At 43.0% G+C, this 72089-nt stretch overlaps 1 protein-coding gene and 1 long non-coding RNA gene across 3 annotated transcripts in view; both read right to left on the reverse strand.

Moving 5' to 3' along the window:
* Positions 1-16794: 16794 nt before the first annotated feature.
* Positions 16795-48981, reverse strand: LOC106610774 (cytospin-A). Of its 2 annotated transcripts, none has more exons than XM_014210334.2 (11): positions 48698-48981; positions 47528-47653; positions 45970-46527; positions 45726-45799; positions 21271-21839; positions 19134-19230; positions 18843-18909; positions 18552-18724; positions 18277-18393; positions 18125-18181; positions 16795-18011 (listed from the first exon to the last, which is right to left on the reverse strand). In XM_014210334.2, exons 2-11 carry the CDS (start codon positions 47565-47567, stop codon positions 17922-17924), a joined length of 1842 nt encoding a protein of 613 aa, XP_014065809.1. In that variant the 5' UTR covers positions 47568-47653; positions 48698-48981; the 3' UTR covers positions 16795-17921. The 2 variants fall into 2 exon arrangements, with proteins under 2 accessions (XP_014065809.1, XP_014065810.1); XM_014210335.2 differs by having other exon boundaries at positions 48694-48966.
* A 20555-nt stretch (positions 48982-69536) lies between these two features.
* LOC123744595 (uncharacterized) overlaps positions 69537-72089 on the reverse strand; it is a 6322-nt gene continuing 3769 nt past the window's right edge. The window contains exon 2 of the long non-coding RNA XR_006770931.1: positions 69537-72089. This exon is cut by the window's right edge and continues 1409 nt beyond it. This is a non-coding gene — a long non-coding RNA (uncharacterized lncRNA).

The following is a 72089-nucleotide window of genomic DNA, read 5'->3' on the forward strand; positions in this document are numbered from 1 at the left end:
TCAAAGGCCCCAAAATGGGTCAGGTGGAATAAATCAAAGACACAGACTTCCGTTTACAACGTCTCAGCTCCTCATGCTTTCCCCTTTCACACACCGAGATGGCTTTATTTTATTGGTTTTAAAAGCCAATGGGGCTTAAAAAAGAGGTGGTTCCGCCCCTCTCTGCATGGCCAGGCCAGAGCGGAAGGGTCCAATTATACTCATGAGAAGGGGTCATGATGACTTTCTGACTGGGTGAATATTTCTGAATTGTGATACTTTTTTATTATTATTTGATCATCCATGAATAGCAACCTTGTGTTCCAGACATGCACAGACCCACACACACACACACACACACCATCTTTCCCAGTGATTCCTGACCACAGGCTGTGGTGACACCGATTTTTCTAGATTCTTTAAGTACCTCTACCTGGAAGCATTATAGTATTGTGGTGAGATTGGGGTTTCATATGTCTGGGATGGTTAAATCAAATAGCTCAGGTTTCTTTGTCCTTACAGTCTCTCTCTCTAATCCCTTATGTCTCTTTCTGTGTCTGGGTTAGATCAGCCCCCAGCAGCAGATTACAGCAGAGCTGTCGGTATGGGGATGTGGAGGGTCGCTGAGGAGATAGTGCAGAGCAGCTCACTGGGTTGTGTAAATACACACTCCGGGTGGGATGGAAGCTCAAATGAGTTTCCATGACTCTCCTTGATGACTGGAGCACGGCCTGTCAAACATACACATCGTCATGGCAGGCATCACAGAGGCTAAGTAGGAGCCCATCACTAGGGAGTCTCCCATCGGTCTTCTTGTTATTGAGGAGACCCACGTTGTCTTTCATAAAGCATACTCTACTAGGTTACCAACTATGGGATGTTTGTTTTGTTTGCCTTTTGTTACTGAATTCCATTTCATCATTTCATCTCTGATACCAGAACAAAACATGCCAATGTTTCTATAAAATACCAGATATAGTACTCCAGTTTGATCCGCAGCACTGTAATAGGCCTACAGCTTAATATGAAAAATCATATGCATATCCCCATGCAGTCACTATGGATTATCTGTAGTACAAGTGAACACTATTTGTCTTTCCTTGTGTCAGATCTCTCTCAGCAGTACATGTTGTTCTAGTTGCTCACCAGGCTTTCCGTTAGGGAGTGGGGAACATAAATTAGTCTCCTCCTTTGTTTATTTCATCTACATCCCCATGGTGACAGTATCTTCGCAAACCGTCATCTCTCAGCAACTTTGACGCTATTGGATATTAATCAGTGTCACCAGTCTCAATGGTCACGATTTATGGTTACATGTGAACCTCATGATGTTGTCTACAAACTCTGAAATCAACATAGACAGTTTGACGCAGACATCTGTCCCTCCAGCCAAATTCAGAGATTCCTTCTGTGATTGCAAGTTTCAACAGCTGGTTATTGAAAATAATTGCATTTTCCCTGACCATAAGCCTACAAATCATTCATTTTCATCCCCTGTGAATAAATGCAATTATATTGTTGCTTCTGCAATATGTTATGATGATCTATTCCAATAAAGTCATCACAAAACAAAAGCACTTTATCATCTTCATCTATTCTGAACAAATATAAATGCAACATGCAACACTTTCAAAGATTTTACTGAGTTACAGTTCATAAGGAAATCAGTCAATTTAAATGAATTCATTCAGCACTAATCTCTGTGCATGTTACTGTTACACACAGTGTGGACCACTGCAGTACTGAGGAATTGCACTCCGAACAACAAAAAAGATTTATAAACAAGGAGGTATTATTTCAGAACACATTTTCCTATAGAGTGTATGTTTGACAGACATTGCTATGGCTGCTAGGCCATAACTATAATAGTTGGCGTTACACAAAAAAAACTCTGTACCGTGTTTGTATACACGGCGACCTGGCATGTTTATATTGAGTAATGATGAATTAGAGTGCGTTTTCCTTTAAAATGTGCTTAGGTGTGTGTGTGTGTGTACCATCCTCCTATGCATTGTTTACATTCCCACAGGCACACCGATGTAGATGTGTGCCGTCACAGCTGACTGAGCAACATGTATATTTAAGGAGGTGTCTTTGATAACTGTGAGGAGCAAGGCGTGTCTGTGCATCAGGTCTTTCCTGGATGTACTAACAATCACACGTTAGTTCTTTGGTGATGACACCTGTTTCTGATAGATGATGTGTGATATGGGGCCATTCTGTGCCACTGTTCTGTGAGTTACATGGGGCCACACAGCAAACTAGCTAGAGACTGACGGGTTGCATGGACTGTAGTTTTACATTGTTTAACATGTTTATGTATGGACAGAAATTGTCTAGACAAAGCTATTGTCAATTTGTCACTCTCAGAAAAATCCTGGGAATGATATGAGTGGGAATGACAATAGTTGAGAATTGTGATATTCTAACAGGAAGGTATTGGTGTATAGATCCTGGAACAGTCCTGCTGCAGCAGCTGCCCACGCTAGGCCCTGTTCTGTCTGGTCTGGGGTCTTTCAGACCTGGCCTTCAGAGCCAATAAGAAACATACTTTATGTATTTCTGAGCACCTCCCAGATGTATGATACCTACAGTACTAATGGTGAAGTTAGATTGCAAAAAATGTCCCACGTCGCTACGACCAAGGCTATACATTCCTACAGCCAGCAGGCGAGTGAAGTTTCCTGCTCAAGAATTGATTTGTATCTCTGGCGGGTAGCCCACATTCAGAGGACCGCTATAAGCCCTCCGCAGGCCGCTTTTGCATCTCTGGCTTTTAGCATCCACTCAGAGGACACTATTCGTCCTAGGCAAGCCATCTAGCCATGAGTTAATTTGAAAGACAATAGGCAGGAATTTCTAATCTCAAATTCGGCCTGACACCTTCCAGCTAACCACTGCCACGTGAACGGCAGCCGCATGGCCTGTCATGGGTGCCCAGTGAATGAGGCGATTGCTCATTGCTAACTGGTTAGCAATCCAAAGGTTCCGTGTTCAAGTCGCATAGCTGGCAACTGTAGGATTTTAGATAACCCTTATTCTAAACTTAACCTATTTCACCTAACCTGCTTCATAAATTCTCCTAACCTTTGTAGTTTTAGTTCTCCTAACCTTTTAAATAAATTATCCTAACCTGTCGTTAGTTCCCCTAACTGCCAACGTAAATTCTACCCTTAATTATTTCTTGTTGCAGCGCAACAAGCAACCTGGTCTCAGAGAAATATATATAGTACTATACGTCCTCCAAGATGTATGATAAGGCACATCATCCAATTTGTATGCTGTTTTACGCCCGGGTATTATATTATACTACACGTCTTATAATTCGTATTATAAACTGGGTGGATCGAGCCCTGAATGCTGATTGGCTGACAGCCATGGAATATCAGACCATATACCACGTGTTTGACAAAACATTTATTTTTACTGCACTAATTATGTTGCTAACCAGTTTATAATAGCAATAAGGCACCTCGGGGGTTTGTGATATATGGCCAATATATCACATCTAAGGGCTATGTCCAGGCACTCCGCAATGTGTCATGCATAATACCACCTGCAGTGGTATGTTGGCCATGTACCACACCACCTCTGGCCTTATTGCTTATATTGTCTGACCACAATTCCATTCATAATGTAACGTAATACATCACACTAAATGGAGATACAGATTTACTTCCAGAATAATACGAATTGCCCTGAGACCATGTTGGTCTGTCTGTCAATCTGTCTGTGAATGGAAACAGCTGAGGAAGTCTAGTTGGCCACTACACTAACAATCCCCATTCAGCTGGCTGTAGTTAAGGCTGCAAAGGCTTATGATGATTGAGTAACAGTGATTTGCATAGAGTGGTGTTGTCCAGTACAGTATGAGAGAGGTATTACAGAGCGAACGCCAGAGAGCAGGAACTCAACAAACGAGTCACTCTGCAGCTTTGAGCTACATCACACTAAAGATGTGATGAGAGATATCCCAATGACAGATACTTTAGAGTCTAGAGGCATTAAACATGTGATATTAGACATTCAGCATCTGAAACAGTTTCACTTCTAAAACTCCTTTCATCCTTGTGGTAGACTTTACAGTTGACTGACCCTAGCAATATAAACCATGGCCTCTACTTGCCCAAGAGCAGCTTAAAGTGGCATCTCTCCAAAAGTGGCGAGATGTATGCAAACTCACAGAAGAGTTCAGTGCAACTTTATTAAAATAGATGCTGAATATATCATTGTGAGCTTAAACATATTGAACCCGCAAGTGATTAATTTGCAGGGAGTCAAGTTCAGTGCTGGCAGAATAAATCTTAATTCATAATTTTACTGCCTCAGCTAAACATGTTCTTCCAAAGGGTCAGAGACATGTGGAGGATGAAAGCCAATCACTTTTATCTGTTCGGTTGCCAAATATCCAGAATGTCAGCTAGATCATAAATTATTTAGTCCATAATTAATTAACATAATGGTAGATCAGACCCATGTATCACATCCGGCCGTGATTGGGAGTCCCATAGGGCGGCGCACAATTGGCCCAGCGTCGTCCAGGTTTGACCCGGTTAGGCCGTCATTGTAAATAAGAATTTGTTCTTAACTGACTTGCTTAGTTAAATACAAAAATAAATAAAAAAATGTGAAAATAAGAGTGGGGAATTGGAACATTATTCACCTACATTTGTTTAAGTTGTTTACATTTTTATACCAGTGTTCAAATGAATGAGGTTACCTCACAACATTTAAAAAGACAGATGTGTTTCACATACAAAAAGTACATTCAACCCAGTGCATCAAATTGCTTATTTTTTTTAACCTTTAACCATTCGAACCAAGGACTGTAGTGACGCCTCTTGCACAGTGCCTTAGACTGCTGCGCCACAGGGGAGCCCAAAGCTAAGAAAACATTACTCAGATTTGACCAATTTACTGATTCAGGGTAAAATAAATCAAATCTATTACTAGAATAATAACTATATATTTCTACAGGTAGTTTTTGCCTTCTGACAGTGGCTTTTAAAATGGTTTATAATTGTTATAACAGTAAAGCTGTGATTGCAACCAGAACACATCTCAGCCAGTGGATGGCGCTGTTCTTTGTATTGGTGGTGGAGGAGCCAGAGATTAAGATCTCTTGCCTGCAGATTCTCCCACAGAAGACATAGGAGGCCGGGTCTTGCAACACATCAGAGTTGTAGAACCTCACTGCTATACACCTTATAAGATATTGAAGAGGTAAATGTTGTACTGATAAATATTGTATTGATAAATATTGTATTGATTACAAGAGAGGTGTAGTATAACACAGTGATTGTCTGCTTTGATACAAAATGTTACTTAGTTCATAGTAGTCGTACACTTGAACCACAGCATCTTGCACATTAAAAACTTTGAAGTCTTAACATTGGGATTGTGATGCACACCTCTGTTGTGGTCAACTGCAAATAAAATAGTTGTGAATTAGATACACAATCAATGATGACAAATCAATCTTCCAACAAAGCAAACGCATTATTTATTGTCCCTATTCAACCTCTGAAACATCAATGCTTTTGTATTTAAACACGAGGCGTACAATATGTAAAAGTCAACTCACTGAATCTAAATATAGGCTAACTTTCCCAGGAGAAGCCACAGCTTTTCTGACCAGGTCTCCCGTGGCAACAGCTTGTGGAGCGAGGGTGAAGCCACTGAGCACACCCACCAGCAACTTACCAATCGGAGCTATCCTCTGTCTCTCGAACAGCCTAAGACAGAAGTTGATTGCATGATTATACATGGTGGAGTTATATATGATTATGACAACTGTCAGGACAAATAGAAATTAGTGGCACATACTGACGCTTGCAACAGACAAAGAATTAGGCTTGAAAACAAATGAGTCAAACATCTCCATGGTGGTGATAAGTTACCTGGTGCATATGGATAACATGATACTGTATGGTCCAGGTCATTCTCTTCGTCAAACGCCTCAACATCCAGAGAGCAGCCTTCTGTGTCAGCTTTGCTCCTCTGATAGCACTCGGTCGTCCATGTTGTAGAAAACATTCATCTGATTGGCAAGAGAGGTAGAAGTGGGTGTAGGACATGAAGTGGTTCTATACCTGTGTAGTGAAATTGTAATTACTATTAAAAAGTGAAAGGGGGATACCTAGTCAGTTGTACAACTGAATGCATTCAACTGAAATAGGTCTTCCACATTTAACTCAACCCCTCTGATCTTCTAAACAGTACAGTATACATGACTTGTTATGCGCAACAGAAACACAATAAACAAAATAGTTGTCAAGGACAGAGAACAATGAAATAATCACAATGAAAATAAATTAAAGAATGAATGAAAATGAAAGAACTGAACGAAATCCCCCACACAAAAATGTAATTGGTAAGGCTAAAGACGGGCTCCCGAGTGGCGTAGCGGTATAAGGCACTGCATCTCAGTGCAAGAGGCGTCACTACAGTCCCTGGTTCGAATCCAGGTTGCATCACATCCGGCCGTGATTGGGAGTCCCATAGGGCGGCGCACAATTGGCTCCGCGTCGTCCGGGTTTGGCCGGGGTAGGTCGTCACTGTAAATAAGAATTTGTTCTTAACTGACTTGCCTAGTTAAATAAAAGGTTAAAGAAAATACAATAAATTAAAATAAAGAAAACAGAAAGCTCTGTTGTTTTAAGTCAATTTGAGAGGAAAAAAGTGAACATGTTTGAAGAAAAGGCCAAATCCTCTGTGTTTTTCTTTTTACTGGTTCCAAAATGTAATACATCAGATAAATGGCTCCCCAGGGCAGGTGAGGACACTGAAAGAAAGATGTTTAGAGGGGGTCTGTAACAGAGGACTAAATTGAAGGCAGTTGGAAGCAGAACATTCCATCATATCCTATCTGCGATATAATCTAAGCAGATTTAACATGGACCAGACGCTATGTGTTCCAGATGGTAATTTCTGAATGAATGTGGTCAATTACCACGTTTCTGCATCTCACACACAGTTTTCATGCTGCATTGTGGGGTCAGAGCTATCATTCACAGCTGTTGCCTTCATTCACACTGGACATCGTTCTGGGATTACATGGAACGCAAGTGAGGAGACAACCATGATAATGTATGGCCATTATATCTGAAGTGTAGGACTTGCTGGAACCTGAAACACAGAGCTCTCTATTGCCTGTAGAAGCATACCTATACGTCACCTTCTTCTATGACATAGTTAAGTCATCACATATCATAAATGTCTGTACAAGTTGAACATTGTGTTTGTAGCTATGATTTAACTAGACATCCAGTGATAAATAAGTGACATGAATACCTGAAATAAGGCAGATCAATACATCAATTAGTAAATCCTGTTCATCGTCTATCTGTAAAAATTGTTAATACTGATGCCTTGGAACTGTACATTATGGTGGCTGTTAGCCTATAATGCATGCTGTCAGGTGAAACATCACTGAAATAATGTATCATATATTCCAACTTGAAACAGACAGACTGTTCACTCTTTGCTCTGATGTATCAGGTAGTTAGTGAAGTTGATGTTGAAGTGGGACACTTTGTGAGAGCAGAGGGAGAGAGAGAGATGGATAGATTGAAGAGGTGGAGGAAAAAGGTGAGGGGAGACAAAAATATGGCTGAGAGACAAAAGAACAGCGATGAAGAGACAGGAATTCTCTTGGTGTTTAGAAAAGACTGCCTGTATAACATACATAACGTGAATAGAGACCACACGGTTTGGCCTTGAACGACAAAAGTTGCTAGGTTTTGTATTCTACCATGACAAATCCCTGGATCTGATTGGTAAACATAAACAACTCCACAGCTGCTCTGAGTCGACTTGCCACAAATATTGTTTTGATAGCCTTCATTTCCGTTTCCAACATCTACCACCCAGCCCAAAAGGAAAGATCTCTACTGGACAACCACGTGCCTGCATCATGCCCATTGTCTAAACACAAAATGAAACATAGGCGTACGCCGCGGTTGAGTTAACGACATGTAAACCTAAACAGAGCTGTGTTGGTGATAACAAAAGATGGATGGTATACAGTATTGAATGGTGCATACCAACCACTGCCAAGTGAGCCCTCTCGCTGCCTTGCACCACATCTGGAGGGAAGGAGAAGTGGAGCTGTCTGGACAGCCAGCTCCAGAAACACTGTCTCAGAGAAGGGCCGTTCTTTGCCCTCGGGGCTTAGAGAATACAGACAGACAGAGAGAGGTTACGGGACGAGTACTAAGAGGCAATATAGTGTTAATTAGTCATGGTCTGGGGTGTTCTGAGGGGAGAGGGGTACCGAGAGGGGTGTATCAAAAGACTGACAGTTCTTTATTTTACGTCCATCAAAAATCTATTTTGTAACTAAGAAAACTAATTTATTATGAAGTTATTCAGCCACGTTGTACCTCAACAAGCATCTTTACAACGAATTTTCACAGTCCAGTCTTTGCTTTCACAGACATTGTGATCTCTTCACGAACCAGGGGCCTGACGGGAAAGAGAGCAGCAGCGCCGCCCTGGCTCTGTACAGTCACTGTACGTGCGTTCAGCGTAGAAACAAGGTCCTTGTCTGCCAGAACAAACAAAGAGCTGACTCTCAGCAACCACCAAGAATGACCTGTGGAGAACAAGAGGAACGGGAAAACAATTAAGGATGGATCACTTACATCCAACAAGCGGTTTGATATGGGAGATGCAGAGAGTATAGGAAGAAGTAGAATGAAGAAAGTAAATGATTTAATGATCTAAGACATTTTCTAAGAGTTTTTCACAACAGCGTTTAAAATAACTGTCCAGTATTTCCAGATTTCTATGAAAGATACCATTCTTTAAACTTTAAGGGGCGGTTTCACGGATAGAGTTCATTTAAATCAGGACTAGGCTAATTCTTCTTAAATGAATCCAGATTTTTTTTAAAAATGGCTTTCTGAGACGTTGCTTAACTTCAGATGAATTAGTTTTAGACTAGGGAGTCTGATTAGGTTAATGATGTGCCCTTGGTGCTGACCTGAGGATGCTTCAAAAACCAGGGATGGGACACTAACAACTATTGTGTGGATTTGGAGCAAGTCACCTAAACCAAACAATGAACAGAAGTAAAAGAAAATGTTCAAAGAATGACTTTGGGAAAAAAAAGAAATGTCTCAAAGCACCCAATAATCAAAAACAAACAGCATGATTCATCAACAGAAAACAAGAAAAAGATTGCCTGGACTACCATTTGTAATGAACTCAACTCAAATGAAAAGTAAACAAAAGGATGCTACAACCATTTCAGGTCAGAGTCTGTATTTATTGTTGGCTCACTTTTACAAATCAGGGTCACTTTGAAATGTTAGTTTTCTTGAGCAACAGTTTGGCCAAAATGTATGTGTGTGACAAATGTAAACACAAACAATATCATACATAATTACGAATACATTTAATATATTTTCTTGTCTTTCTAAGGTCCTGCCGAAAACATAAAATGACAAATGCTGTTGCTCGTAGGGAGCTTTCAAGACTGGTGAGACCAGAGACATATGAGCTTGGGGACTGGTTAACCGGGATCATTGATAGCCAGCAACCCCTCGAACGTATCCCCGTTCAGATGGGGAACCGTTCCAATCCTCATTTGGTAGGACACATTCACTCAACATGTTCCATCCCCGGACTGCAGGGAATATGGACTGTTGTCAATCATCTCTCATACTCCCATAATAAAAATGATGTAATGAACTCAACTCTTGAAGAAATAATGTTCTCTAACGCAGCAATGTAATCATTTTTAGGAGGCAGATGATATCACCACCATTGCTTGGACGGGACTTGTCTTAACAGGATGAAGGTCAGCCCACTACATCTGCAGCAACCAGGAGTGAAGATTGTGTCACTAACCCGGGCCTGGAGGACAAAGACAAAGAGGCTGAGCAAAAATGAGAAACTGGCCATGGAATTTCATGAGCGCAGGCCATGGAATTTCATGAGCGCAAACTAATGTGTTTAAAAGAAGAGCATGATATGAGTTGAGTTGGCTATAAAGGAGGGAAACATGAAGCAGCAGCAGCAGTACCAATGTTCTTCTCAAACCAGCACCAGTTCACAGTCGCGATATTTACATTTGTGAATTATGGATATTGTTTGCTTCAATCACTTGAGCTATCTTTGTTGTGAGAAGTGCTGCATAGCAAAAGCATCTCTGCAGGCTTGTCCATTTGTCCGTCTCAACCATGGGAACATCTGGGTCATCCCCATCTTCAATGCGAGGTTCTGGGCAGCCACGCTGTTTGAGGTTATTGATCTGGGCAGCCACGCTGTTTGAGGTTATTGATCTGGGCAGCCACGCTGTTTGAGGTTATTGATCTGGGCAGCCACGCTGTTTGAGGTTATTGATCTGGGCAGCCATGCTGTTTGAGGTTATTGATCTGGGCAGCCATGCTGTTTGAGGTTATTGATCTGGGCAGCCATGCTGTTTGAGGTTATTGATCTGGGCAGCCATGCTGTTTGAGGTAATTGATCTGGGCAGCCATGCTGTTTGAGGTAATTGATCTGGGCAGCCATGTTGTTTGAGGTCATTATGAAGCACTGCTGTTGCAATTATGACAATGCAGCATCTTCTTGGTTGAAAGCGCAATGTGTTTGAGAGACTGGAAATGACCAAACATCTTCCGACCTTCCATACACCAAACATGTGCTCCACTACACCTCTGGTGTGGATATGAGCTTGTTTGTACCGTTGTTGCTCAGGACCCTAACACTAACTCTACCATGTAGTTGGCTTGGGCAGAAGCATCAGAGGACTTAATGCAATTGTCTTTCAGTTCACATATAGCATTGCAGACTGTGGACTATTCTGCATACAGTCAGTTCACTTAGACCACCCAAATCTTCTGTTTCACGATGGAAGGTTTCAGGTGCCAAAAACCTCTAGGTGATTAGTACTTGTAGGGAAGGAGGGGTGGGCCTTCCCGGCAGAGAGTCAGATGAAAGCCTTGGCTCATGCGAACTATTGTCAGCTGCATTTTCTTTGTAAATACAGAAAAGGTCACAGTAACTGGTTTCATCAAAATCATTCAGTGGGTTGCTCCTGTCTATAACCGCCCTTCTGTCAGGTCTTGGTGGTGCTCTTTGATCATCATTGAAATAGTCCAGGTAATCAATTTTCCTCCATTGCCAGGGTCAACCTGGGAACCAACACCCATTAATCTGAAGTTAAGCCTGCCTCTGGCCAGGTTTAATTTAAGCCTTCACTTAGATCTAAATTAAATCTAATCGTTCTTCTGAAATGAGACTTTAAAAATCTAGACTAGGGCAAGTCTGAGACTATTTTAAACCATGTCTGAGAAATGCAATTTCAGTTAGTCCAATTTAAAAGTGTAATTTAGTCTAGGACTCGGCTTAATCTGTGTCTGTGAAACCGCCCCTAAATGTAGATGTAATCTTTATGTAGTATGCCACATCTCCACAAGAGGGACCCCTTGTTTTCATAATCCTTTCGGAACAGAAAGAAGATCTCACAATACATGTGCTTGTTTACGAGTTGTTTAAATGTTAACTTATCCAAACATGGTGGTGTGTGTAATTAATTTCATACCCAATTCAGTCTTCTGATTTATGTAAACTGGTATCTGTTAATACCACAAGGTTGCAAGCCTCAGATTTGAAAAGCAAAAAGCTAATATTTTGGCAACATTGTACACAAAACACTATAGGCTTATTTGTACTTGCAGTAAATGTTCTGCATTATGGAATTTTATCTGCAAAAGTCAATATGAATAGAATAGTAATACAACACTTGTTTCATAGCCAAAATGATAGTTTCCCTACATCACTGTCAACTATCATCTATGATGATAGAAGTGGGTCAGGTCACAGTCCTGATGTAACGTAACAACCCAGGAATACAGTGAGTTGAGACCTAGGGTTATTCCAGGCTCAGTGTAGTCTATTCAGCAAGACACAATGTGTGCCATCAGTACCATGAAAATGGAGAGCGTGATATCTTTCCCTCCAGTCATTCCACTGTGGTGAAGGGTTAGCTCCTTGGGGTATTCAGTCATCTCCCCCAGCAACTGAGCACACCCCCACCCACAACACTAGAGATGCCACCACCTCTTAGAAATAACAAAACAACTAGCTACGTTACAGCAGGTTGGGCCAGTTCCGATGCCGCAGAAGTTTACCACGTCGCCATTGATACAGACAGAGCCTGACTGCTGAGCTGATGACCTAAAACTGTTACAATCACAAGACGAACCACTTGAAGAGCTCATCTGAGATGTCACTATCAGAGTCGTTGTCCTCCACGCCACTGCCAAGATTCTGACCAGAGGGCCAGGTTCAAACTGACTGAGGAACACCTCTCCACCTGTCCTTGCCGTCAGATGGCTCCAGCTGACACATACCTGGAGAAGAGAATACATTTCATCATACTGCAATAATTCATTAAGTATACCATCACTGTATGCACGGAGTAATTTCAAAAATAAGAAAGATTAGCATTATTAGGGATACGAGTTAGTTACCTTGTTTTGTAGGACTACGTGGGGCTTGATGAAGATGTGCAGTAGGCCATTGATGACCTCACCATCAGGTAGTACACAATGATACAGGCCTCTGGTGACCAGGACACTGCAGGGGTTAGAGAGGAGGGAGAGGTTGCTGTCCCTGCAGCCACCACCTGACTCCCTGGACGTCAACTGGAAGTCAATGACAAGAGGTCAGGGGTCAGATGTCAAAAGGTCAGAGGTCATCACAAAGAGCAGAGAGGAATCACTACAACTCTACACTCTCACCAACCAAGAGAAAAACCTACCAAATAACGAAGCTCATGAAGTTGGAAAGTGCTCTTTACAGATATAGGAGATTCTCCAATCTGGAACATCAAATGAAATAAAAACAGTTTTATTTTCATCTGTATACCTCAGGTTAAAGGTCAGATTCATATAGAGACATTGATGTCAAGTTTTGGTGATGTAAAATGGACGCCGATATGTCACCTGTGGGGGACGAGCTGGGGGTTGGATCTGGATGTATGAGCCACTGGGAGAGGAGTGGTTACTACTGTAGAGCTCCAGGCTCTCCTCACTGCCCATGAACATGGCCTGCAGAGAACAAAACGCAAGACTTCGTTCTGGGTGCCTAGATTATATACATCGTGGTGCACATTTCATGTTCATTTTAATCATCATAGAATGGCGACAGGGGACTGTGTTGTATTCCATCAATCTTGATCTACAGTCTATTGAGAGGAATATCTGTGGTTCCCTTACTATGTAAAGTATACCCTGAACGTTTTGTAAAGTATACCCTGAACGTTTTGTAAAGTATACCCTGAACATTTTGTAAAGTATACCCTGAACGTTTTGTAAAGTATACCCTGAACGTTTTGTAAAGTATACCCTGAACGTTTTGTTGTCTATGGACATTCCTGTGGTATACAGAATAGCACATTGAAAAGTCACTATTCACCTGGAGGAAAAGCATCTCTACTTGTTTGTGTAACTGGAACTCCGTGTGTACGATCGCAATTCAACGGCTCAGAAACAAGACGTATGTGGCAGGGTCTACAGACAATCACGGACTACAAAGGCAAAACCAGCCACCATGACACCGACGTCTTCCTTCCAGACAAGTTAAACACCTTCTTCGCCCGCTACCAAGGACTGTGGGCTTTCCTTCTCCGTGGCCGACGTGAGAAAGACATTTAAGCTTCTTAACCCTCGCAAGGCTGCCGGCCCAGACGGCATCCCTAGCCGCGTCTTCAGCATGCGCAGACCAGCTGGCTGGAGTGTTTACGGACATATTCAATCTCTCCCAATCCCAGTCTGCTGTCCCCACATGCTTCAAGAATGTCCACCATTATTCCTGTACCCAAGAAAGCAAAGGTAACTGAACTAAATTACTATCACCCTGTAGCACTCACTTCTGTCATCATGAAGTGCTTTGAGAGGCTAGTTAAGGATCATATCACCTTTACCTTACCTGACACCCTAGACCCACTTCAATTTGCTTACCGCCCCCAATAGATCCACAGACAATGCAACCGCCATCGCACTGCCCTATCCCATTTGGACAAGAGGAATACCTATGTAAGAATGCTGTTCATACACTTTAGCTCAGCATTCAACACCATTGTACCCTCCAAGCTCAGGGCCCTGGTTCTGAACCCCCCCCGTGCAACTGGACTTCCTGACGGACCACCCCCAGGTGGTAAAGGTAGGAAACAACACCTGTTCGCTGATCCTCAACACAGGGGACCCACAAGGGTGCGTGCTCAGCCCCCTCCTGTACTCCCTGTTCACCCATGACTCTATGGCCACTCAATCATCAAGTTTGGAGACGACAACAGTAGTAGGCTTGATAACCAACAATGATGAGACAGCCTACAGGGAGGAGGTGAGGGCTCTCACGCAACGTCAACAAAACAAAGGAGATGATTGTGGACCTCATTAAACAGCAGAGGGTGCACCCGCCTATCCACATCGACGGGACCACAGTGGAGAAGGTGGAAAGCTTAAAGTTCCTCGGCGTACATGTCACTGACAAACTGAAATGGTCCACCCACACAGACAGTGTGGTGAAGAAGGTGCAGAAGCACCTCTAACCTCAGGAGGCTGAAGAAATATGGCTTGGCACCGAAAACCATCAGAAACTTTTACAGATACACAAGAAAGAGCATCCTGTCGGGCTGTATCACCGCCTGGTACGGCAACTGCACCACCCACAACCGTAGGGCTCTCCAGAGGGTGGTGCAGTCTGCCCACCGCATCACTGGGGGCAAACTACCTGCCCTCCAGGACATCTACAGCACCTGATGTCACACAAAGGCCAAAAAGATGATCAAGGACAACAACCACCCGAGCCACGGCCTGTTCACACCGCTATCATCCAGAAGGCGAGGTCAGTACAGTTGCATCAAAGCTGGGACCGAGAGACAAAAAAAACAGCTTCCATCTCAACGCCATCAGACTGTTAAATAGCCATCACAAGGCGGCTTCCACCCAGTTACGTAACCCTGCACCTTAAAGGCTGCTGCCCCATATATATATAGACTTGAAATCACTGGCCACTTAATGATGGAATGCTAGTCACTAATTATGTTTACATATTTTTTGCTTTACTCATCTCATATGTATATACTGTATTCTATTCCATTCCGACATTGCTCATCCTAATATTTATATATTCCTTAATTCAATTATTTTACTTTTAGGTTGTGTTTATTGTTAGATATTACTGCACTGCCGGAGCTAGAAACAAGCATTTAGCTACACCCGCAATAACATGAAGATGACAAATCAAAGTGGATTTGTTTGACCCTCAGGCACTGGGAGAGTCATGCGTCGCTAGCATTCTATGTCCTACATCTTGTCTTGTGGAGAATCAGTTGAAAATTCCAAGCCTATAGATATTTACACTCACATGTTGAAAAGTGTAAAGATGGCTTCAGAAGATGTGGGAAATTGAAATGAAACAAAAAGTATCATGCGTCATTGAGTTCATCTTATTTCTGTGTAATTAGACTGTAATAACCTAAATTAGTTACTTGGCCTAACATGTATACTTTGTGTCATCAATGGTCCTTTACCCACCACTGACCAGCTCAGATATTACCTCAATATATTCATTGATACAGGGAAGAAGACAAAAAACACAGGAAGATCTAGAACATGCTTTTGAAAAAACCAGCAACCATGTTTAAGTTGCTTAACAAAGAAAAAGTTCAAGATAACTGAAAGATGTTATAGACTGACTTATATTCCTCTGTCACCTCCTCTGAAAGCACTCTCTGCCTGGGCCAGGCCGGTGTTGCTGTTGGTCAGCTCTGCTGTGACCCTGACTGGGTTCATGAGGATGGTGACATTGAGGAAGGTAGGGGTCCCTGGACGCAACACACTGGGGTCTGAGATCAGGTACGTAGTGCTCACATGAGCGAGAGAGAGCGAGACTTCTACATCAGCTGGGATACACACACACACACACTAAGTGTTCAAGCAACCAGTAAAATGTCAAAATATAAAAGAAATGATTGAAATTCCATAATGTTTGCTTCTTGGCTCCTATGAGTTATGACTATGAGAAATGAGTACCTATAATAATGACTAGACTACATGACAGAGAAATTCAATTTAAGGACATGGCGAAATATTTCAAATAATAAATCACAGAACTGTCTAGTTTCCATCAGCTCAAATTCAAGGTCCATTACCTGGAGGAGACCTGAGCAGAAGCAGAAATGACAGCCAGTGCCACACAAACTCCTAGGAGACAAATCTTCTCCATGTCTTCTCTGCTGTGTTGCAGTCCAGACCAACACCAGTCGTTATGGCTCCAACCTGCACCATTGTCCGGTACCAACCCCACCCATAATGCTAAAGCCTGATAGGCTTGTAAGAATTTGATCCTAGCATATTTTATTACACACATTAAAATCAATCTTTTTCAGTATCACCCACTTGGAACAAATGTTAGTTTGGCGCAAAACAACTCCCTAGCCGAGAGCTATTGTGGATGACTTATTGAGTAATATTATTCAGATGTCTCAGGTTGTCATGATTAATTCAAATAAGTAATTAATGGACGTGATCTTGATGAAAAGAGGGCAGCGGCTAGGTGTGACGTTGTTGTCCTAGTCGGTCATTGCGTGTATGTACAGTGTGTGTGCGCGCGACTATGGATATAGCTTGTCAGCTTTGAAGACACCAGTAGATGGAGACAAAGGCAATACCAAACAAGGTCTCACCTTTGATTATGGAGGACCAAGCCTGCAATAATTAGATGTATTTAGATATCCCAAGTCAAATCACTGTGATAAAGCAATTCAGTCTCCGTGGAGACCGTACAGAACAAACAATGTTAGCTTTATATTGACAATTTTATTTATTCTGCACCTTTGGCAACATAGTCAGCGTTCACATTTTAGTTACATATAAGCATCCACGGATTGCGAGACAGACTGTATATATGCATTCCTTTCCTTTTAAATTACAATCATGAAAGTGCTTATAAAAGTGCATATTTACAGAGTGCTAAAAACTGATAGAAAACATGAAAATCTTTGGAATGGAAAACTGATATAAAAAAAAAGGCACTGCACACAAATCAGCAGCTTAAGAAGGTACTGCTGAAAAAAAAAAGTTTCCATCCAATTGGCCACAGATTTTCATGTGAATATTATAAAATCTGTATGAAAACAATAGGCACATTTTCTCACCAAAGATGTGTTTCCATCAAACTGACTTGTTGCGGATTACATGCTGTGCATGATGACCTTAGTACATATAAAAATATATTTTGCGCTTAAATGCCCATGTACTGAATAAAAAAAAAAGTAATGGGTTTCCATTGCATTTTCAACTCTACCGATGGTTTTGTCCAAAAACTGTTGCGTTATATAGCAAATGTACCCACTCTGGTTTATACACGCGTGTGCTAGCTAACAGTTGGCAGATACAGTGCGGGTAAAGGCCAGCCTAGGCCTACATGATGAGATTATTATGGGTAAGATCGAGATTATTTGTCAAAACGGCAGCCAAGCATCAATCAGAATAAGACCCTCGAAATGTATTGGAAAGGAGTATCAAGCTTATCACGGTGCACTTTCACCCCCCTGTGAAGTTCATCATAACTTATTTCATCTGTAGCCTAATAAACTGCATGCTTTCCCCGAGTCGTAGTGGGACGAACACACAACATATCATTTCGTGACCAAGTTTACCATATGATCGATGGTTATTATATCAATATTAGAACACAAAAAGCGTTTCTACCACCATTTCTCGCATAATTAATTGTACCGACATTTCCTCTTTCCATCAATCCGGTCATTTTCATGCGTCAGGTAATTCATCCACATGAATTGGTTGGATGGAAACCTGGTTAATGACCATCTCAGCTAGTAGAAGGGTGAGTCACACTCCCGATCCTTCAACCAGGAGCAGTGAACTGTAACTCCTTCCGAAGGCTTCCCTCATACACAGTCTTTACGTCTCAAAGTGATGGTACATGCTCTCCACATATCCCAGAACCCTTTGCCAGTCTGGTCCTCCAGCCCTCAGCATCTCCTCCATGGTCTGTAAAACACAGAGGACTTCAATACGGCAGCATCTCATTCACTACTGAGTTTTGATACACGCATACAATGTTGACACTAACACAGCTTCTGATTAACGGAGACTCGACTCACAAGTAATGTTGTGATTCCAACATTCTCTCCAGTCTTAAATGCCAGGCTGAGGTTCTCCTATGGATAAAAGAATTAGTACCATGTTTGACAGGCTAATCAATAGGTGTGTGTGCAATGCATTCAAGTGTGCTATGCATGTGTGTGTTACCCACCTTGCTGTCAGGGCTAAGGGTGCAGTAGGGGATGTGTGAGGGGAGGTAGGTGTGGTACAGAGCACAGAAGGCCAGACCATCCGCCCAGCTACTGCTGAAGTTAGTGATGTCAATATTCTGTAAATAGTGTGCGGGGGCAGAAAAAGGGTCAAGAAACTATCCTAATGAGAGTTTACTGATTACATATGGAATGTTCAACATTCTCTTTACCTCAGAGTCTCCAAGCGTCCTTTCTCCTCACCCTGTTCAAAAACACAAACATCGCGTTACAGTACCTTGTAGCCTTGAGTGCGGTTCTGACACCAGTGCAGCAGAGAGTTCCTCTTGGAGCCGCCATGCCGGCGTAGCAGCAGACTGAAGCCATCCTGAGACCTGGTCTTAGAAGCCTTGTTAGGGGGCAGGTCTGTCAGGGCAGAGTTGTACTGGTTCAATGCGTCCTCCTGTATCCCTGTAAAACACACAAATGATAGAATGTATTTTACCTGCTACATTACTGGTCACAGGGTCAGAGGGTCATGGTAGGACGAACGCACTGAAACGTGGTTGATTGGGGAACACAAACACACCTGTGTGAGTGCTGGACCAGCTGTCTTGCCTTTGCAACTCTCTTCTTCCTCTGGTTTGGCTTTGGTTCTGAAACGAGAGAACATCTATTCATACGCTACTACCTACTGTACCACACATTCCTTACATTTTGTTGTTCCTCAATATTTCAAAAACATGTGAAGACGTTAGTCGATCACAAAACACATTCTAACTATTGCAATGACGCCACCTCCTGGAATAGCAATGGTTATATATTTGCAGGGTTATGACACACAGACAAGCAGTTGGACCCCAAATTCTAAGTGGTCTACCTTGAATGTAGATCCAACTATTGTGGCAGTATTGGACTGGGATGTTCCATTCTGTACAGTGGGAGAGTCTGAAGACGCGGGTAGTCTGGAAAGGCTTCTGTGAAATCATGGAATGCCGTTTGATATTACTGGATGAACTCAACTCACACAGACACACTGGTCAGAGAAGAACCATTTGTTGTTCAGCTCATCAGGGGTCAGACATGATAGCAAAGCTAACCATTGTTGAAACACTTTATTCTCAGCTTTCACCTTCAGTACCAGTAGTAAAATAAGTTAACATGGTGCTTTACAAGTCCATGTCCTCAAGTGTCCTGCCTGAACGTCTCTTCCATTCCAACAACCGCTCAACCCTCCAGACACCGATTAGTCTGATTATGCTACTCTGTTTATGATTTACAAATTATAGTAGTACAAAAATCAGTCTGGATTTACAGTTGAAGTGGGAAGTTTACATACACTGATGTTGGAGTCATTAAAACTAGTTTTTCAACCACTCCACAAATTTCTTGTTAACAAACTATAGTTTTGGCAAGTTGGTTAAGGACATCTACTTTGTGCATGACACAAGACATTTTTCCAACAATTGTTAAGAGACGGATTATTTCACATATAATACACTGTATCACAATTCCAGTAGGTCAGAAGTTTACATATACTAAGTTGACTGTGCCTTTAAACAACTTGGAAAATTCCAGAAAATGTCATGGCCTTAGAAGCTTATGATAGGCTAATTGACATAATTTCAGTCAATTGGAGGTGTACCTGTGGATGTATTTTAAGGCCTACCTTCAAACTCAGTGTCTCTTTGCTTGACATCATGGGAAAATCGAAAGAAATCAGTCAAGACCTCAGACAAAAAATTGTAGACCTCCACAAGTCTAGTTCACCCTTGGGAGCAATTTCCAAATGCCTGAAGGTACCACGTTCATCTGTACAAACGATAGTCCGCAAGTATAAACACCATGGGACCACGCAGCCATCATACCGCTCAGGAAGGAGACGCGTTCTGTCTCCTAGAGATGAACGTACTTTGGTGCGAAAAGTGCAAATCAATCCCAGAACAACAGGACAACAAAGGACCTTGTGAAGATGCTGGAGGAAACAGGTAAAAAAGTATCTATAGCCACAGTAAAACAAGTCCTATATTGACATAACCTGAAAGGCCACTCAGCAAGGAAGAAGCCACTGGAGACAAAGATCGTACTATTTGTAAAAATGTCCCCTGGTCTGATAAAACAAAAATAGAACTGTTTGGCCATAATGACCATCGTTATGTTTGGAGGAAAAGGGGGGGATGGCTTGCAAGCCGAAGAACACCATCCTAACCGTGAAGCACGGGGGTGGCAGCATCATGCTGTGAGGGTGCTTTGCTGCAGGAGGGATTGGTGCACTTCACAAAATAGACTGCATCATGAGAAAGGGAAATTGTGTGGATATATTGAAGCAACATCAAGACCATCAGTTAGGAAGTTAAAACTTGGACGCAAATGGGTCTTCCAAATGGACAGTGACCCCAAGCATACTTCCAAAGTTGTGGCAAAATGGCTTAAGGACAACAATGTCAAGGTATTGGAGTGTCCATCACAAAGCCCTGACCTCAATCCTATAGAAAATGTGTGGGCAGAACTGAAAAAGCGTGTGCGAGCAAGGAGGCCTACAAACCTGACTCAGTTACACCAGCTCTGTCAGGAGGAATGGGCCAAAATTCACCCAACTTATTGTGGGAAGCTTGTGGAAGGCTAACCAAAAAGTTTGACCCAAGTTTAACAATTTAAAGGCAATGCTACCAAATACTAATTGAGCGTATGTAAACTTCTGACCCACTGGGAATGTGATGAAAGAAATAAAAGCTGAAATAAATAATTATCTCCGCTATTATTCTGACATTTCACATTCTTAAAATAAAGTGGTGATCCTAACTGACCTAAGACAGGGACATTTTACTAGGATTAAATGTCAGGAATTGTGAAAAACTGAGTTTAAATGTATTTGGCTAAGGTGCATGTAAACTTCCGACTTCAACTGTAGCTAGAATAGCCAGCTATATAAAATCATAGACATTAACGTTCATTACATTCATTTAAGTTCATGTATAGTTGAAATCATTCAAACGGGTAGTCATCCTGGTACTCACCTTGACCTCTCCTGTGCGAGCATTCGTCGCGTCTCCCTCACATCACACCCCTCCTCTCCACTCCTCTCCCCATTGGTCACCTTCATCAAGTACCGGTTGGCCACGACCTTAGTGTCCGTCCAAGCCTCTTCCACAACCACATTCTTATTCACTTCTTCCTGGCTCCTCGTCGCCATCTCTTCATCTCCTCCTTGGCCCACCCTACTGATCCCCCTCTCCCTGCCCCGGTGGCTTCCCTCCTGGGGCTCAGGTGTGCTGATCTCCCCAGTGGTACTCTCCTTGCCCTGGGTCTTGGCCTGTCCTGGCCCCTGGTTCTGGGTGAGGTGGGCCAGTCTCTGCCTGCTCTCCTTAAGCTCTCCTCTCAGGATGACCAGCTGCCCATCAGTCTCTTTCCATCTCTGCTGGGCAGCCGCCAGCTCCCGCTCTGTATCCTTCTGAGCCGTTCTGAGCACGCCCAGTTCCTCTTCGGCCTCGGCCCTCAGCCGGTCGGCCTCGGCCCTCAGCCGGTCGGCCACCGCTACTGCCACCTGCAGGTCAGACTGGAACTGCTGCCACTCCCCTCTCTCAGTCTGCAGAAAGGAAGACCGTGACAATTATCTACTATGAAGACCAATCCATAGGTTGAATTGGGTGTGTTAGGGCTGGGCTGAAACAAACACACACATGGCCAAAAGTATGTTAACACCTGCTCATCGAACATCTTATTCCAAAATTATGGGCATTAATATGGAGTCCCCTTTTTGCTACTCTTCTGGGAAGGCCTTCCACTAGATGTTGGAACATTGCTGCGGGGACTTGCTTCCATTCACCCACAAGAGAGTTAGTGAGATCTGGTTCGCACTCTGCGTTCCAATTCATCCCAAAGGTGTTCGATGGGGTTGAGGTCAGTGCTCCGGCTGGCCAGTCAAGTTCTTCCATACCGATGTCGACAAACCATTTCTGTATGGACCTCACTTTGTGCACAGGTGCATTGTTATGCTAAAACAGGAAAGGGCCTTCCCCAAAATGTTGCCACAAAGTTGGAAGCACAGAAATGTCTAGAATGTCATTCTATGCTGTAGCGTTAAGATTTCCCTCCATCTGTGTCAACTACTCACAACATTTTATGCACTGCAGTGCTAGCTAGCTTTAGCGTATGCTTTCAGTACTAGATTAATTCTCTGATTGGGTGGACAAGATGTCAGTTCACCCTGCAAGAGCTCTAATAAGTTGGAGGACACCCTCTGGAAGTTGTCATCATTACTGTGTAAGTCTATGGAAGGGGATGAGAATAATGAGCCTCCTAGGTTTTGTATTGGAGTAAATGAACCCAGAAGAGGACAGAATCTATCTGTCCTCCAGCTACACTATGGTGCTACCCTACAGAGTGCTGCTGAGGCTACTGTAGACCTTCTTTGCAAAACAGTGTTTTAATCAATTATTTGGTGATGTGAATATATTTAGTACAGTTTTAACTAAAAAGGACAACTCCCTTGCTCATCTGAGCAGTGGAGGCTCCTACATATAGTACCAGTCAAAAGTTGACAAGGGTTTTTCTTAATTTTTACTATTTTGTACATTCGAGAATAATAGTCAAGATGTCAAAACTAGGAAATAACACAAATGTAATCATGTAGTAACCAAAAAGTGTTAAACAAATCCAAATATACACTGCTCAAAAAAATAAAGGTAACACTTAAACAACACAATGTAACTCCAAGTCAATCACACTTCTGTGAAATCAAACTGTCCACTTAGGAAGCAACACTGATTGACAATAAATTTCACATGCTGTTGTGCAAATGGAATAGACAACAGGTGGAAATTCTAGGCAATTAGCAAGACACCCCCAATAAAGGAGTGGTTCTGCAGGTGGGGACCACAGACCACTTCTCAGTTCCTATGCTTCCTGGCTGATGTTTTGGTCATTTTTGAATGCTGGCGGTGCTTTCACTCTAGTGGTAGCATGAGACGGAGTCTACAACCCACACAAGTGGCTCAGGTAGTGCAGCTCATCCAGGATGGCACATCAATGGGAGCTGTGGCAAGAAGGTTTGCTGTGTCTGTCAGCGTAGTGTCCAGAGCAGGGAGGCGCTACCAGGAGACAGGCCAGTACATCAGGAGACGTGGAGGAGGTCGTAGGAGGGCAACAACCCAGCAGCAGGACCGCTACCTCCGCCTTTGTGCAAGGAGGAGCAGGAGAAGCACTGCCAGAGCCCTGCAAAATGACCTCCAGCAGGCCACGAATGTGCATGTGTCTGCTCAAACGGTCAGAAAAGACTCCATGAGGGTGGTATGAGGGCCCGACGTCCACAGGTGGGGGTTGTGCTTACAGCCCAACACCGTGCAGGACGTTTGGCATTTGCCAGAGAACACCAAGATTGGCAAATTCGCCACTGGCACCCTGTGCTCTTCACAGATAAAAGCAGGTTCACACTGAGCATGTGGCAGACGTGACAGAGTCTGGAGACGCCGTGGAAAACATTCTGCTGCCTGAAACATCCTCCAGCATGACCGGTTTGGCGGTGGGTCAGTCATGGCGTGGGGTGACATTTCTTTGGGGGGCCGCACAGCCCTCCATGTGCTCGCCAGAGGTAGCCTGACTGCCATTAGGTACCGACATAAGATCCTCAGACCCCCTTGTGAGACCATATGCTGGTGCGGTTGGCCCTGGGTTCCTCCTAATGCAAGACAATGCTAGACCTCATGTGGCTGGAGTGTGTCAGCAGTTCCTGCAAGAGGATGGCATTGATGCTATGGACTTGCCCGCCCGTTCTCCAGACCTGAATCCAATTGAGCACATCTGGGACATCATGTCTCACTCCATCCACCAACGCCACGTTGCACCACAGACTGTCCAGGAGTTGGCGGATGCTTTAGTCCAGGTCTGGGAGGAGATCCCTCAGGAGACCATCCGCCACCTCATCAGGAGCATGCCCAGGCGTTGTAGGGAGGTCATACAGGCACGTGGAGGCCACACACACACACACACACACTACTGAGCATCATTTTGACTTGTTTTAAGGACATTACATCAAAGTTGGATCAGCCTGTAGTGTGGTTTTCCACTTTAATTTTGAGTGTGACTCCAAATCCAGACCTCCATGGGTTGATAAATTGGATTTCCATTGATTATTTTTGTGTGATTTTGTTGTCAGCACATTCAACTATGTAAAGAAAAAAGTATTTAATAAGATTATTTCTTTCATTCAGATCTAGGATGTGTTGTTTAAGTGTTCCCTTTATTTTTTTGAGCAGTATATTTTATATATGAAATTCGTCAAAGGAGCCAGCCTTTGCCTTGATGACAGCTTTGCACACTCTAGGCATTCTCTCAAACAGCTTCATGAGGTAGTTACCTGGATTGCATTTCAATTAACAGGTGTGCCTTGTTAAAAGTTAATTTGTGGAATTAAGAAGGAATCTTTCCTTCTTAATGTGTTTGAGCCAATCAGTTGTGCTGTGACAATGTAGGAGTGGTATACAAAAGATAGCCCTATTTGGTAAAAGACCAAGTCCATATTAGGGCAAGAACAGCTCAAATAAGCAAAGAGAAACGACAGTCCATCTTTACTTTAAGACATGAAGGTCAGTCAATTCAAAACATTTCAAGAACTTTGAAAGTGCAGTTGCAAAAACCATCAAGTGCTATGATGAAACTGGCTCTCAAGAGGACAGGAAAGGAAGACCCAGCATTACCTCTGCTGCAGAGGATAAGTTCATTAGAGTTAACGGCACCTCAGATTGAAGCATTTATTTGGGTTGAAGAGTTCAAGTAACAGACATCTCTACATCAACTGTTGAAAAGAGACCGTGAATCAGGCCTTCATGGTCGAATTGCTGCAAAGAAACCACTACTAAATAACACCACTAAGATGAAGAGACTTGCTTGGGCCAAGAAACACGCGCAATGGACATTAGACCGGTGGAAATCTGTACTTTGGTATCCATCGATCGAAATAAGTATTTGACCCCCTCTCAAACCATTAAGATTTCTGGCTCCCAGGTGTCTTTTATACAGGTAACGAGCTGAGATTAGGCGCACACTCTAAAGGGAGTGCTCCTAATCTCAGTTTGTTACCTATATAAAGACACCTGTCCACAGAAGCAATCAATCAATCAGATTCCAAACTCTCCACCATGGCCAAGACCAAAGAGCTCTCCAAGGATGTCAGGGACAAGATTGTAGACCTAGACGAGGCTGGAATGGGCTACAAGACCATCACCAAGCAGCTTGGTGAGAAGGTGACAACAGTTGGTGCGATTATTCGCAAATGGAAGAAACACAAAAGAACTGTCAATCTCCCTCGGCCTGGGGCTCCATGCAAGATCTCACCTCGTGGAGTTGCAATGATCATGAGAACGGTGAGGAATCAGCCCAGAACTACACGGGAGGATCTTGTCAATGTTCTCAAGGCAGCTGGGACCATAGTCACCCAGAAAACAATTGGTAACACACTACGCCGTGAAGGACTGAAATCCTGCAGCGCCCGCAAGGTCCCCCTGCTCAAGAAAGCACATATACAAGAGGACAACTGGGTGAAAGTGTTGTGGTCAGATGAGACCAAAATGGAGCTCTTTGGCATCAACTCAACTCGCCGTGTTTGGAGGAGGAGGAATGCTGACAATGACCACAAGAACACCATCTCCACCGTCAAACATGGAGGTGGAAACATTATGCTTTGGGGGTGTTTTTCTGCTAAGGGGACAGGACAACTTCACCGCATCAAAGGGACGATGAACGGGGCCATGTACCGTCAAATCTTGGGTGAGAACCTCCTTCCCTCAGCCAGGGCATTGAAAATGGGTCGTGGATGTGTATTCCAGCATGACAATGACCCAAAACACACGGCCAAGGCAACAAAGGAGTGGCTCAAGAAGAAGCACAGTAAGGTCCTGGAGTGGCCTAGCCAGTCTCCAGACCTTAATCCCATAGAAAATCTGTGGAGGGAGCTGAAAGTTCGAGTTGCCAAACATCAGCCTCGAAACCTTAATGACTTGGAGAAGATCTGCAAAGAGGAGTGGGACAAAATCCCTCCTGAGATGTGTGCAAACCTGGTGGCCAACTACAAGAAACGTCTGACCTCTGATTGCCAACAAGGGTTTTGCCACCAAGTACTAAGTCATGTCTTGCAGAGGGGTCAAATACTTATTTCCCTCATTGAAATGCAAATCCATTTATAACATTTTTGACATGCGGTTTTCAGGATTTTTTTGTTGTTATTCTGTCTCTCACTGTTCAAATAAACCTACCATTAAAATTATAGACTGATCATTTTTGTCAGTGGGCAAACGTACAAAATCAGCAGGGGATCAAATAATTTTTCCCCCTCACTGTACATACATACATACATACATACATACATACATACGAGGTCGACCGATTAATCGGAATGGTATTTTTGGATGCCGATTTCGCCGTTTAATTTTTTTATAAAACACCTTTATTTAACTAGGCAAATCAGTTAAGAACACATTCTTACTTTCAATGACGGCCTAGGAACGGTGGGTAAACTGCCTTGTTCAGGGGCAGAATGCCACATTTTTACCTTGTCAGCTCGGGGGATTCAATCTTGCAACCTTACGGTTAACTAGTCCAACGCTCTAACCACCTGCTTTACATTGCACTCCACAAGGAGCCTGCCTGTTACGCGAATGCAGTAAGAAGTCAAGGTAAGTTGCTAGCTAGCATTAAACTTATCTTATAAAAAACAATCAATCATAATCACTAGTTAACTACACAGGGTTGATGATATTACTAGTTTCTCTAGCCTGTCCTGCGTTGCATATAATCGCTTAGGTACACGTTGCTCTTTTAACTAGGGAAAATGTGTCACTTCTCTTGCAACAGAGTCAGGGTATATGCAGCAGTTTGGGTTGCATGGCTCGTTGCGAACTGTGAAGACTTTCTTCCTAACAAAGACAGCCGACTTCGCCAAACGCGGGATGATTTAACAATACTAAAGTGCCTATAAGAAAATCCAATAGTCAAAGGTATATGAAATACAAATCGTATAGAGAGAAATAGTCCTATAATTCCTAGAATAACTACAACCTAAAACTTCTTGCCTGGGAATATTGAAGACTCATGTTAAAAGGAACCACCAGCTTTCATATGTTCTCATGTTCTGAGCAAGGAACTTAAACGTTAGCTTTCTTACATGGCACATATTGCACTTTTACTTTCTTCTCCAACACTTTGTTTTTGCATTATTTAAACAAAATTGAACATGTTTCATTATTTATTTGAGGCTAAATGTATTTTATTGATGTATTAATTATATTAAGTTAAAATAAGTCTTCATTCAGTATTGTTGTAATTGCCATTATTACAAATAAATACATTTTAAAAAGTCGGCCGATTAATCGGGATCGGATTTTTTTGGTCCTCCAAAAATCGATATCGGTGTTGAAAAATCATAAAATCGGTCGACCTCTAATACACACACACACACGCTTGAAGTCAGACGTTTACATACACTTAGGTTGGAGTCATTAAAACTCGTTTTTCAACCACTCCGAATTTCTTGTTAACAAACTATAGTTTTGGCAAGTCGGTTAGGACATCTACTTTGTGCATGACAAGTAGTTTTTCCAACAATTATTTACAGACAGATTATTTCACTGTATCACAATTCCAGTGAGTCAGAAGTTTACACAAAGTTCACTGCCTTTAAACAGCATGGAAAATTCCCGAAAATTATGACATGGCCTTTAGAAGCTTCTGATAGGCTAATTGACATCATTTGAGTCAATTGGAGGTGTACCTGTGGATGTATTTCAAGGCCTACCTTCAAACTCAGTGCCTCTTTGCTTGATATCATGGGAAAATCAAAAGAAATCAGTCAAGACCTCAGAAAAAAAATTTGTAGACCTCCACAAGTCTGGTTCATCCTTGGGAGCAATTTCCAAACGCCTGAAGGTACCACGTTCATCTGTACAAACAATAGTACGCTAGTATAAACACCATGGGACCACACAGCCGTCATACCGCTCAGGATGGAGTTGTGTTGTCTCCTAGAGATGAACGTACTTGGTGGGAAAAGTGCAAATCAATCCCAGAACAAAAGCAAAGGACCTTGTGAAGATGCTGGAGGAAACGGGTACAAATTTATCTATATTTATTTAACCTTTATTTAACCAGGTAGGCAAGTTGAGAACAAGTTCTCATTTACAATTGCGACCTGGCCAAGATAAAGCAAAGCAGTTTGACACATACAACAGAGTTACACATGGATTAAAACAAACATACAGTCAATAATACAGTAGAAAAATAAGTCTATATACAATGTGAGCAAATGAGGTGAGAAAAGGGAGGTAAAGGCAAAAAAGGCCATGGTGGCAAAGTAAATACAATATAGCAAGTAAAACACTGGAATGGTAGATTTGTAGTGGAAGAAAGTGCAAAGTAGAAATAGAAATAATGGGGTGCAAAGGAGCAAATTAATTAAATACAGTAGGGGAAGAGGTAGTTGTTTGGGCTAAATTATAGATGGGCTATGTACAGGTGCAGTGATCTGTGAGCTGCTCTGACAGCTGGTGCTTAAAGCTAGTGAGGGAGATAAGTGTTTCCAGTTTCAGAGATTTTTGTAGTTCGTTCCAGTAATTGGCAGCAGAGAACTGGAAGGAGACAGCCAAAGGAGGAATTGGCTTTGGGGGTGACCAGAGAGATATACCTGCTGGAGCGCATGCTACAGGTGGGTGCTGCTATGGTGACCAGCGAGCTGAGATTAGGGGGGACTTTACCTAGCAGGGTCTTGTAAATGACCTGGAGCCAGTGGGTTTGGCGACGAGTATGAAGCGAGGGCCAGCCAACGAGAGCGTACAGGTCGCAGTGGTGGGTAGTATATGGGGCTTTGGTGACAAAACGGATGGCACTGTGCTAGACCACATCCAGTTTATTGAGTAGGGTATTGGAGGCTATTTTGTAAATGACATCGCCGAAGTCGAGGATCGGTAGGATGGTCAGTTTTACGAGGGTATGTTTGGCAGCATGAGTGAAAGATGCTTTGTTGCGAAATAGGAAGCCAATTCTAGATTTAACTTTGGATTGGAGATGTTTGATGTGACTCTGGAAGGAGCGCTTACAGTCTAACCAGACACCTAGGTATTTGTAGTTGTCCACATATTCAGAACCGTCCACAAGTCAGAACCGTCCAGAGTAGTGATGCTGGACGGGCGGGCAGCGATCGGTTGAAGAGCATGCATTTAGTTTTACTTGTATTTAAGAGCAGTTGGAGGCCACGGAAGGAGAGTTGTATGGCATTGAAGCTCGTCTGGAAGGTAGTTAACACAGTGTCCAAAGAAGGGCCAGAAGTATACAGAATGGTGTCGTCTGCGTAGAGGTGGATCAGAGACTCACCAGCAGCAAGAGCGACATCATTGATGTATACAGAGAAAAGAGTTGGCCCAAGAATTGAACCCTGTGACACCCCCATAGAGACTACCAAAGGCCCGGACAACAGGCCATCAGATTTGACACACTGAACTCTATCAGATAAGTAGTTGGTGAACCAGGCGAGGCAATCATTTGAGAAACCAAGGATATTGAGTCTGCCGATTAGGATGTGGTGATTGACAGAGTCGAAAGCCTTGGCCAGGTCAATGAGTACGGCAGCATAGTATTGTTTCTTATCGATGGCGGTTACGATATCGTTTAGGACCTTGAGCGTGGCTGAGGTGCACCCATGACCAGCTCTGAAACCAGATTGCATAGCGGAGAAGGTGCGGTGGGATTCGAAATGGTCGGTAATCTATATGTTGACTTGGCTTTCGAAGACCTTAGAAAGGCAGGGTAGGATAGATATAGGTCTGTAGCAGTTTGGGTCAAGAGTGTCCCCTCCTTTGAAGAGGGGGATGACAGCAGCTGCTTTCCAATCTTTTGGAATCTCAGACGACACGAAAGAGAGGTTGAACAGGCTAGTAATAGGGGTTGTAACAATTTCGGCAGATCATTTTAGAAAGAAAGGGTCCAGATTGTCTAGCCCGGCTGATTTGTAGGGGTCCAGTTTTTGCAGCTCTTTCTGAACATCAGCTGACTGGATTTGGGAGAAGGCGAAATGGGGAAGGCTTGGGCGAGTAGCTGTGGGGGGTGCAGTGCTGTTGACCGCGGTAGGGGGAGCCAGGTGGAAAGCATGGCCAGCCGTAGAAAAATGCTTATTGAAATTCTCAATTATAGTGGATTTATCGGTAATCATATCATTAAAACCAGTCCTATAACCTGAAAGGCCACTCAGCAAGGAAGAAGCCACTGCTCCAAACCCGGCATAAAAAAGACCATAATGACCATCGTTATGTTTGGAGGAAAAAGGGGGAGGCTTGCAAGCCGAAGAACACCATCCCAACCGTGAAGCACGTGTGTGGCAGCATCATGCTCTGGGGGTGCTTTGCTGCAGGAGGGACTGGTGCACTTCATAAAATAGATAGCATCATGAGAAAGGAAAATTATGTGGATATATTGAAGCAACATCTCAAGACCATCAGTCAGTAAGTTAAAGCTTGGTCGCAAATGGGTCTTCCAAATGGACAATGACCCCGAGCATACTTCCAACGTTGTGGCAAAATGGCTTAAGGCCAACAAAGTCAAGGTATTGGAGTGGACATCACAAAGCCCTGACCTCAATCCTATAGAACATTTGTGGGCAGAACTGAAAAGGTCTGTGTGAGCAAGGAGGCCTACAAACCTGACTCAGTTACACCAGCTCTGTCAGGAGGAATGGGCCAAAATTCACCCAACTTATGGTGGGAAGCTTGTGGAAGGCTAACCAAAACGTTTGACCCAAGTTAAACAATGTAAAGGCAATGCTACCAAATAATAATTGAGTGTATGTAAACTTCTGACCCACTGGGAACATGATGAAAGAAATAAAAGCTGAAATAAATAATTCTCTACAATTATTTTGACATTTCACATTCTTAAAGTGGTGATCCTAACTGACCTAAGACAGGGAATGTTTACTTGGATTAAATGTCAGGAATTGTGAAAAAGTTTAAATGCATTTGGCTAAGGTGTATGTAAACTTACGATTTCAACATATATATCCTCCTAATGTTGTGTGTTGCTTCAAGACCAGATTGATCTCAGTTTGTCAGAGTAGCCACTCATTTAGGTGGTATTAAAAAAGATTCAACTAATGTCTTCTGTCATGTAAATGACTTAGAATTGCATGAAATGCATTTTTAAAAAGACAGATTTTTTCTAAGACTAAAATCAAAATTCCCATGTGTGGAAATCCTAAAAACTTCTCTGCTCAACTGTAGCCTACGGCACATTGCCAATGATTCCGTAATCCGGCCCTGTCTGCCAGCATCACATAATCTCTAGAGACTATACGATTTAAATGATTAAAATGTCCATTTGGCCATCATAAACTAACAGCTGGATGGGATGAGACAGAGGCAAGTCTTAGCAAGTTTAGAGGAGTGGATCTACCGAATCAAATGAGCCAAATCGAGATCTGTGCAAACACGTTGCTGTAAACAGCCCCATTCAGGTGCACTGGCTCAGATCCACTAACCTGGAATGTGTGAGTTGTTTACAGCTCTTACTCCAAAGGGGCTATGATTCACTGAGGTTATTGCTGAATTTGTAATGAATCACACAAGTTCAACACAGGGAGAGGAAATCATACCATGGCAAAGCAGCAGGCTATAACATACAGTACACTCACGAGAAAGGGTGGATACAAAAGATACCAATACCAGATTGTGCGGCGCAAAGTGGCTTCGTCACCTAACATTCTAACCAAACTGGTCGCGCTGCGTGTGCGAGCATAGCAAAATAAAAGTACACAACAAAACTGCTCAAACAGGTATGCGTAGCCAAGCGTTAAAATAGAACGGATCAACTCTATGCGAAGGAGATGTGTCGTGCTGCATGAGGAAAATGGTGGGTACACCATATACTGGCTGGTTCTGATCCACGACCCTACTTTTTTTATTTTAAGGTATCTGACCAACAGATGCATATCTGTATTTCATGTGAAATACGGTGTATTCGGAAAATATTCAGACCTCTTGACTTTTTCATAATTTTATTACATTACATTACAGCCTTATTCTAAAACGGATTAAAATTGTTTTTAGAAGCAAAAACAGGTTTTTAGAATGTTTGGCAAGTGTACAAAAATAAAAACAGAACTATTCAGACCCTTTGCTACAAGACTCAAAATTGAGCTCAGCTGCATCCTGTTTCCATTGATCATCCATTTAAAATGTTTCTACAACTTGATTGGAGTCCACTTGTGGTACATTCAATTGATTGGACATGATTTGGAAAGGCACACACCTGTCTATATAAGGTCCCACAGTTGACAGTGCATGTCAGAGGAAAAACCAAGCCAAGAGGTCAAAGGAATTGTCCATTGACCACCGAGACAGGATTGTGTCGAGGCACAGATCTGGGGGAAGGGTACTAAAACATTTCTGCAGCTTTAAAAAAAGGTCCCCAAGAAGACAGTGGCTTCCGTCATTCTTAAAAATGGAAGAAGTTTGGAATCACCAAGACTCTGCTTAGAGCTGTCCGTCCGGCCAAGCTGAGCAATCGGGGGAGAAGAGCCTTGGTCAGGGAGGTGACCAAGAACCCGATGGTCACTGACAGAGCTCCAGAGTTCCTCTGTGGAGATGGGAGAACCTTCCAGAAGGACAACCATCTCTGCAGCACTCCACCAAATCAGGCCTTTATGGTAGAGTGGCCAGACGAAAGCCAATCCTCAGTAAAAGGCACATGACAGCCTGCTTGGAGTTTGCCAAAAGGCACCTAAAGGACTCTCAGACCATGAGAAACAAGATTCTCTGGTCTGATGAAACCAAGATTGAACTGTTTGGCCTGAATGCCAAGCGTCACGTCTGGAGGAAACCTAGCACCATCCCTACGGTGAAGCATGGTGGTGGCTGCATCATGCTATGGGGATGTTTTTCAGCGGCAGGGACTGGGAGACTAGTCAGGATCGATGGAAATAAGAATGGAGCAAAGTATAGAGAGATCCTCAGACTGGGGCGAAGGTTCTCCATCCAACAGGACAACGAACCGAAGCACACAGCCAAGCCAACGCAGGAGTGGCTTCGGGACAAGTCTTTGAATGTCCTCGAGTGGCCCAGCCAGAGCCTGGACTTGAACCCGATCGAACATCTCTGGAGAGACCTGAAAATAGCTGGGCAACAACGCTCCCATCCAACCTGACAGAGCTTGAGAGGATCTGCTGAGAAAAATGGGAGACTCCCCAAATACAGGTGTGCCAAGCTTGTAGCGTCATACCGAAGAAGACTCAAGTCTGTAATCGCTGCCAAGGGTGCTTCAACAAAGTACTGAGTAAAGAGTCTGAATACTTATGTAAACGTGATTTTTTTTATTTGTAATACATTTGCAAAAATGTGTCTGTCATTATGGGGTATTGCTTGTAGATTGATGAGGAACATTTTATAAATCAGGCTGTAATGTAACAAAATTTGTAAAAAGTCAAGGGGTCTGAATACCTTCCGAATGCACCGTACATATTAGGACCTAATGACTATTTCAATTGACTGATTTCCTTATAAAATCTTTGAAATTGTTGCATGTTGTGTTTATATTTTTTGTTCAGCGTAATATACAGATGGTTCACAGTTGGTTTTGCTATTTTAACTTGCATGTCACGAAAGTGTCCGGTGCGGATAGACAATTTTTTTAAATAATAATATATATTTTTTTTTAAATCGGCGGACGCAAGCGCGGAGCCGGTTTAGTCTGCGTGTTACCTCACTTGCACTGATATCAAAAAGAACTGCACCGACGTAACGTACCAGTAAACTTCTGACATGTTTTCTTCACATATTATTTTCTATTGAGTGCAGATGCAGGAGAGGAGACCAGGTGAGAAAGCCACTATTGACAAACGTACACCCTGACAGCATGCCCTAGCTCTGGACATGCACAAACACTGCCCTGTGGATAAAAGGTAGAGATAAGAGGCTCTCAAGCAGAGTTGCTGAGCCAAAAGGTAAAATGATAAGGACCACTGAGAAAAGCTGTTGAGAGCAGCCGAAATACAGCACTATCCAGTTACCAAGCATGCAACGGCACATAAAGTAATGTGCACAGATGGAATCAGTGCAGAATGGGTGTGTGAGCATTGCAATGTGACCCCACAGAGAAATGTGGGAGTGTGGAAGGGTTGCCTTGTTTGGTAATTAGAAGAAGAATGGATAGAGACGCGGAGGAGGAGAGACTGGAGCCAGCTCGTTTCCTCATCTGACCAGCAACTCTAGACCACAGCTGGGGTCTATTATGTCGGCATTGGACGGACACACGAGAGCATATTCTCTTTCACTCACACCTCTCCTTGGTCTTTTATCTTCCAACACAACCACAAAGTGAAGTTCACCGCTCTCTCTAACACAGTAAACTTTAGAGCACGGACAACCACTGAACAACCCGTTCTTACATTCTTTGATTCAAAGCCTCAGAGTTTAAACTGCCTTATGGCAACAGACACAAAGTGCTTTTTATTAGTACACATGATGCAACTCATAATGCCAGATGGGTTAAAAGAGCATAATGGGAAACCATTGGCTTAAACCACCCCGTCCTTTAGTAGCATGTGTTCTGCATCCTGCCTGTACAGCTAAACTAACTGTCAGTGTGTCCAAATAGGGCACGTCTTAGACAGGAAACAGGAGGGTGCACTCCTCCTCACACAGAGAGAGATAACACTGTTGATTCTCCCTTAGACACACACACACACATACTCCCTCTCGGTATCCCTAGTGATCCCCCACAGGCACAGACTCATGCCGCATAGTCTCTCCAGGAGTGTTGTGGTTATTCCAGTTGTGTGTATATCTCAGCTGGTGTGTGTGTGAGAGAGAGACAGAGAGAACCATCCATCTGTCCCCAAGCCTCCATTCACTTCCCCACCCAGACTCCCTAATGCATACTTGGGGAAACAGACTCACTCGCCGTGGGTTTTCTGCAGCTTTCCACACTCACTTGGGTGTATTGAACAACTAGTTCCCATACTCATTAAGAGACCAGCTCAGTTCTTCAACAGCAGTCCCTACAAAGCCTGTGGATACACTCACGCTCACTAGACACATCGAGATCAAAGACCGTGCTTCTACCCCCCACACACAGGATATCTAACTTCTCCCCAGCCGCAACCATTTATTCTGCATTGCAAATTTGACAAAACCTTCATTTGGCATGTAAACATATTCAACCTCAGTTTTCAGAGCCAAAACCAGCTCAATGCTGGAAATCTGCAGCACTGTCCAACTGGAACTGATCCCAGAGCAGATCTGAGAGCCATTTAATCCACGGGGAAAGATCAGCCAACCTACCCAACCACACGGACAGGCGCAATAGACAGGGAAAGAGACCGGGTGGATGGATGGGAGATTGGTTTGGTGAGAAGGATGAGTGGAAGGAAAGGACAGGAAGGAGGGGCTAGACAGGGAAGACGAAGGGCAGAGGTGGGATCAGGAGAGAGCAACAGTTGTGAGGTCGTTTGAGTTTCTGTGCTGAGGGAGGGAGGGGTGGTTAGAGGTGACCCCTCAGATGTCCAGAAAGAGAGAGGAGCACAGGGAGAGAGAAAGCGTGGCACAAAAGTGCGGCATGGGAGCGAGAGAGAAAGCGTGGCACAAGAGAGAGCGGCAAGGAGTGAGAGAGCGCGAGAGAGCGCGCGAGACAGCGGCACATGAGCGAGAGAGCTGCACGTGAGCGAGAGAGCGAGAGAGAGCGGCACGGGAGCGAGAGAGAGCGGCACGGGAGCGAGAGAGAGCGGCACGGGAGCGAGAGCGAGCGGCATGGGAGCGAGAGCGAGCGGCACGGGAGCGAGAGAAAGGCGATGGAGTGAGAGAACGGCACGGGAGCGAGAGTTTCTATGCTGACAGAGAGGTGGTGACCCCTCAGATGTCCAGAGAGAGAGAGAAAGCGTGGCACAACAGAGCGGCACGGGAGCGAGAGAGAGAGAGCGGCACGGGAGCGAGAGAGAGAGAGCGGCACGGGAGCGAGAGCGGCACGGGAGCGAGAGCGGCACGGGAGCGAGAGCGGCACGGGAGCTAGAGCGGCACGGGAGCTAGAGCGGCACGGGAGCGAGAGCTAGAGCGGCACGGGAGCGAGAGCACCACTGGGGGGAGAGAGAGAGAGAGAGAGCGAGCGGCACGGGAGCGAGCTGCACGGGAAAGCGAGAGAGCGGCACAGGAAAGCGAGAGAGCGTGCTGCACGGGGGAGAGCGAGCTACACGGGAGAGAGAGCGGGAAAGGTACTGACCTGTTGCACCCAATACAACCACTGTGATTGACCTTTCTGGTCATCTATGAACCTTTGTTCTTCAAAATGTTCAATCTGGCCTTAATGGCCATGTACTCTTATAATCTCCACCCGACACAGCCAGAAGAGGAGTTTTTCCTAGCCACCATGCATCTACGTCTGCATTGCTTGCTGGCTTCTGTATAACACTTTGTGACATCTGCTGATGGAAAAATGGCTTTATAAATATACTGCTCAAAAAAATAAAAGGGAACACTAAAATAACACATCCTAGATCTGAATGAATGAAATAATCTTATTAAATACTTTTTTCTTTACATAGTTGAATGTGCTGAAAACAAAATCACACAAAAATCTATGGAAATCCATGGAGGTCTGGATTTGGAGTCACACTCAAAATTAAAGTGGAAAACCACACTACAGGCTGATCCAACTTTGATGTAATGTCCTTAAAACCTCTATGGGCTATGTGGGACGCAAGCGTCCCACCCCTGGTACACCCTATCAACAACAGGTGAAATATCAAGAGCGCCAAATTTGAAAACAATTAAATGTCATAATTCAAATTTCTCAAACATACAACTATCTTACACCCTTTGAAAGATAAACATCTCCTTAATCTAACCACGTTGTCCGATTTCAAAAAAGCTTTACGGCGAAAGCATAAAGTTAGATTATGTTAGGAGAATACATTGACAATTGCTGTGTGTAATGTTTTGTCAATTCAAAGACAGGCGTCACCAAAAGCAGAAAACCAGCTAAAATTATGCACTAACCTTTGACAATCTCCATCAGATGACACTCCTAGGACATTATGTTAGACAATACATGCATTTTTTGTTCTATCAAGTTCATATTTATATCCAAAAACAGCGTTTTACTATGGCGTTGATGTTGAGGAAATCGTTTCCCTCCAATAACCGCCAGTCAATCAGCACAACAAATTAAATAATTACTATTCGAAAACATTGGTAAAATATTATATTGTCATTCAAAGAATTATAGATTTACATCTCTTGAACGCAACCGGATTGCCAGATTTAAAAATTACCTTACTGGGAAATCACACTTTGCAATAATCTGAGCACTGCGCCCAGAAAAATACGCTTTGCGATACAGACTAACCGCCATGTTGGAGAGATCTAAAATCGAAAATACTATGTAAATAATCCATTACCTTTGATTATCTTCATCAGATGTCACTTCCAGGAATCCCAGGTCCATAACAAATGTAGTTTTGTTCGAAAAAGCTCAGAATTTATGTCCAAAAAGCTCTGTGTTGTTAGCACATGATCTATGCCCGCCGGACTTCTCTTCATGAACGAGGGGGAAAAAAATATTTACGTTCGTTCAAACATGTCAAACGTTGTATAGCATAAATCATTAGTGCCTTTTTTAACCAGAACATGAATAATATTCAAGGCGGACGATTGCATTCTCTTTTAAAACGTATTGGAACGAGAGTACCCAACATGAACTCGCGCGCCAGAGTCTAATCGGCCACCACCGTTCCAAGGCTCTTGTTCGTTCAGTTCTCACAGTAGAAGACTCAAACCACTTTCTAAAGACTGGTGACATCTAGTGGAAGCCATAGGAAGTGCTCAAAGATTAATAAGCCCCTGTGTGTTTCAATGGCATAGGCTTAAAGGTGTTTCAACACATCAGGTATCCACTTCCTGTCAGAATTTGTCTCAGGGTTTTGACTGCCATATGAGTTCTGTTATACTTAGACACCATTCAAACAGTTTTAGAAAATTCAGAGTGTTTTCTATCCAAACCTGAACAATAATATGCATATTCTAGCTTCTGAGTTGGTGTAGGAGGCAGTTAAAAATGGGCACATATTTTTTTCAAAATTCTCAATACTGCCCCCTAGCCCCAACAGGTTAAAACAAGTCAAAATGAGGCTCAGTAGTGTGTGTGTGTGTGTGGCCTCCACGTGCCTGTATGACCTCCCTACAACGTCTGGGCATGCTCCTAATGAGGTGGCGGATGGTCTCCTGAGGGATCTCCTCCCAGACCTGGACTAAAGCATCCGCCAACTCCTGGACAGTCTGTGGTGCAATGTGGCGTTGGTGGATGGAGCGAGACATGATGTCCCAGATGTGCTCAATTGGATTCAGGTCTGGGGAACGGGCGTGCCAGTCCATAGCATCAATGCCTTCCTCTTGCAGGAACTGCTGACACACTCCAGCCACATGAGGTCTAGCATTGTCTTGCATTAGTCTCCAGACTGTCACGTCTGTCACGTGCTCAGTGTGAACCTGCTTTCATCTGTGAAGAGCACAGGGCGCCAGTGGCGAATTTGCCAATCTTGGTGTTCTCTGGCAAATGCCAAACGTCCTGCACGGTGTTGGGTTGTAAGCACAACCCCCACCTGTGGACATCGGGCCCTCATAGAGTCTGTTTCCGACTGTTTGAGCAGACACGCACATTTGTGGCCTGCTGGAGGTCATTTTGCAGGGCTCTGGCATTGCTCCTCCTGCTCCTCCTTGCACAAAGGCGGAGGTAGCGGTCCTGCTGCTGGGTTGTTGCCCTCCTACGGCCTCCTCCACGTCTCCTGATGTACTGGCCTGTCTCCTGGTAGCGCCTCTATGCTCTGGACACTACGCTGACAGACACAGCAAACCTTCTTGCCACAGCTCGCATTCATGTGCCATCCTGGATGAGCTGCACTACCTGAGCCACTTGTGTGGGTCGTAGACTCCGTCTCATGCTACCACTAGAGTGAAAGCACCGCCAGCATTCAAAAGTGACCAAAACATCAGCCAGGAAGCATAGGAACTGAGAAGTGGTCTGTGGTCCCCACCTGCAGAACCACTCCTTTATTGGGGGTGTCTTGCTAATTGCCTAGAATTTCCACCTGTTGTCTATTCCATTTGCACAACAGCATGTGAAATGTATTGTCAATCAGTGTTGCTTCCTAAGTGGACAGTTTGATTTCACAGAAGTGTGATTGACTTGGAGTTATATTGTGTTGTTTAAGTGTTCCCTTTATTTTTTTGAGCAGTGTACATTTGATTTGATTCAATAGTGTTTACCATTATTTTTTATGACTACCTCATCGCTGTACCTCACACATTCACTGCTCAGCTGATAATTGTATTTCAAACAGATTCAACCACAATGACCAGGGAGGTTTTCCAATGCCTCGCAACAAATAGCACACATTGGTAGATGGGGTAAAAAAAACAGACATTGAATATCCCTTTGAGCACAGGGAAGTTATTAATTGCACTGTGGATGGTGTATCAATACACCCAGTCACTACAAAGATACAGGCGTCCTTCCTAACTCAGTTGTCGGAAAGGAAGGAAACCACTTAGGGATTTTACCATGAGGCCAATGGTGACTTTAAAACAGTTACAGAGTTTAATGGCTGTGATAGTAGAAAACTGAGGATGGATAAACAACATTGTAGTAACTCAACAATACTAACCTAATTGACAGAGTAAAATTAAGGAAGCCTGTATAGAAAAATATTCCCAAACATGCATCCTGTTTGAATTAAGCACTAAAGTAAAACTGCAAAAAATATGGCAAAGAATACAAAGCGTTATCGTCGGGGAAAATCCAACAGCACTGAGTACCACTAAATATTTACTAATATGCTTGTCATCGGGAAGGGAGTTTTTTTAGGGTAAAAACAAACGGAGCTAAGAGCTAAGCATAGAAACATTTCTAGAGGAGTGTGCTTTTCAACAGACACTGGGAGACAAATTCAACTTTCAGCATGACAATAACCTAAAACAGTGTTTCCCAAGTACTAGGGGGTACTTCAAGATTCATGAGACCATAGGCTTACTGGTAAAATGCACAAGGGGGTACTTCAGGGGTACTCCAGGCATAGCAAAAAAGTACTTGGTTGTACATTAACCAAGAGCGCTTAGGAACCACTGACCATAAACAAGGCCAAATATACACTGGAGTTGCTTACCAAGACGACATTGAATGTTCCTGAGTGGCCTAGTTAGTTTTGACTCGAATAGGCTTGGAAATCTATGGCAAGACTTTAAAATGGATGTCTAGCAATGATCAACAACCGACTTGACAGAGCTTGAAAATCGTTTTTTTTTGTATAATTTTTTTTATGTGAAAATATTGTACAATCCAGGTGTGCAAAGCACTTACCCTGAAAGACTCACAGCTGGAATCGCTGCCAAAGGTGAGCCTAACATGTATTGACTCAGGGGTGTGAATACTTATGTATATTAGATATTTCTACATTTCATAAAATTTGCTAAAATGTCTAAAAACATGTTGTCACTTTGTCCTTATCGGGTATTGTGAGTAGATGAGCAAGAAAATCAATTAAATCAATTTTGAATTCAGGCTGTAACACTACTAAATGTGGACTAAGCCAAGGGGTATGAATACTTTCTGAAGGCACTGTATGTATATATTGTATGTACAGTTTGTGTGTGTGCATAAAAGGGGAGATCAAGATTATCTCAGAGCGTTTCCTCCTTGACCTCTCAGGATCTCAGGAGGGGTCTAGGACAGGAAGAGGCCATTTAGCAGGACCGCGTCTCCCAGAGGCCCTTGCTCTGTTCCATTTCTGGGTTCTGGGTGGAGATGACAGGATGTCTTTTGTTGTTATCTCCTGAGCTAAGAGGTTACATGCGGTGAACCCCAGCCCCGACCTCTGCCTCTGGGATTGTGTAATTTCCTGTTTATGTTTCTAAACTTATTCACCAAAAACTCTCCAATACACCTCTCCAAGTACAATGAACAAAAATACAGTTGAAGTCGGAAGTTTACGAGTCATTAAATCTCGTTTTTCAACCACTCCACAAATTTCTTGTTAACAAACTATAGTTTTGGCAAGTCGGTTAGGACATCTACTTTGTCATTTTTCCAACAATTGTTTACAGACAGATTATTTCACTGTATCACAATTCCAGTGGGTCAGAAGTTTACATACACTAAGTTGACTGTGCCTTTAAACAGCTTGGAAAATTCCAGAAAATGATGTCATGGCTTTAGAAGCTTCTGATAGGCTAATTGACATCATTTGAGTCAATTGGAGGTGTACCCGTGGATGTATTTCAAGGCCTACCTTCAAACACACTGCCTCTTTTCTTGACATCATGGGAAAATCAAAAGAAATCAACACTTCAGAAAAAAAAATTGTAGATCTCCACAAGTCTGGTTCATCCTTGGGAGCAATTTCTAAATGCCTGAAGGTACCACATTCATCTGTACAAACAATAGTACGCAAGTATAAACACCATGGGACCACAATGTCAATATGCCTTGTATACTGTTGCTTAGGTTAGTTATTGTTTTAGTTTACAATGGAGCCCCTAGTTCCACTCATCATACCTCTGTTACCTCCTTTGTCCCACCTCCCACACATGCGGTGACCTCACCCATTATAACCAGCATGTCCAGAGATACAACCTCTCTTATCATCACTCAGTGCCTGGGCTTACCTCCGCTGTACCCGCACCCCACCATACCCCTGTCTGCACATTACGCCCTGAATCTATTCTATCACGCCCAGAAATCCGCTCCTCTTATTCTCTGTCCCCAACGCTCTAGGCGACAAGTTTTGATAGCCTTTAGCCGTACCCTCATCCTACTCCTCCTCTGTTCCTCGGGTGATGTGGAGGTAAACCCAGGCCCTGCATGTCACCAGGCACCCTCATTTGACCAGCACAAAAACATCCTGTGGCGGACTGCAATAGCATCGAATAGTCCCCGTGATACGCAACTGTTCAGGGAAGTCAGGAACCAATACACGCAGTCAGTCAGGAAAGCAAAGGCTCGCTTTTTCAAGCAGAAATTTGCATCCTGTAGCTCTAACTCCAAAAAGTTTTGGGACACTAAAATCCATGCCTGGCCACTGGCCATGCCTTCCTCCTGGCTACTCCAACCCCGGCCCCCCCGCCCGCAGCTACTCGCCCAAGCCAAGATAGCAGATGTTCTGAAAGAGCTGCAAAACCTGGACCCGTACAAATCAGCTGGGTTAGACAATCTGGACCCTCTCTTTCTAAAACTATCCGCTGCCATTGTTGCAACCCCTATTACCAGTCTGTTCAACCTCTTTTTCGTATCGTCCGAGATCCCTAAAGATTGGAAAGCTGCTACGGTCATCCCCCTCTTCAAAGGGGGTGACACCCCAGACCCAAACTGTTACAGACCTATTTCCATCCTGCCCTGCCTATCTAAAGTCTTCGAAAGCCAAGTTAATAAACAGATTACCGACCATTTTGAATCCCACCGTACCTTCTCCGCTGTGCAATCCGGTTTCCGAGCCGGTCACGGGTGCACCTCAGCCACGCTCAAGGTACTAAATGATATCATAACCGCCATCAATAAAAGACAGTACTGTGCAGCCGTCTTCATCGACCTGGCCAAGGCTTTTGACTCTGTCAATCACCGTATTCTTATCGGTAGACTCAATAGCCTTGGTTTTTCTAACGACTGCCTCGCCTGGTTCACCAACTACTTTGCAGACAGAGTTCAGTGTGTCAAATCGGAGGGCATGTTTTCCGGACCTCTGGCAGTCTATGGGGGTAGCACAGAGTTCAATTCTCAATTCAATGCCATACAACACCCCTTCCATGGCCTCCAACTGCTCTTAAACACTAGTAAAACCAAATGCATGCTTTTCAACCGTTCGCTGCCTGCACCCGCCCGCCCGACTAGCATCACCACCCTGGACGGTTCCGACCTAGAATATGTGGACCACTACAAATACCTAAGTGTCTGGCTAGACTGTAAACTCTCCTTCCAGACTCATATTAAACATCTCCAATCCAAAAATCGGCTTTCTATTTTGCAACAAAGCCTCCTTCACTCACGCCGCCAAACATACCCTCGTAAAACTGACTATCATACCGATCCTCGACTTTGGCGATGTCATCTACAAAATAGCCTCCAATACTCTACTCAGCAAACTGGATGCAGTCTATGACAGTGCCATCCGTTTTGTTACCAAATCACCTTATACCACCCACCACTGCGACCTGTATGCTCTAGTCGGCTGGCCCTCGCTACATATTCGTCGCCAGACCCACTGGCTCCAGGTCATCCAGAAGTCTACGCTAGGTAAAGCTCCACCTGATCTCAGTTCACTGGTCACGATAACAACACTCACCCGTAGCACACGTTCCAGCAGGTATATCTCACTGATCATCCCCAAAGTCAACACCTCATTTGGCCGCCTTTCATTCCAGTTCTCTGCTGCCAGTGACTGGAACGAATTGCAAAAATCGCTGAAGTTGGAGGATTTTATTTCCCTCACCAACTTTAAACATCAGCTATCTGAGCAGCTAACCGATCGCTGCAGCTGTACATAGTCCATCTGTACATTGCCCACCCTATCTACCTACCTCATCCCCTTACTGTTTTTATTTTATTTACTTTTCTGCTCTTTTGCACACCTGTATCTCTACATGCACATCATCATATGCTCATTTATCACTCCAGTGTTAATCTGCTAAATTGTAATTATTTGCTACTATGTCCTATTTATTGCCTACCTCATGCCTTTTGCACACACTGTATATAGACTCTTTTTTTCTACTGTATCATTGACTTGTTGTGTTATTGGCTTGTTTGTTTACTCCATGTGTAACTCTGTGTTACACTGCTTTGCTTTATCTTGGCCAGGTCGCAGTTGTAAATGAGAACTTGTTCTCAACTTGCCTACCTGGTTAAATAAAGGTGAAATATATATTTTTTTAAACACAGCCGTCATACTCCTCAGGAAGGAGACGTGTTCTGTCTCCTAGAGATGAACGTACTTTGGTGCAAAAAGTGCAAATCAAGCCCGGAACAACAGCAAAGGACCTTGTGAAGATGCTGGATGAAACGGGTACTAATGTATCTATATCCACAGTAAAACGTATCCTATATCGACATAACCTGAAAGGCCGCTCAGCAAGGAAGAAGCCACTGCTCCAAAACCGCCATAAAAAAGCCAGACTACAGTTCGCAACTGCACATGGGGACAAAGATTGTACTTTTTGGAGAAATGTCCTCTGGTCTGAAATAGAACTGTTTGGCCATAATGACCAGGAAAAAGGGGGACTGACCTAAGACAGGACATTTTTACTAGGATTAAATGTCAGGAATTGTGAAAAACTGAGTTTAAATGTATTTGGCTGAGGTGTATGTAAACTTCTGACTTCAACTGTAAATGTAATGTGTTGGTCTCATGTTTCCTGAGCTGAAATAAAAGATCCCAGAAATGTTCAATACACAGAAAAAGCTTATTTCTCAAAAATGTTGTGCACACATTTTTTTACATCCCTGTAAGTAAGCATTTCTCCTTTGCAAAGATAATCCATTCACCTTACAGGTGTGGCATATGAAGAAGCTGATTAAACAGCATGAGCATTACACAGGTGCACCTTGTGCTAGGGACAATGAAAGACCACGCTAAAATGTGCAGTTTTGTCAAACACCACAATGCCACAGATGTCTCAAGTTGAGGGAGTGTGCAATTGGCATGCTGACTGCAGGAATGTCCACCAGAGTCGGTGCCAGAGAATTGAATGTTAATTTCTCTACCAATGTCGTTTCAGAGAATTTGGCAGTACGTCCAACCAGCCACACAACCGCAGACCACGTGTATGGCGTCGTGTGGGCAAGCAGTTCGCTGATGTCAACATTGTGAACAGAGTGCCCCATGGTGGCAGTGGGGTTACAGCATGGGCAGGCATAAGCTACAGACAACCAACACAATTGCATTATATCGATTGCAATTTAAATGGCCAAAAATACAGTGACAATATCCATTGAGAGGACAATTGTGCATATCTATACGCCCAGTCATGTGAAATCCATAGATTAGGGCCTAAATAACAAATTTATTTCAATTGACTGATTTCCTCAAATGAACTGTAAAATCAATGAAATTGTTGCATTTATATTTTTATTCAGTATACTTCGACAAATGCTAAATAAAGTATAGTAGCAACACTGTCCAACCTAAAAACACACCTGGGAATCTGTCATGTTCTATTGTCTGAGTTTGTAGCAATGATGACCCTCGTTCCACATCTGTTGTGCTTTAGCCAACTTCTCTGCAGTGTTCCTTTGTTGTCATGCCAAAGGTAGTCCATGGCATGACAACAATAGTTAGAAGAGTTGGCTAAAGCACAAGTCGATCTGGGACTAGGCTAAAGCTGAAGGGTTACAGTATGTAGAATCTGTTTCCTGATTTGGAAACAGGTCAGTTCATTGTTTACTGGAATGTCTTGTTAATCTTTCTCACCTGCATGGTCTCCCTCAGACTCTGGACCTCTACGGTCAACTTCTGACGTTCCACCAGCAGATGCTTCAATACATCTAATAGATGGGGAGAGAGAAAAGGAAAGTGAGAGAGGAGAAGAGAAAAATATGTGTTTGTTCAGAGGTATGAGATCATGCATTTCAGAAATATGGCATTGTGGGATTATTTTAGGCATTGCTAGAAAGAGGGTCTGTTAATGTCTACATACAGTATGTGCTGCTCTTACCCGCGCTTCTCAGTGCAGCATACTGACTGGGGCTGAGACCCAGTGCTGTCCTACACTCCTCCACCAGTCTCTCCAGCTCTCCCTGGTTGTCTGCAGTCCTATGGACCTCCAGCATGGATGTGCTCAGCCCACTGTCCTTTTCCTTCCCGCTATGCTCAGAAGGGCTGACCGGGCCGGGTGAAAACAAGGGGCTATCCAGAGATGGAGGACTCTTGGTGGGGCTAATCGTTGAGCTATTCCCCTGGGATACAGGACTCCTGGGAGTAGAGCAGGTGGGGCCTCCATTACACCCCATCACAACCCGCCTTTCAGGCGCTGCTGCATCACTTCCTGTCTTGCCCTGCAGGGAGATAAACCCAGGACCAATCACAGAATAGCCTGGGCTGACAGGCAGGGAGGGTAGTAGTCTCTTCCCACTTAGGGCTGGAGCTGAGGCTGGGGCCGGAGCTGTGGCTGGGACCGGCTGGCCTGGTGTAGAGGGTGTGATCTGAGTGAGAGCAGGAAGGGTGGAGGTCACTGGAGAAGTAGGGGGGGTGTGGAACACATCCAAGTTGGGCCCTGGAGAGAATAAGAGCAACAATGCAAAAGTGTGAGTAAGAGACACAGCCAGAGAGACACAGCCAGAGAGACACCCAGAGAGACACCCAGAGAGACAGCCAACGAGAGTGTGAGAGATTGAGTGCAGTGGTCACTGGTTGGGCATGTACCGTGTGATGGCATGCAAAGCTGCCAGGATGACTAATCCAGACCATCGACCCCCCACAATACTCAGGCTGTCATTCTCAGTATGAATGGGCCATTGCTTGTCAGGAGACACACATTCCTCTGCTCTGTGCTGCTGATCTATACCACCACTGGTATACCAGTCCTCCTTTGTCCTTGGTTTAAACAGATATGCTCTAGGCTTAATGGATATCATTCCTGATAGAGTTCAACAATACAAGTTATGGAAAGTGATGCATCATAATCAGGTCACTCTAACCCACAGAAAACTCAGTGACTGGCCGTAACTTCCCACTTCCACCGCTGTCTTCTATTCACCCATTCCAAGCCATAATGTGTGTATGCGTCAGTCCGCCAGCATTAGGCTTGCCATGATTCATCCGTTGCCCTTGTGCTGAGCCGGGGAATTCTGCAGATTCATCACAGCTTGGGTAGCAAAGCCGGACAAATCGCAAGGGGACGCGAGGAGAATGACCACCGAGCAACACACACACAGGAACCAAGCCAAGATTCCTACCCCCTGACCCACACACACTCTGGAGATTGGGGAACACAAATGGAGAGATGGATCCAGTCTCTGCTCAATCCCTCTTGTCTCATTCCTTCTCTCCATTAATGCCTCCCTGTCTATCCCCATTCGGTCTTTTCACCATTTTTTAAAAGCTGAAATAGATATTTGAGCATCCCTCCGGGTCTTTGTTCTCTGAAGGAAAAGTCAAAAGACTTCAGAGACAGCTGTTCAGCACATCAGGAGGGTTGACAGGTTAAGTGAGGAGTGTGTGTGTGTGTGTGTGTGTGTGTGTGTGTGTGGTGGTGGGGGTGGGGCAGAGGGTACCTGTGGGTCCATGGTTGTCCTTGGTGGAGAAGTTACCCATGATGTAGTGGGAAAGTAGACAACACACCAGTGGCCCTGGCCTTTATTGGCTATCTGTCAGGACAGAGCTGAGGCTGCAGAGGAGACCTGCACAACAAATCAGTACGATTAATCATCTCTAATATGGCACTGCACAATTAATTATGTAATGTTCCATAAGGGAAATTATGCACCAATGAATAACACATCCCGCACACAGCAATTCTCAAAACCCCCTCGGCGAGACACCAATCTATATTAAAAGGGATTAGAGAAGTGCTAAGGGGAAAATACTACTTGTTTCACATGGAAAGCAATCACTTGAATCTGACCCTCCTGCATATGTCCAGTAAGAGAGAGGACATGAGTGTTACACCCAGACTAAACATTAGATAGACATCTTGGTTCTGCACCATGTTCATTTGAATGTTGATTTGAATTGTGCACCATCTTTGGAGAAAAACAAAAAGTCTGCAACAAACCAAAACACATTTTAGTGAGGGATAGAACAGATGACAATAGAATCCCACAACTCAATTTTAGTAGCTTTAATAAAACAGTGCCTGTATCATAAATCTGGTCGTCTAATCTGTCAGTGAGATCTGTCCAACGCGTGCCAATATGTGACTAAGGAGCTGGCGGTACTCATCTTTAATTATCCACATTTGTGGCTGACTAATGACGAGGATCATTCAAACCTCAGTGGCTTTGGGCGTTTGCATTGATCTCCCATGTTAAATATACACGAAGGCCCTATTCAATATCTAAATTGGATGATTGATAGCCAAACGAAGTTGAATGCATGTAGCGCTAGTTACAGAACCGCACCTTCCCCTAAAATGAATTTATAGGCGCAACTCAGTCGTCCCATCAGAAATACTAAAACTCAACGTATATATTCATACAAGGAAGGAGAAGAGAAAACATTTCGTTTTTCTACCAACACGAAACCCGTCACAGAGACATTTGAAAGTTGTCTGAGACACATGTCTTTCTATCCAAACAGTGACGCATTTATCAAGCTTTTTAATCAGTGAACAAATAAACTGTAGGCCTGCACACCCTTTAAACTTGAAAGTATAATTATTTATTTGTATCCCTTTCTTTTCCTCCTCGTACAAATATAATCAATCGTATCTCCTCCTCACCTACCTTCCCGCTGTAGCCTACCGCGCACTGGATCTGTCCTCTTTGTTAATGCGGGGAGTGCGTACAACGAAAGAGGATGAAGTAGCCAAACGCACCAACTCCGCTCGTTCAAGGTGAAGTATGTTCTCATGTTTCTCTCATGAGAACCTTCAATATGTAATGTGACAAGTTTTTTATAACAGAACTTAATGCATCTTCATCGTTATCAACTTTATCTAACTTTCATCCATTCTGCTCTCAGTTCTGGCCATGGCCACTAGGAGCATAAGTGCGCTCTTCTATGGCATGCAATAGTGATTGGTCGTTCGCGAACGGATCTTTTTGGTGAACGCAGGGAAAAGAATAGCATCGGTGAAAGAGCCGTTAATTTCGCTCCCTGATTTGCATACTGCTACTACTGCTTTTTTTCTGCAGATAAATGACAAAATAATTATCGAAAGAAAGTGAATTCTCACTGCAGACAATTAATAGTGGGGATGGAGAGCAGTCAATCTGGTCCACGTTGATGTTTTGTGCATAAAAAATGTAGTTCCTATTTTTTGCAGGCCATCTAATAATTTGGCCAGGTAAAATCGTATTTGAACAACCGTTTCACGATCTGACATAATGGTAGCCTACCTTTTGGGCTTTACATTAAAGATGGGTTTTTTTAATCATGGTTCTAGGTAGATTTTTAAAGGGGAACTTCACTGCTAGTGTGGGGTGTTTTTCCAGTTTCTCTGCATAATTCTGATTGATGAGAGGGTGTTTCAGACATAATTATGCACTATAGCTGTGTTTTAGAATTTTCGAGCCGGTTGAGTTCAATCAATGACGTAATTTGTTGATTGAGCCTGCTATCAGATCTAAAACTGAATGGTCATGTTGTGTAGCAATTATTGTGCCTTTGTGTTTCCCAGATTGCACGATCACGCTAGCAGAGAGTAGATATGGTTGTCCTTGTTCAATAGAGCCATAGAGTACCACGGCATGAGTCATAATACCCATAAAACCTAGCAGTCAAACAGGGAAATGGTTCCAATCGTTTTTACACCATTCATTTTTCCCATAGGGGATTTTAGAAACATAAAAAATAAGGGCTGTGTTTCATGTAAACTTACCATGGTGTGACGTTTTGCTAACCATATAAATCTCTCTCGGACAAAGTGACTTATCAATATATATCGGCTCTATTTGCTCTCATATTCAAAAATGCTAATTAACATCACAGTAGACATGCAAAACTACAAATCCCTGCAAGCTCCTGCACGTCATCTCTAGCTGAAACCTTTGCTAAACAGGTATTGTCAATTTAAAGACAGTTCACAGAATTGTCAATTAAAAGAAATGTAGCCAATTTATTAATTACTACATTTAGCTAACGTTAGATAGTTAATCCAGAGATTCTTACCTTTGCCTTGATTCGGCAGTCTCATCCAGATCACCACATTAATTAGCATTTAATTTTTTGCAGGTAAATTCAAGCGGAAATACGGGGGTGGTACTAGTTACTGGAGCTATGTTACCGTGCACTGTCTAGCCGAGATTGCTAAATAATTAGCTACAATGGCTGCTTCTGATGATTCCTCTTTCCAAGATGAGCTGGACTACAATTATTATGTTTTTAATGTTCTTTTACATGGAAACATACAGCCCTATTTATTTGAGCCGGAATACACGGAAGAGGAGTAGAGACAGTGAGAGAGAAAAATTGCGAGACCAGCAAGCAGCAGGGGCAGCTTAGACAAGTTAGTCCAGGACTCAGGTGGGCAAATGACAAACTACTAAGTTGTTTTGCTGTCGGTAGCTAGCTAGAAATATGACCTCTCTTTTTACAGGAGGCAGAGTTGTTCAATACAGTACAATTTGGTGATAAATTTGGCCATAACGGTGCTTGCTAATACCACTACAAGCCAAGCTAGCCAAGTTTAGCTAGTTTGCCATACCTAAAATGTACTGCAATGTAATGTTATAGCTAGTTTGCTAAACTGGAGAATTGTTTTGATGATGATGGTAGAGAGTAATGGAATGACTTTGGCTTTATATACTCCTATTAGTCTTCAGAAAGTTTTCACCCCCCTTGACTTTTTCCACATTTTGTTGTGTTACAGTCTGAATTTTAAATTGAGATTTTTTTGTCACTGGCCTACTGCATACACAATACCCCATCACGTCAGTGTATTTTTCCCCCACTAAGTTTTTTTTAATTAATAAAAAATGAACCCCTTTCCTGTTGGGGCTAGGGGGCAGTATTTGCACGGCCGATAATATGCATATAATTAGTGGATTTGGATAGAAAACACTCTAAAGTTTCTAAAACTGTTTGAATGGTGTCTGTGAGTATAACAGAACTCATATGGCAGGCCAAAACCTAAGAAGATTCCATACAGGAAGTACCCTGTTTGACAATTTGTTCTCCTTCTGTGGCATCTCTATCAAAAATACAGCATCTCTGCTGTAACGTGACATTTTCTAAGGCTTCCATTGGCTCTCAGAAGGCGCCAGAAAGTGGAATGACTTTTCTGCAGTCTCTGGGCGAAAAACAGCAGGAGTTTTTGTGAGTGGTCAGGCAGGGAACAATGACACTGGAGATGCACGTCCACGAGACGACTCTATGTTTTTTTTCAGTCTTTGAATGAATACAACGTCGCCCGGTTTGAATATTATCGCTATTTTACGAGAAAAATAGCATAAAAATTGATTTTAAACAGCGTTTGACATGCTTCGAAGTACGGTAATGGAATATTTTGAAATTCTTTGTCACGAAATGCGCTCGCGCGTCACCCTTCGGATACTGACCTGAACGCACAAACAAAACGGAGCTATTTGATTATAACTATGGATTATTTGGAACCAAAACAACATTTGTTGTTGAAGTAGAAGTCCTGGGAGTGCATTCTGACGAAGAACAGCAAAGGTAATCCAATTTTTCTTATAGTAAATCTGAGTTTGGTGAGGGTCAAACTTGGCGGATGTCAAATTAGCTAGCCGTGATGGCTGGGCTATCTACTCAGAATATTGCAAAATGTGCTTTTGCCAAAAAGCTATTTTAAAATCTGACACCGCGATTGCATAAAGGAGTTCTGTATCTATAATTGTTATGTATTTTGTGAACGTTAATCGTGAGTAATTTAGTAAAGTCACTGGAAGTTTGCGGTGGGTATGCTAGTTCTGAACATCACATGCTAATATAAAAAGCTTTTTTTTTATATAAATATGAACTTGATTGAACAAAACATGCATGTATTGTATAACATAATGTCCTAGGAGTGTCATCTGATGAAGATCATCAAAGGTTAGTGCTGCATTTAGCTGTGGTTTTGGTTTTTGTGACATATATGCTTGCTTTGAAAATGGCTGTGTGATTATTATTATTATTAGCGTCCCACCTTGCCCAGGGAGGTTAAAGCAAGCCTAAATAAGTTCAGTAGTGAACATTTGCTTAACAATTCACATAAGTTGCATGGACTCACTCTGTGTGCAATAATAGAGTTTGAGTAAAAAAAGCATAATGTATGGATTATTTTGACTATAACAAATACTCAGATGAAACATATTGTGCTATTTATCACAGACTACTTTGCGTCAAAGTTTAACAGGGACATTTGTTTTGAAACCATTTCAAATTTATTTTAATAGTGGTACAAAATAACATCTGTTCAAAACTGACCGGTATGATTTAATTAGTAAAGAAAGGACATAGGCCCAAAACTACACATGAGAACTTTACCATATTACAAAATGAATGTCTGAACACATTAAAGAACAAAAGTAACAATAACAGTATTACTAACAATAACAAAAACATTCAAATCTGTCAATCAATGGTGGTTGCATGTTGTGTGTTCTCATGCACCTGTTGGACATGCACCTGTTGTTGCATGTGCCTTGCAAATATATGCACTGCATTTATGGAACATAATGCTCGTTTTGACATCTCTTGGTGCACACAGATCTCTTCCTTTTGTCTCTTCTGTCTCTGGTGGCCGTAGATCTTGCTTCTGGCCCTTGTTTATCTCTCACCAATCCAGCAGAGGATGGTGTTGGAGGAAGGTGTTGGCGCCTTTGAATGAGGGGTGCCACCATGGCTTTCCCCAACACTTCTAGGAATAGTCTCCTCTTGAAGAATTTCCCCTGCTTCCAGCCTGGATTCACCTCCATCCACACCACAAACACGGTGTAGGCCGACACATCAAGGATGTTGGAGAACACCACCATTGGCCAATGTGCCATCATCCTATGTGCCAGTAACCTTCAAAAGTGCAACAATCAGTAAATAAAATAATGAGTACATACAAGTGATACTTCATGTCTTGCATAGTAACGTGAATAATTGTATCAGCGTTGTTTTAATTTATCACATCTAAAACATATTTACATATTCAAATGAATAGAATTGACTCCATATGGTTAAAAAATTCAATGAGCATTTCACTAAACAACAACATGTCTTATTTTTATGGTGCAGATAAAACAATCTGGTAATAGAAAAAAAAGTACATGAGACTTGAAAGATAAAGTAACATACCTTATCAAGGCTTTTCAACTCCCCCTTTGTTCCTGTTGTAATCCAGGACAGCGTTGGGCTTCTTGTCCTCCCTGTGCAGAGTTGTCATCAGGAGCACATTCTTCTTTTTCTTCAGGCAGTAGGACACAAGAGTGTGTGTAACGGTGAAGGCAAATTCAGAGGAAAAACGATCCCTGTCCTTGATAGTGAGTAAGGCAGGAGAGAACTCAGGCTTGTTCCTTCTGACCGTCCCCACCAAGGTCATTTATTTTGAGCAGCTCCTGACCAAGAGCATATGAGTTGAAGAAGTTGTCACATGTTATGTTGTGGCCCTGGAGACCTGCAGTCATTTCCAGGACCACTCACTTCCCCTGGTTCCTTTCGGGAACACCGTCAGAAAGTTTCCCGGTGTAAACCTGCTTGTTCCAGGCATAACTTGTCCAGGCATCACATGCTGCCAATATCTTTATTCCATATTTAGATGGTTTGCTTGGCATGTACTGTTTGAATGGGCAGCGTCCCCTAAAAGTGACCAGATGCTCATCCACTGTGATGTCTGGACTTGGGTTATAGATGAGTGGCAGGCGCTCCACCCACTTGTGCCAAACCTCTCTGATCGCTGCCAGCTTGACTTGTTGACGGCGGCCTGGTCTTGTATCACGGTTGTCGAAGCGAATCAACCGTGACAACACGTGAAATGTCTGGAGTGACATAGTGGCACCCAAAATTGCCTGACCAGACTCGTTCCCATAAACTGGTGGTAGATTCGTTTCTGGATCTGAACTCACTAGCCAAAATGAAGAGACCCACGGATGCTTGGACGTCTGTCTGGTCTACCTCCTTCCAGTTGTCTGTGTAAACACATCTCCCCTCCAAGTTGGTCATGTTTATCACTATAGTTTCGATTGACTCTGTCAGGAACAGTTCGAAGCAGGATTTTATGTCATCAACGTATCTCGTTGGCCCTGGGGTCATCCTGATAACATTTTCAGCCGACAGCCGACCTCTCCTCTCAGGTTAGGATGAAGACCAGGACAAATTCCAATTCTTTGACCGGAATGTAACAACAACCTCAGCAGGGCCCTCTTCCTCATCACTGGATTGTTCGACATCGGTTGTCTCTTGGTCTGAATCATATTCTGTGTTGTCTTCAACTTCTGACACTTCCTCCTCTAATGCATCTTCACTGTCAGTTTCCTGGCCTCTCTCCTCCTCACCAGTGTCATGATCAAAGATATGATCAAGAGCCTCACATACAGAATATTGTTTGGTCATTGTGCTGCCACAGAATGAATTGTGAGCAAGGCCTCAAAAAAGCTTTATGTACCAGAGCTGCGAGAAAAGTTCTATATATTATTGAAACAATGCTGCGATTGTTTCTGAGAATGCCGACAGGTGTGGTTCCTGTGGGGGAAAGATTCTATTGGGAAAGGTTCCCGTGGGGGTTGCCATGGAAGCCAAGAAGGGGTGTGTGTGTGTGTGTGTGTGTGTGTGTGTGTGTGTGTGTGTGTGTGTGTGTGTGTGTGTGTGTGTGTGTGTGTGTGTGTGTGTGTGTGTGTGTGTGTGTGTGCTTAAACACACATGCATGTGGGGGTCTGGGAGAGGAAGTGTTTCCATCTGATGAATGGGCATGTGCCTGAACTCAATTTTATACACGAATTGTAGTATCACCCATTGATTTCTAATGACTGGTCATTTTTAACCGGGAACACCACAGGTGTACAAAAGTTAAATAAAACACCCAAAATGTAATAAAAATCATCAAAATGTATTCTGTGCGTTCAGATGCCCTGTGTGGACAAAGTAATCTGACAATCAGATTAAATTAACTACATTTTTCAGAGAGAACTTGTAAATCGGTCCAATTCGACCGGAACACAACAGGAGAGTTAAATATACTGGAAAAATCTAGACCTGAAAATTGTTGTCTAGCAATGATCAACAAACAATTTGACAGTGCTTGAATAAATTTGAAAAGAATGATGGGCAAAAGCAAAAAGAGGTTTTTAGAAATGTTGGCTATTATTATTGTCGGGTCCAGGCTCTGGCTGGGCCACTGAAGGACATTCAGAGACTTGTCCCGGATCCACTCCTGCGTTGTCATGGCTGTGAGTTTAGAGTTGTTGTCCTGTTGGAGGGTGAACCTTCACCCCAGTTTGAGGTCCTGAGCGCTCTGGTGCAGATTTTCATCAAGGATCTCTTTGTATTGTGCTCCGTTCATCTTTGCCTCGATCCTGACTAGTCTCCCAGTCCCTGCTGCTGAAAAACATCCCCACAGCATGATGCTGCCACAGCCATGCTTCACCGTAGGGATGTTTCCTCCAGACGTGACGCTTGGCATTCAGGCCAAGAGTTCAATGTTAATTTCATCAGACCAGAGAATCTTGTTTTTCATGGTTTGACAGTCTATAGGTGCTTTTTGGCAAATCCAAGCGGGCTGCCTTTTACTGAGGAGTGGCCTCCGTCTGGCCACTCTACCATAAAGGCCTGATAGGTGAAGTGCTGTAGAGATGGTTGTTCTTCTGGAAGGTTCTCCCATCTCCACAGAGGAACTCTAGAGCTCTATCGGTGACCATCGGATTCTTGGTCACCTCCTTGACCAATGCCCTTCTCCCCCGATTGCTCAGTTTGGCTGGGCGGCCAGGTAGAGTCTTGGTGGTTCCAAACTTCTTCCATTTAAGAATGATGGAGGTCAGTGTTCTTGGGGACCTTCAATGATTCAGAAATGTTTTGGTACCCTTACACAGATCTGTGTCTCAACACAATCCTGTCTTGGAGCTCTACGGACAATTCCTTCGACCTCATGGCTTGGTTTTTGCTCTGACAACTGTGGGAGCTTATATAGACAGGTGTGTGCCTTTCCAAATCATGTCCAATCAATTGAATTTACCACTCCAATCAAGTTGTAGAAACATCTCAAGGATGATCAATGGAAACAGGATGCACCTGAGCTCAATTTCGTGTCTCATAGCAAAGTGTCTGAATACTTATGTAAATAAGTTATTTCTGGTTTTATTTTTAATAGATTTGCAAAAATGTCTAAAAATCTGTTTTCACTTTGTCATTATGGGGTATTGTGTGTAGATTGCTTAGGATTTGTATTTATTTAATCAATTTTAGACTAAGGCTGTAACGTAACAACATGTGGGAAAAGTCAAGGGCTCTGAATATTTTCTGAAGGCACTGTATTTCATATAGTGCCATAACTCAGTCTCCAGAGTAAATAGACTTTGTCTTGAATACAAGCCATGTCTGCTTATTTGCTATATTGACAGACTAATCTATTGTTTTATTTGAACATGTTTACTTGCCAACAAATTAAAGTTGAAATGATACATCAACTCCCTTTGTTTTAGCATTTCATTAATATCACAATGAATTGATCCAGAAGTTGAAGTCGAGACTTTATTTGTTTCTGATGCAGCTAGAATCATTTAATCATTTGTCAGTACACTTAAAAAAAGATTATATAAAGCACCATTATATACATATGTACAACAGCTAGCAATATCTATACCATAATGCAGTTATGAGCATACTAGGCATTCTATACTATACTACAACATCAGTCTAACTAAATATGGATGTTGTATTGGTTGAATGTTCCAGGCAGGTTCCAGAATGTTCTTCAGCTGGTAAACCTCTTCTTGTGTTGGGTAATGGCAGCTGGTTTAGCAGGCTTTGGCGCTGTGGCAATGTCCTTCACCACCCACTGCTTAGACCTCTTGCAGAAGATTTGTATGTATGTACAGTACTGCAAGTCTCCTGGAAAGACATGAAGACTGATCATGAGAATGTGTAACCATACAATAAACCATGTTCATCTGTAAACAAGAAAGGGTACAGTAGACTGGTATGTGTTTTGTTTCACTCAATAATGGGGCATTGACTTGGGCTGTTAGCAAAGATATAAAACATTTGAGGAGTGCTTGACTTGTAGAGTCTTGTTGTGTGTGAGCACCTACAGTTGTGCTGTTAAGTAGACAAGCACTGCCAACAGTAGAGTGGATAGGGTAGAAGAGTGTACTAACAGCCCCTCTCTCCCATGCCAAAGAACTGACTGCAAGGGTGTGAAAATTTGAGAAGCACTTACATTTATATATTTTTGTCTTGCACAGAGTAGTTTATTCATGATTTTGTTTTCTCAAGAGGGTATTGTGCTTTCATAAATCCATTTGGCTGTCCTGGCTTGTTTCAGTCAGATGATGTTGAGTTTGAGCTTATTCCAGGCTGAAAGCTTTCATCTAATGGGTCTACAGGCTCTGTTCTACTGAAGCTGATGTCAAGGTCATCGTCGTCAGCAACAGCAGGACTAGTCTGTAGACCACACAGTGATTAGCCAACATTTTACTACTTTGTCCCATCAATAAACACTCAAACAACATCCTATATTTCCCCCCCCCCATGTCAATAGATCATGCATACTAACCTTCACACACAATACCCACCCCCAACAGACACCAGTCAGTGACCCACACCATCCGCTCCTTACTAGTCCCTCCTTTTCTCCGATTTACACTTCAAGCCTTGCATGAACAATCAGCTAAACGTCTATAATACAGAGAAAACTACAGTAGTAGTTGTAGCCGACTTGTGAACACATCAACTGTCACAACAAGACCATGTTTATGCCTAGCTCATTATGGAGTCATGGAAAGATTTTGTCGATTTTATTAAGATTTTAGAAGGTGACTTCGCTACAATAGTTTCTGGTGCTTAGCTTGATGTTGATGCCTCTGCAGATGTTGATGGGATTGGACTCAAACTAGAACACAGTCATGTTAGCTAGCTAATGGTTAACTAATGTAACCTAACAAAGCTAACGTTAGCTTGCAAAGTTACAAATCTTTTTTTTGTTGCACAAAACTACCCTCAATACTTCCTTTCATTTTTTTAAACCGGTACCAGTTACCTTCAGATGAGTCCTGTGACACTTGTGGGGGTCGTAGAACCAAACGGAGAACACCATCGTGTTCGCGAGAGTCTCATCTTTCCATAGAGTGGTCATATTACTTTCCATGAGAAGACTGATTTTCGGGATGTCTGATGGTCTGACAAACTCCGCTGTAGTTCGTCCACCTACCACCACAGATGTGTAAGGCCGATATAGGTGGATGCTATGGATTGAGACACAGTCCATGCAAGATATCGCTAGCTTGGTTGTAAAATAGTTGCAGGCCTGTGCCTGTGAGTCTCCCCTTTCCATAGTGGGGTCAAATATATTTAAAGTTTAAAGTTTTAATGTCACATGCACAAGTACAGTGAAACACCTTTATTGTAAGCTCTAACCCCAGCAATGCAGTAACAAAATAGAACAAAAACACAAAGATAAGAAGAACACCACAATAAAATAACTTAACATAATATCTACAGGGTCAGTTCCAGTACCATATTTACAATGTGCAGGGTACTGGATCGCCAGAGGTAGATACAGTTGAAGTCAGAAGTTTACATACACCTTAGCCAAATACATTTAAACTAGGTTTTTCACAATTCCTGACCTTTAATCCAATAAAAAATATCCTGTTTTAGGTCAGTTAGGATCACTACTTTATTTAAAAAATGTGAAATGTCAGAATAATAGTAGAGATAATTATTTCAGCTTTTATTTCTTTCCTCACATTCCCAGTGGGTCAGAAGTTTACATACTCTCAATTAGTATTTGGTAGCATTGCCTTTAAATTCTTTAACTTGGGTCAAACGTTTTGGGTAGCCTTCCACAAGCTTCCCACAATAAGTTGGGTGAATTTTGGCCCATTCCTCCTGACAGAGCTGGTGTAACTGATTCAGGTTTGTAGGCCTCTTTGCTCGCACACACTTTTTCAGTTCTACCCACAAATCTTCTATAGGATTGAGGTCAGAGCTTTGTGATGGACACTCCAATACCTTGACTTTGTTGTCCTTAGGCCATTTTGCCACAACTTTGGAAGTATGCTTGGGGTCATTTGGAAGACTTATTTGCGACCAAGCTTTAACTTCCTGACTGATGTCTTGAGATGTTGCTTCAATATATCCACATAATTTTCCTTTCTCATGATGCCATCTATTTTGTGAAGTGCACCAGTCCCTCCTGCAGCAAAGCACCCCCACAACATGATGCTGCCACCCCCGTGCTTCACGGTTGGGATGGTGTTCTTCGGCTTACAAGCCTCCCCCTTTATCCTCCAAACATAACGATGGTCATTATCGCCAAACAGTTCTAATTTTGTTTCATCAGACCAGAGGACATTTCTCCAAAAAGTACAATCTTTGTCCCCATGTGCAGTTGCAAACCGTTATCTGGCTTTTTTATGGCGGTTTTGGAGCAGTGGCTTCTTCCTTGCTGAGCGGCCTTTCAGGTTATGTTGATATAGGACTCGTTTTACTGTGGATATAGATACGTTTGTACCTGTTTCCTCCAGCATCTTCACAAGGTCCTTTGCTGTTGTTCCGGTTGCAGAGGGAGGGGTTCAGTCCCAGGGCCTTAAGCTTGGACGGCCTAAAGAGCGCCCGTCCAGCACTCTAACATCCATGGGAGTGGAGAGGGGCTGAGTGGGGACGTTCAGCTCAGAAGCCAGGGTAGCATCCAAAAAGCTCTGGTGTCCCCACAGCAGAATGGCATGAAAAGGGGTGCTAGCAAGGGAAGCAGGAAAGTTCTCCATATGGCCCACCCGAGTACTCGCTTCTACCAGTGAGCCTGGTCTTTTTAGGCTCACTGAGAAGGTGGAGTGACCGATGAGATGGCGCTGCTAGCAGCTGGGTTACTGAGGGGCTGTCTCCCAGACAACCCGCAGAATTGCTCCAGCAAAATGTCCAATGCCTGGTCATGGCGTTCAGCCAACATTTGGACCCCCTCCATAAGGCCACAAAGCAGTTCCTCGTGCCTCCCGATGGTGGCTCCTTGGGAGGAGATGGCGTCGCACAGCTGGCCCGGGTCTGCTGGGTCAGTCATGGCTAGTTCGTACTAACACGGTTGATGGTAAGACCCAGGTGCAGACAATGTCGAAGTAACAAAAGTTTATTGATTCGAACACGGGCAGTCAAAGGTACAGGACGGCAGACAGGCTCAAGGTCAGGGCAGGCAGAGGTCGGTAATCCAGAGTAGTGGGGCAAAGGTACAGGACGGCAGACAGTGTCAGGGCAGGCAGAAAGGTCAAAACCAGGAAAACTAGAAAACAGGCACTATATACAGGACAGGAGAAAGGGGAAAAACACTGGTAGGTATGAATGAACAAAACGAACTGGCAACAGAAAAACAGAGAACACAGGTATAAATGCACAGGGGATAATGGGGAAGATGGGCGACACCTGGAGGGGGGTGGAGATAATCACAAAGACAGGTGAAACAGATCAGGGTGTGACATCCTTACTAATTAGTGACCTTAATTAATCAATCAAGTAGAAGGGTGGAGCGAAATCCGCAGACACTCGGCCCTCCGTGGAATGAGTTTGACACGTGGTTTACAGTGTTTGTTTACATTTACTTTGTTTTAAAATTTGGAGTAAAACAAGCTTATATTTTGGGTTCTGATGATCAACGAAAGTTGAACTAAGCTCATGAGGCATTTATAAGTTATGTTCTTCAAGAATCAATGGGTACATATCATAAATTTAAGTCCAAAAATGGATGCAGCAACTGCAGATTGCCCCTTTTAAACCAACTTCAAAACGGCGGTCTTTGTGAGTCAAGATGTGGGTTTTTCATGACCGAAGGCACATTCACAATATGGAATTACATGCATGCGAACCATGTATAGAGCTGGCCGCCCAGCCAAACTGAGCAATCGGGGGAGAAGGGCCTTGGTCACGCTGACAGAGCTCCAGAGTTCCTTTCTGGAGATGGAAGAACCTTCCAGAAGGACAACCATCTCTGCAGCACTCCACCAACCAGGCCTTTATGGTACAATTACCAGTCGAAAGCCACTGCTTAGTAAAAGGCACATGACACAGCCTGCTTGGAGTTGGCCAAAAGGCACCTAAAGACTCTCAGACCATGAGAAACAAGATTCTCTGGTCTGATGAAACCAAGATTAAACTCTTTGGCCTGAATGCCAAGCGTCACGTCTGGAGTATACCTGGCAACACCCCTATGCTGAAGCATGGGAAACTAGTCAGGATCGAGGGAAAGATGAACGTAGCAAAGTACAGAGAGATCCTTCATGAAAACCTGCTCCAGATTGCTCAGGACCTCAGACTGGGGCGAAGGTTCACTTTTCAACAGGATAACAACCTAAAACCTCTTAGGGCTAGGGGGCAGTGTTTGGAAGTTTGGATAAATGACATGCCCAAAGTAAACTGCCTGTTACTCAGGCCCAGAAGCTAGGATATGCATATAATTGGTAGCATTGGATAGAAAATACTCAGAAGTTTCTAAAACTGTTACAATAATGTCTGTGAGTATAACAGAACTGATATAGCAGGTGCAAACCCGAGGAAAATCCATCCAGAAATGTGTTTGAGGTCAGTCCATTTCAATGCATGTCTATGGGATATACAAATAAATAGCTCCCAGTTTGCAGTTCCTATGGCTTCCACTAGATGTCAACACCCTTTAGAAAGGGTTTCAGGCTTGTTCTTTGAAAAATGAGCAAGTATTTGTAGTCTGTCAAGGTGTCCCTCGTTAGGACTCTAGTCTTGTGGCGCACGTGAATGAGGGCGCACGCTTCATTATTTTTCTCCGGTATTGAACATACTACATTCCGTCTTAAATGTTATCATTTATTTACATATTAGGGTACCTGAGGATTGATTAGAAACGTTGTTTGACTTGTTTGGATAAAGTTTACCTGTAACTTTAGGGAGTCCTTTGTCTGCATGTTGAACAAGTGGAACGGGTGGATTACTGAATCAAACGCACCAACTAAACTGACTTTTTTTGGGATATAAAGAAGGACTTTATCGAACAAAATGACCATTTGTTGTGTAGCTGGGACCCTTGGGATTGCAAGCAGAGGAAGATCTTCAAAGGTAAGTGATTTATTTTATCGCTATTTCTGATTTTTGTGATGCCTCTGCTGGTTTGGAAAATGTTTTTAATGCTGGTGTATGCAGGGCGCTGTCCTCAGATAATCGCATGGTATGCTTTCGCCGTAAAGCCTTTTTGAAATCTGACAATGTGGTTGGAATAACAAGAAGTTAAGCTTTTAAATGATGTAAGACACTTGTATGTTCATGAATGTTTAATATTACAATTTTGTAATTTGATTTTGGCGCGCTCCAGCTTCACCGGATGTTGTCGATTTTGATCCCGGTAATGGGATCCGTGCGCTAAGAGGTTTAAGCACACAGCCAAGATAACGCAGGAGTGGCTTCGGGACAAGTCTATGAATGTCCTTGAGTGGCCCAGTCAAAGCCTGGACTTAAACGCGATCAAACCCTACAGAGCTTGAGAGGATCTGCAGAGAAGAATGGGAGAAACTCCCCAAATACAGGTGTGCCAAGCTTGTAGTGTTATACCCAAGAAGACTCAAGGTTGTAATCGCTGCCAACGATGCGTCAACAAAGTACTGAGGAAAGGGTAAATGATGAAGATGTGCTGAAAATGTCTAAAAACAAGTTTTTGCTTTGTCATTCTGGAGTATTGTGTGTGGATTGGTGAGGAAAAAGAATAAGGCTGTAACGTCACAAAATGTGGAAAAAGTCAAGGGGTCTGAGTACTTTCCAAATGCATTGTATAAGGTCCTTGGATGGTAAATGAGTAGGCTTGCTTGCCTACATTCCTTAACAGTATATTCCTGATAGACATGAAAGAATGATTGATGTGTGTAGGTGCTATGTAGGTGAATCAGTGCTTCATATCCCCGTGACAATGCCTTACATCTTAGGGACACATAGAGATTTCTCTTTGCATATTTTTCAGCACAATAAACTCATTTATTGATTTACAACCAAATATCGCTATATATCTTTATGAAGAACATGAATGAAAACAACCCAGCTCTATGAATACACTACTTGGTTGAAGAACTCACGCTTTATCCTATTTAATTACTAGAGGGGCTATGTCGTAAACCCTCAAAGTTCCTTAATTCCATAATGGGAGAAAAAAATTGCAGCCATCTTGGTTAGGGATAAATCCAAAACCAATCTAATTGGAATGAAGGAAATGCAGAACAAATCAATTGCCCGCGCTGAAGACGTCTACAGTCGTGGCCAAAAGTTTTGAGAATGACACAAATATTAATTTTCACAAAGTCTGCTGCCTCAGTTTGTGTGATGGCAATTTGCATATACTCCAGAATGTTATGAAGAGTGATCAGATTAATTGCAATTAATTGCGAAGTCCCTCTTTGCCATGCAAATGAACTGAATCCCCCCAAAAAATTCCACTGCATTTCAGCCCTGCCACAAAAGGACCAGTTGACATCATGTCAGTGATTCTCCCGTTAACACAGGTGTGAGTGTTGACGAGGACAAGGCTGGAGATCCCTCTGTCATGCTGATTGAGTTCGAATAACAGACTGGAAGCTTCAAAAGGAGGGTGGTGTTTGGAATCATTGTTCTTCCTCTGTCAACCATGGTTACCTGCAAGGAAACACGTGCCGTCATCATTGCTTTGCACAAAAAGGGCTTCACAGGCAAGGATATTGCTGCCAGTAAGATTGCACCTAAATCAACCATTTATCGGATCATCAAGAACATCAAGGAGAGCGGTTCAATTGTTGTGAAGAAGGCTTCAGGGCGCCCAAGAAAGTCCAGAAAGTCCAGGACCATCTCCTAAAGTTGATTCAGCTCCGGGATTGGGGCACCACCAGTACAGAGCTTGCTCAGGAATGGCAGCAGGCAGCTGCGAGTGCATCTGCACGCACAGTGAGGCGAAGACTTTTGGAGGATGGCCTGGTGTCAAGAAGGGCAGCAATGAAGCCACTTCTCTCCAGGAAAAACATCAGGGACAGACTGATATTCTTCAAAAGGTAAAGGGATTGGACTGCTGAGGACTGGGGTAAAGTCATTTTCTCTGATGAAGCCCCTTTCCGATTGTTTGGGGCATCCGGAAAAAAGCTTGTCCGAAGAAGACAAGGTGAGCGCTACCATGAGTCCTGTGTCATGCCAACAGTAAAGCATCCTGAGACCATTCATGTGTGGGGTTGCTTCTCAGCCAAGGGAGTGGGCTCACTCACAATTTTGCCTAAGAACACAGCCATGAATAAAGAATGGTACCAACACATTCTCCGAAAGCAACTTCTCCCAACCATCCAGGAACAGTTTGGTGATGAACAATGCATTTTCCAGCCTGATGGAGCACCTTGCCATAAGGCAAAAGTGATAACCAAGTGGCTCGGGGAACAAAACATCAATATTTTGGGTCCATGGCCAGGAAACTCCCCAGACCTTAATCCCATTGAGAACTTGTGGTCAATCCTCAAGAGGCGGGTCGACAAACAAAACCCCCAAGATTCTGACAAACACCAAGCATTGATTATGCAAGAATGGGCTGCCATCAGTCAGGATGTGGCTCAGAAGTTAATTGACAGCATGCCAGGGTGGATTGCAGAGGTCTTGAAAAAGGTCAACACTGCAAATATTGACTCTTTGCATCAACTTCATGTAATTGTCAATAAAAGCCTTTGACACTTATGAAACGCTTGTAATTATACTTCAGTATTCCATAGTAACATCTGACAAAAATATCTAAAGACACTGAGGCAGCAGACTTTGTGAAAATTCATATTTGTGTCATTCTCAAAACTTTTGGCCACGACTGTATATGGGACTACTAATACAGGACTAGAAAAGGCCCAGTGTACTACTTTCATGAAAATTGTATTTTAGTGTTTACCAGCATTTGTAATTTAAGTCTGATAATTATCTGTACAAAACAATTAGTCTGATAATACAAAACAGTTAATCTGATAACACTTGTGGATATAAAAATACTTGCTTGATATATGTTTCCAGTTCCTTGAAATACTTTGCAAATGCAACTTATTTCTATGTGAAAACTGAAATGGTCTATTCATTCCTTTTCCATTTTACTAGACACTCTTATCATACTTTTTCGTATCTGTGGGAATCGAAACCACAACATTACCATTGCCATACCAACTGAGCCACATCATCACATCATCACAAACCACTTGATGTCTCAATGTACTCAATTACTGTATTGGTCATTGTTTTTCTTCATGGTGATGGAAAGTCTACAGGTACAAACCCCAGCCTATGTACAATACAGTAATGTACATTTACATTAAGTGGTTTGTACGGATGGTAAATTAATATTGTACAAAAGTGGTTGATATCCATGTTATTTGATCGAGAAAAATATTTCATTTGATGTGAATGTTTTGTGTCTTCACCCATAACTTTGCACATTTTTGATGTAAATGTTTGAGGACAGGGTTTTGTTCTTTCTGGATCCCATTAGAATGGTGATCACAGAGAAAGGGACAGTGCAACAACTCTTACAATTCCAACTATTGAATCCTGCAAGATACTGTTCTTAATTATACAATTAACTTTTTTTGCCAAAGCACATTTTTGCCCGCGCTATAGGCGTTTCTATTGGTCCGCTAATACTAGTAAAGGCCCAGTGCACTACTGTTGTGAAAAAATATTTGGTTCCAAAAATAATAATGTTAGTTTTTATTCTGATTTTCAGGGGTTGCTGCACCCCATACTTCCTGCGGCTATGGGGTTGACTGCATTTTTTGAATGGAATGTTAGTAGATTGGCAGTTAATTAGGAAAATGTTTGGGATCATTCCTCTAAAACAGTCTGCAGATGAATTCTTCACATTCATTATTTTACACAATATCTTATCACAGCACTAGCAAACCATAGTTGACCAACTCCCTGACCAACATGGCTGACCTTTGTACCAGCAACAGACAGCCTGGTCTCATAGACTAGACATAACATAGTAAATGTAAATCTGGCACACTCAAATTAGTACGATATGTTACGTTTGGTAAGGTTACACAAGACAGATATGTTATGTACCAGGTGTAAAACATATATTATGTATTTCACCAAAAATCCCTCATAACTATTTTAATTTATTATTTTAAGGTTATTTTAAGATGTACTACATTACTTTCAAGAGTGAATTATTTTATTGTATTCATTTTCTAAATTGTGTTAATGCTGTGATGTCATCAACGGGAGCCATGATCTTACTCCTCAGTTTGCTCAGAGTGTGATGAGGAGAGGTAGGTGTTATGTATGCTCTGGTCTTTTGAATGCACATGTTCGCAAATATTCACAAATTCACCAGAAAAGACAAGCAAAAGTTGTATCGTCACTGATTTAGTGTTGCATTACTGATTTATAGGAACATATATTCATGTGAATGGGGATAATGTTCGAGTGCAACTTTGCAAGGCTAGCCCAACTACCATTAGCCTTGTTGCGGGAGAGGGTCTCTTTCAGGTGCAGACATCGTGAGTTTTTTAAATATTTTCTCATGGGTTTTCTGCACTGTCTTTTGTCTTTTATCAGGCAAATGTACTTGTATGTAGTCCAGACGGCAGCATTAACTTTTGCCTTGTATTTGTATCCATTCCATGCAAGTATGTTGTGAAATGTGCCGATTTTGTATTTCATGTTGTTAGGGACAGATGTTCCGCTAGCGGAACGCCTCACCAATATCCAATGGTAGAGCGTGGCGCGAATTACAAATACCTCAAAAATGCAAAAACTTCAATTTTTCAAACATATGACTATTTTACACCATTTTAAAAACAAGACTCTCCTTTATCTAACCACATTGTCCGATTTCAAAAAGGCTTTACAACGAAAGCAAAACATTAGATTATGTCAGGAGAGCCAGAAATAATCACACACCCATTTTTCAAGCTACCATATATGTCACAAAAACCAAAATCACAGCTAAATGCAGCACTAACCTTTGATGATCTTCATCAGATGACACTCCTAGGACATTATGTTATACAATACATGCATGTTTTGTTCAATCAAGTTCATATTTATATCAAAAACCAGCTTTTTACATTAGCATGTTTTGTTCAGAACCGAAAACTTCCGGTGAATTTACTAAATTACTCACGATAAACGTTCACAAAAAAACATAACAATTATTTTAAGAATTATAGATACAGAACTCCTTTATGCAATCGCGGTGTCCGATTTTAAAATAGCTTTTCGGTGAAAGCACATTTTGCAATATTCTGAGTAGATAGCCCGGCCATCACGGCTAGCTATTTTGACACCCACCAAGTTTGGCACTCACCAAATTCAGATTTACTATAAGAAAAATTGGATTACCTTTGCTGTTCTTCGTCAGAATGCACTCCCAGTACTTCTACTTCAACACCCAATGTTGTTTTGGTTCCAAATAATCCATAGTTGTATCCAAATAGCTCAGTTTTGTTCGTGCGTTCAAATCACTATCCGAAGGGTGACGTGCCGGCGCGTTTCGTGACAAAAAATGTCAAAATATTCCGTTACCGTACTTCGAAGCATGTCAAACGCTGTTTAAAATCAATTTTTATGCGATTTTTCTCGTAAAATAGCGATAATATTCCAACCGGGAGACGTTGTATCCGTTCAAACACTGAAATAAGAAAATGGAGTCTTCACATGCACGCGCGCACCAGTGTCATTGTTCTCAGAAGGAGCACTCTCCAAAACCCCTACTGTTTTTCGCCCAGAGACTGCAGAGTTATCATTCCACGTTCTGGCGCCTTCTGAGAGCCTATGGGAGCCTTAGAAAATGTCACGTTACAGCAGAGATCCTGTATTTTCGATAAAGAGGCTACAGAAGGCCAAGAAATGGTCAGACAGGGCAATTCCCATATAGAATCTTCTCAGGTTTTGGCCTGCCATATGAGTTCTGTTATACTCACAGACACCATTCAAACAGTTTTAGAAACTTTAGGGTGTTTTCTATCCAAATCGACCAATTATATGCATATTCTAGTTTCTGGGCAGGAGTAATAACCAGATTAAATTGGGTACGTTTTTTATCCGGCCGTGAAATTACTGCCCCCTATCCCAAATGAATGTGCATAGTTAGCTGTCGTTCATTTTGTTACTTGCCTTGGCATGTCAAAAATGCCGTTGTTGATTCATTAGTATGCCTCAGGTATAATGGTACAAAAGTGCACTCTCTTCGAAATATTTAGCACTTATTAACAAATTATTGGTGTATTGGAAATATGAACATGTACATTTTGTACAATGTATTTTTGTTGTTGATGCTATTACTACTGAGTTTGCTCAGCGCGTGATGAGGAGAGGCAAATATACTTGTATGGGAGTCCAGACGGCAGCATTAACTTTTGCCTTGTATTTGTATCCATTCCATGCAGTCATTAAAAGAGAGACAACCTGCTGAATTGTGTCCAAAGGCCTTATCCTCCACCTGCACCAGAACACAATGCAGAAAGGTACCGGTGCAGAACCGGTTACAGTTACTTAAGGCAAAAACTAAAGTAGGGTGGTTGGCCAGGCGTATATGTTACGAATACTCAGGGAGTCAGGAAGCAGGTGCAGAAAGAGAGTTTAATAATGATGATGCAAGGCAGATGAACATAACAGGGATAGCGTACTGAACACGTTGAAATCTCATCATGGACAGCTTTCGTATTTTATCTAATTAGCAACTTTTCAACTACTTACAATTTTTTTTTAGCTACATGTACTTTGCAACTACTTAGCATGTTAGCTAACCTTTCCCCTAACCTTAACCTTAACCCCTTTAGCTAACCCTTCCCATAACCTTGACCCTTCAACCTAACTCCAAAATGTACATATTGTGCAAATTCGTAACATATAACACGAATTGTAATTCGTAACATATATCATACGAAATGGGGTGATGGACATCCACAAATTAATACATTCGAAATGTAACATAATCTACTAAATTGACTATCTGGGATTTGCGTACAGAATAATACTAAATGCTAAGAGACCAGGTCGCATAAGACGGTTCATGTCCATTCTAGTATTCTAATTCCTAATTGCGCTTTATACACTCCCACAAAGGGCACTTTTCCTCGCTAAATAGAATGAATGAGGCAATATCTCCCTGGTAAAACAGAGTTGAATCCATTCGGAATTTACTACAGTGTAAAAGCACATTACTCTATTACACCCTTTGGGTTCATTAAGATCATTTATGGTATCTAGTCGGATGGGGGATATATCAGCAATATGTGCTCTATGGACCATAGCTAACAGAGCTGATATAGAGCTAATGCCTCTGAATGGTGTTTCATGCTTCAAGCCTTTATTATAGAGCCAAAGAGCCTGAAGCCTCCACAGGAAACAAATTGGGAATAGGAAGACCAATATCAATCATTCTAACTATGCCTGTTAGGGTTCTGGGTACAGTTTATGATATTCTACATGCCGTTTCAATTACCATTATTATGTCTAAGTGATCAGACAAAACAATATAATATTGGTCAATCATTTTGAAAAACGTTTTATTGACTTTCTACTGTACAGGTAGATATAACAGACAGATTACAGGGGTAAGTGAAGGTCAACAATAGTCAACAGTAATAACTTAAAATAGTAGTGACACATTTGTAGAAACAAAATGAATTAGAGAAGGAAAAAGTGCCAAAAGTGCAAATTTGCCAAATATCTTTGTCCCCGAAATACCTTACAAGGTATAGAATCCATGATGTTCCATTCAGAGGGAAATAGGGGGTGACCTAACAGGAGGCATTCGTTTTGTGCTGTTTCGACATGTCATGTTTCTATGTAAGATCATTAGCCAGTCCATTGACAAGTTGTTTATGAGTGTCGGTCTCAGCCGAGTTGAGGGGACTGCCGGTCGCTCTCTGACGCCAGCTCGGCCAATTAGAACATCTGCTGAGTGGATTAGGGCCATTTGTAGTGACCTACAATGCAGTGGCAGGGCTAGCACAGCTAATCTGGTCCTGCTAAAAACGTATATCTTGGCAGACTCAGGAAACTGGCTCGGCTGTTGTGGAAAAGGATTATGGGATCAGATTCTGCTGACCTCTACTGTACCTGCTCTCCTTAAAAATCACTCCTCTTTGTTTAAGGTCAAGAGTATTGATTTGACGTTTAGTGGTTTTACAATAGCTGGTGATTTTGAATTTCTCATTTCCCAACATAGACTGGATAAAGAGCTCCCATAATATGATCGCTTTGGTACCCAGCCTCTGTTCACAGCAGGAACCAGTCTCCTGTCTTCATTAGTCATCATCCTAATACCAGATTAGAGCGATGTGTCAATTCCACCTGGTTAAATCCTACAGGAGGAAATTGGCATAGTATTTAGGTACGTACTTTGTCATCCTGCTCTCTCTCTCTGTCTGTCTCTGCCAGCATCATTTTAACCATTAGACTATACGAACGTACCCAAACCAAAAACCGTGGATTACAGGCAATATCCTCACTGGGTTAAAGACTAGAGCTACCACTGACAAGGAACAGGACACAGACATGGACACATACAAGAAAGCCCGCTACGACCTCCGACGAGACATCAAACGTACAAAAGGACAATATAGGAGGAAGGTAGAATCCTATTACACCGGCTCCGACGCTCGTCGTATGTCGCAGGGCTTGTAGACGATAACGGATTACAAAGGAAAACCCAGCCTCTTCGAGGACTGTGTGATCTCACTCTCTGAGGCCGATGTGAGCGAAACGTTTAAACAGGTTAAAAATCACAATCCCAACATATTTCAAGCTGACCACCATTGTCCTGTTACCAAGAGCTCCAAGGTAAACTGCCTAAATGACTATCGCCCTGTAGCACTCACATCTGTAATCATAAAGTGCTTTAAAAGGCTGGTCATGACACACATCAACACCATCACCCCATTCACCCTGGACCCACTCCAATTTGCATACCGCCCCAGCAGATCTACAGATGACGCCATCTCAATTGCACTTCACACTGCCTTCTCAAACCTGGACAAGAGCGGAAATAATTATGTGAAAATGCTGTTCATAGACTACAGTGTTCAGTACTATAGTCCCCTCCAAGCTCATTATCAAGCTAGGGACCCTGGAACTGAACCTCTCCATCGGCAACTGGATCCTGGACTTCCCAATGGGCCGGGCCCAGGTGGTGAGGCATAGTCCCCTCCTGTACTCCCCACAACTGTGTGGCCACGCACAACTCCAACACCATCAAGTTTGCTAACGACACAACGGTGGTAGGACTGATCACCGATGGCGATGAGACAGCCTATAGGGAGGAGGTCAGAGACTTAGCAGTGTGGTGCCAGGACAACAACCTCTCCCTCAACGTCAGTGAGACCAAGGAGCTGCTCGTGGACTATAGGAGAAAGAGGGGAGAGCACGCCCCCATCCACATCGACAGGGCTGTAGTGGAGCGGGTCGCGAGTTCCAAGTTTCTTGGGGTCCACACACACCCACACAGTCGCGAAGAGGGCATGTCAGCGCCTCTTCCCACTCAGGAACATCTTGACTGGCCTAATTACCACTTGGTATGGCAAATGCACCACCCTCCACCGCAAAGCGCTACAGAGGGTGATGCGAACAGCTCAGTACATCACTGGGGCCAAGCTCCCTGCCATCCAGGACCTCTATATCAAGCGGTGTCAGAGGAAGGTCCGAAAAATTGCCAAAGACTCCAGCCACACAAGCCATAGACTGTTCACTCTGCTACTGTCCGGCAAACGGTACCGGAGCATCGGCTCTCAGACCAACAGGCTCCGAGACAGCTTCTACCCCAAAGCCGTAAGACTGCTAAATAACCAGACTGCTATATAGTCAATTAATGGTCCCCAAACTATCTTGCACTGACCCTACGCACACCTAGACTATACAAACCAGATACACACTGACTCACAACCACTACATTGACATTCCCACAGAAAACCCACACACATTCACAAACACACACGCATACCGACACAACACAAACACACACATACATACACATTACACACACACGAACACACACACTTTAAACTCATAATTTGCTGCTGCTACTCTGTTCTTTATTTTACT

The sequence above is a fragment of the Salmo salar genome, chromosome ssa09 (genome assembly GCF_905237065.1).
Source record: "Salmo salar chromosome ssa09, Ssal_v3.1, whole genome shotgun sequence".
Taxonomy (NCBI): domain Eukaryota; kingdom Metazoa; phylum Chordata; class Actinopteri; order Salmoniformes; family Salmonidae; genus Salmo; species Salmo salar.

Bases quoted from the DNA above. Each gene is read 5' to 3' on its own strand.
- LOC106610774 (XM_014210334.2), bottom strand. From the start codon at position 47,567: ATGGGTAACTTCTCCACCAAGGACAACCATGGACCCACAG. The intron at 46,528-47,527 runs GTACCCTCTGCC...TATTCTCTCCAG, and splicing joins GGACAACCATGGACCCACAG to GGCCCAACTTGGATGTGTTC. The intron at 18,910-19,133 runs GTAGACCACTTA...CTCTCGTTTCAG, and splicing joins TAGTTGGATCTACATTCAAG to AACCAAAGCCAAACCAGAGG.